Below are 65,692 nucleotides of genomic sequence, written 5' to 3' on the forward strand. Positions count from 1 at the left end.
CTGCTAGGACCAACGCTCAGATTGCACAAGCTTTGACTGCTTTGACTACATTGGTGGTAAGGGATAATGACCCGGGAAGGGATAGTGAGAAAAGATTGGAAAGGTTTATGTCGCATAAACCGACTCTGTTTATCGGGGGCTATAACCCGGAGGGGGCTATCAAGTGGTTAGATGAGGTGGAGATCATCTTTGAAGCAATGTGTTGTTCTGAGGAGAACAAGACTACTTTGGGAACTTATGCCCTTAGAGAGGAGGCAATCGTTTGGTGGAGGAATGTGAGACTCAGGATAGGAGTGGACGGTGTTGCTATCGTTTGGGAAACTTTCAAAAGGGAATTTTTAAGGAAGTACTTTCCGGCTGATGTGAAGAATAAGAAAGTGATCGAGTTCATGGAGCTCAAGCAAGGAAATTTATCAGTCGCCGAGTATTCGGCTAAGTTTGAAGCTTTGTGTGTGTTTAGTCCACACTACAACACGGTGGAAGCCGAAGAGGATAAGTGTGTCAAGTTCGAGAGTGGACTTCGTCCGGATATCAAGCTTTTGATTGGATTTTCTGAAATCAGGGATTTTCCGACCCTTATGACCAAGGCAAGGATTTGTGATGAAGATAGCAAAGCCAAGACCAACTACTATAAGGTTCTGAATGATAGGAAAGGAAAAGGTTTGGATCGTGGTAAGCCGTATGAGAACAAGGGCAATGGAAGTGGAAAGAAGAAGCAAGGAAGTGGAAGTTGTTACAAATGTGGAGAGCGGGGTCATATGTCATATGATTGCCCGAGGAAAAGCGACAAGTGTTTCAATTGTGGGCAGTTTGGGCACAAGGCCGATGCTTGTCGGGTGAAAGTGTTTTGTTTCAATTGTGGCGAGGAAGGTCACAAAAGTCCGGTATGCAAGAAACCGAAGATGCCGCGTTGAGGGTTCGTTCTCTGTTTTATCTCTTAGGTAATTTCGAGGGCGAAATTCTTTTAAGGGGGGTAGAGTTGTAACGACCCGATTTTTAGTAAATCGATATTTTATATATGTGCTTATATTTTGGGTTAGTGTTAAATATTTATTTACGCGACCTATAATTATTTATCGCGAACATAAGTTTGTGAGCGAAACCTTTGTCGTGTTAGTGGGCTTGGGCGTGTGATAGAGCTTAATGGGCTTAGGCTATTGGGCTTGGTTCGTGACCATTGGAGAGTAGTATAAGTACCAAGTCAAACCAATGAATAGTCTCACAATTCATTTTGTTCATGAGAAGTTAGAATTTGTGAGCTTAGAAGCAAGAGCAAGAACAAGCTAAGCTAGGGTTTGGCTAGAAGAACACGAGCAAGGAGAAGAGATTTAGAGGCCAAGAATCATCATTCAATCTAAGGTGAGAGTGGTTAAGCATAAGCTTGGGTGATCCAAGAGAGGGGAGGTGTCTAGCCTCCATTCCTAAACTCTCTCATCCAATTTCTTTGGGGTTTGGGTGAAGTTTCTTTATCATAAACATGTCTTTTCATCTTAGTATGCTTAATGAACATCTAGGAGGGAATATGTATATGTTTGATGATGGTTTTGCATGTTTATGCAACTTTGCTTATTTTGCAAGAAATTGACATGATTTTGTATGTGTGATGTGTTTTGGTGTTTTTGAATGTTAATACATGTATATATGTATGGTATATACATGATTGATCACTTGTTATGCATTTATAACATGTTATAATGTATTTTGGATGGATTTGAATGTTAAACCGCCTTAGAAACTCAAGAACAGATATTTTCTGGTGTGGTTCGCTACCTGTTCGCTCAGCGAATAGTTCGCTACGAGTTCGCTACCTGTTCGCTATGTACCTGTCACCCTCTGATGTTGTTCGCTACGGGTTCGCTACGGCTTCGCTCAGCGAACAGCTCTGTGACAGCAATTTTTGTTAATGTTTGTGAAGTGTGTGTATCCGTGTATTTGGTTTCGTTTTGGTTTGGAATTATTATATGTTTAATAATTGTGTTGTGTGATGGCATTTATATAAAATGTCAAAGAAGTATATGTATGTTTGTATATCGGGTCGTCCGATAAAGAAGAATATCAGTTTGTCTGATAAAGAAGTTTAATGGATTATGTTATCCATGTAGTGAGCAGTAGCTTCGTGCTAAGTGATTATCATATGTTTGGTAAATGCATGGCATTCATAAATTCATGCATTATTTAGGGATATCAGACTTGTCTGATAAAGAAGGATATTGGACTTGTCCAATAAAGAAGGATATCAATGGTAAGTTCCTTGATAAAGAAGATGGTACCACATGCATTAGTCGTGTCTAGGTTGGCATGACATTGAATGTTTGGCATTAGTCGCATTTGAGTAAATGTGCAATTATGTGTTATGTGTTATGTGAGTTCTTGTGTTGTCCGAAACGACGTGAAACTATCTGGTTGTGTATTTGTGAGTATGTGTTATCTGGTGTATTGCTTATTGAGGCATGTGTGTGAGTTAGTAATACGTGATAGGTTGAATATAGGTGCGTTTCTATATTCGTATGTATGTGATTATGTTTACTAACTCTCTACCTATTTGTTATGTGCTGGACCTTTGGGGGTTCAGGTATTCAGGTCGAGGTTTCGATCGAGCTTTAGCTGTAGATCGTTTTGGTGTGGAGCACTTTTGGTGAGGAGCTAGTGTAGGCTACCTTTGTATAGCTTTGTTAAGTTTAGTTTGGTTGTGATGTATATTAGTGCTCTGGTATGTTGTAACATCGAGTCGGGGATCGTTTGTATTCCGTCGTATATCGATGTGAACATCTTAACTTATGTTTTATGTTAATGAATTATCTTTTGAACTATTATGTTCATTGTTTTGAAAATCCTTTATGTTATGTTTTCCGCTGCGACGTTTCGTGTCATGTGCACGATCGTTTTTAAAAAATGTTTTTTTTCCGTAGCGCTCCGGCTACTTATCTTTAAAAAGTTTTTAAGATCACGTTTTTAAGGGTAGCTAGCTGAGGGTGTTACAGGTGCTCCGATGCCAAAGTTAGAGAGGGAAAGAGAGCAGAGAGATACAAGAGAGAAAGTAAATGAATAGTGTCAAAAGTCCTCTTATTTGGTTGGATCTGTTTATGCCCAATAAGATGGACTGCCAAGATATTCCCCTTAAATAGTGGGAAGGACAGTGATTTACTCCTATCTTGATAGAGAGGTTCCACCATGTTTTGCTGACATGGATGTGGTGTGGCAAACCATTATGAACCTAGAGGATATGATATTGGACTAATTCTAGTCTAGTCAGAACAATTCCCAAAATAGATTTTAATAATTCACATGGTATGTCATGTGCTTTTGTTTTCTTGCAACTACTAATAAGAAAAGGAAGAGGAGAGGGTCCTTGCTACGTACTATTGTTGTTCTTGGTTGTATTTGATATTAAAAAGGCTAAGTGTAGGTGGGAAGTGGGAACGCTTTAAAAGTGCTGGTAGGATATACCGCATGAAAGATGAAAGTTTTTTAAAATGGCCAAACTTAGATTTCACATTCAAATGAAGCGTGGGTTTCAAATACATTTCTTGATCTTCAATTATGAACTAATTACTATAGTAGTTTGATGATATTATATTCATTTTGATTATTTTCTTAAAAATTATGGAGGGAAAAATATATTATTTATTTAGTAGAAGATGCGAGATAGACATACATTTAGGTAAAGAGTTGAATTTTTTTTTTTTTTTTATAAAACATTAGCGTGCACAAGCATTACATGATAACTATGACATCCCAACTATGTTGGCACCCCATAATCATCACCCATATATCATTTGCAGCACTCTAATAAATTTATTAGAAAGAAAGAAAAAAGAGACAAACTTGAGGGGACTAGACCAAAACCCAAGGAAACAAAAATACAAGGAACCTGTTACTGCCTCATTAAAAAAGAGTAGAATTTTTTTTTTAATTATTGTATTGTAGAACTTAATTAAGAAGAGATAAATGTTGAAAAGTGGGGTATTTGCAATTTAGTTTGAATCAGTTTTCGTAAAAAATTATCCTATATATGCAGTTTAGTTCGATTTTAAATATTGTCTTATTTAAAAAATTCAATTTGATCAAATTTAATCCAATTTAATGCGGTATATTTTTAGATCAATTCTTAGATATTCAAATTATAATTTTTTTATTAATATATTGCAGAGCCAATTATAGGGAATTGTGATGCGTAGGTCTCTAAGATAAGGAAATCGATCAGATGCAGTCAGTGTGCAGTCAAATCTATTGTACCTACTGTATCTTCCGATTTAATCGGACGATTAAGATCTTAATACAATTTTTTTATCTTTATTTAATATGAGGAAAAATCTAGACCGTTCGATCTCAATCAAACAGTTATAAATTTTTGACCGCGTGATTTTTTATTTTTTTTGAAAACTTGCTATCCGGCCTTAATTAGGACCGACTAATCTAAGGGGACCAATCTCACCACCCACTTGCGGGAGACTCATTTAAAGCCAGAGTTTTTTTTGGCTCTGTATGGACTTAGCCCACCGAAATTGGCACCAGGGAGAATCGAACCTGAGACCTTGAGATGAACATACTCTAAGGACTCCAGCCAACACTACTAGACCAACCCCAAGTGGGTTGACTGCGTGATTGCATGGTCTTTGAATGTGCGTAATCCAGATCCCTGAGACAAAACTTGTATCTTTGAGTTGGTTTATTAGAAGGAAGGAAGAAACCGAGCTTATCTTATGCAAACCAATGGTTTGCCCTATGAATTGTTAATCTCAAGGTTGTCAGAACCGGACTGGACAATGAACCGGTGAGCTTACCAGTTCAAGGTTCAATTGGTCGTACTAGGGTTCAACCGGGTCGGACCGTTTTTAATTAAATATATATATTTTAATTAATATATAAATAAAAATATATAAATAATTGTTCAATATTCCATAATTTCACACATTAAAAAGATAAAATATCACAAGTCAAAATAAAATAAAATTTCTAATTCAAACAAAATTAAAAATTATATAATAAACTAAGTTCAATAACACAAAATAATACCATAACATCAATTGACAATATAATGCCTTCAAAAAAATCAATTGGCAACACACTACCAAGTGTCAAGTTAATAGCTAAATGCTCATCAAGTTCATCAAGACTAGTGTCATAACATTCATTGCCAAGGGCAAAGTTAAATGCAACATAGTGCCAAGTTAAAAACTAAACGCAAAATAGTACCATAATATCCATTGGCAAACTAGTAAAAATCATTATAGTCATCAAAGTTTGTTTCTCCATAATCAAAGTTGACATTTGAAATGCCAACATCTTCACCATTTGAACCACCAACATCATTATCCGCTTCAACTACAAAGTCCGAAGTGTCAAATTCATCATCACCTAATTAAATAAAAAATAGTAAAATTAGTAAGTTTGATTATTCAATATAACTAAACTAAAGATAACTAAACTAAATATTAACCTTTGTTGTTTCTCGATGAATTTTCAGGAGGTGCTTCTTCATTCACCCAAAAATCTATGTCATCAATAGGTTCATAATCAATGGGATCATAATAAATCTTGTTAGGTTTCCCCCTACAATAAAACATAGCTTTAATTTAAATTGAGAAACTACTATGATATATAATAAGCAAAAGAATTTGTGACTTGACATAAATTAAAATTATACCTATTTTGCAAACGCAAATTATAAGCAACATAGACAAGATCATTAAGTCTTTGATGCTCAAGCCTATTCCTTCTCTTTGTATGGATACGTTCAAAAAAGCTCCAATTTCTCTCACAACCAGATGAAGAAGAAGTTTGACCAAGAATACGAATTGCTAACTTTCACAAAATTGGAGCATTACCTCCATACAGTTTCCACCATTCAGCTACAAAAGGAAAAAAAAGAAAGAAAAAGCGAATTATATAAGTCAAGAAACATGCATAAACATAACTATTTAAATATAAAACAGCAAATCTATGATTTAGTGTTCACCAGGTTGTATATTGGCCGCCAAGGTAACAACACTTGATTTACCGAAACTCCCTTTCCGATCGCGATACATTTGCACCTCTTGAAAGGCTTTGGATGCGTAGGGACAAAGAGATTTTACTTCAAATAATTTAATAAGTGCTTCGGTAACCCTACTCTTGTCATTGAAGTCATGACCATATTGGAATACAGGATTAAAAAAGTAAGCCGCTGCATGAAGATCACGTTTCAAGTGCTTATCCCATCTAGCCTTGATGATATTGGTGTATGGTTGATAGGCTGTTTTCCTATTCCTAAACATATTCTCTATTGAATTCTTTACCCTTTGCATGCCATCATAAACATAACCCATAGAAGGTCGTTCATCCCCATCTACAATTTTCAGGAGTTTGATGATAAGAGCCATAATTTTTGCAATCATGAAACAATTACTCCAAAAAGAAGAGTCCAAAACAATGGCACTTACCATTTTTCCTGCTGTAGACTTTGCTAACTTATGGGAAGTAAAGTGTTTATCCACCATCAAAGCTTGTAAATCATTCTTACGATCATACAAGCTTTTTAGTGTAATAAAAGTAGTAGCAAATCTAGTTACTCCTGGACATACAATTTCTCTTCAATATTCTCTCTTCCTCAACCAAGATAAGAATACAATATGATCATACACAAAGACAGTTACCTTAGAAGCCTTTGAGGCAAGCTCTGCAACATGAGGCATGCTAGAAATATCCTTCAACAATAGATTCAAATAGTGAGCAGCACAAGGAGACCAAAAAATAGAATCATATTTTTCATGAATCTTTCTCTCAACAGCTACATAATTGGCTGCATTGTCCGTAACTACATGAACAACATTTTTATATCCCACCCATTCAATAACTTCGGAAAACAAATTGCACAACATTTGGGCATCTTTCACAACACCTGACGCATCAACTGATTTCACAAATATGATGCCTTGAGGACAATAAACAAGAAAGTTTATTAATGTTCTTTGTTTTTAGTCACTCCACCCATCAGCCATTATTGTGCAACCATCCTTAGCCCACTTGGATCGATAACTTTCAACAAGTAATGAACATTCTCTCTTGCAATCTCCCAACAAGTTAACCCTTATGTCATGATATGTTGGAACTTTGAATCCTGGCTCAATGGCAGCAATTGCATCAACAACTTCTTGAAAATATGGTGATTTGATTGCATTGAATGGAATGTTAAAAAACCATTGATTGCATTGCAATTGCTATCTTAGCTTTGTGCACGACTTCCTTGCTAGTGAATGCACTTTTAATAGTTGGTTGGGAGCCTAGAGTTGTTCTTGGAGCAAAATAAGTAGCTTTTTGTTTTCCTAGGTTAGAATTAGGAACCATTTGGCTAGGTTGAATCGGAGCTACTTGCTCATTAGTTTGAGGTTGACTTTGATCATCATATGCATCATCAAGCTCCTTATCTTTGTTTTTATTGCCAGTACCTTCTAATGATTGATTCATTTGATGAAAAACATCAGGAGGAACATCCTTACAAATGAGAACGTTACCCTTTTTCTTTGCAAGATGTTCCTTCATTCTGTGTATACCACCTCATTTCCAACTTTTGTTACAATAGATACAAGTTAACACTTGTTGCTGCTTCTCGTTAATTGTAGCAGTAACATGGTTCCATGCAGGATCTGTTTTCCCACGAGTTCTAAGAGATGATTCTACTGTTTATGATTGAGGAGGGTTCTCATTTGTTGTTTCCTACAACATAACCAATATTTTAATCACTAACATATGTTAACACGCACTAAACTACAAGATAACCAACATTTAATTAAACTACGAGAAAAAAACTAACTTCCAAACATGAAAAAAAGAATAAGTAATAGCAGATTTTATTACTATCATATATCATAACTACACTTCTTTCAAATAATTAATTTGATTACTATGAAATATGCACCAGTCTAGTGACCCCTGCATTCAATTTTAAAAAGTTTCACTGTTTCAGTATCACTGTATCAACATAATATTTGATTTCATTAAAAAAAATAGTTGATTGAGCAAGTTATAGTTGTTGACACCAAAATTACAAAGTTTATGGTATTGAGAAACTTTTGGTGTTAGAATTTGAAAAGAAGGAAAAAATGGAATGGTCATATGAATATTAATTAGAGAGTAGATTCCACCATGTTATTTGGAATGGCCATATATGAATTTGAAAGTATTTCTGTCGAAGTGATTAGCTTTCATTAAATTCAAGACTTTCTTTTAGTCGAAGATGCAACTTGTTGGTCGAATTATTGTGATTGGTTTTAATTTGGTCGAATTATATATAATTATCAACATGTTGGACGAATTATAAACAGTATTGGAGCGACAAAGTGAAGCAAGGCAAGCGCATGCAAGTGGAAGTTATTTTTATTTGTCTTGTAATTATGCCAAGTGTAAGGCTACTATTAGAAGTTATTTCCTGTTTTAACTTAGACCGTAGGATCTAGTGGTAGTTTTTCATGCAAGGTCTATATATATCTGTTTGTAATAAGAACAAAGGGTTGAATCTTATTTTATGAAAGTCTTGCAACACCCACGCCGCGGTGGCAAACGGGTTCAAGGGACGGACATAGATGGATTCCAACCACTATTTACATTCAAATGCAATTTAATCTTTCAAGTCCTTTAAAGTTTCTGCACTTTATCATTTCATTGCAATTTATCTTCAGGTTCTTTAACTTTTATTTGCAAATCTTTTAACAAGTTTATGCAAATTTACTTTAATCCTTTTTGTATTTTAATTTGATCATTCGACTTCGTCGAATCAGTCTGTTTTTAATGCATTTAATGCAAATCAGACAATAAATGTTCAAGTAAAAGATGATGAACATTCATATTTTTCTAGAAAATAACACACAAATATGTTCCGAGATTTACTAGTTGATCTCTCAAGTAATTAAATTAAACTAGCGGTTGTTTACCAAAAATCAGTGTAAACAAATTGGCACGCCTAGTGGGACTGTTTTGTGTGTTATTTTCTTTTTGAAAAATTTTACAAAGATTGAAATATGAAAAGTTTTAGTCTTTGAGTGGCCTCTAATGATTGATCATGGTGATTTAATTTCTATGGTTAACAATTATTATGAGAATATTGATATTTCTGGGCAAATTGCGAATCAAATTGTGGCTATAAGAAACGGTTTTCGAAACCGTAGTGAAAATGGTTTTCGAAACCATAATTTTTGAGAGGCCATATTATCTTAGCAATTTGAATTGTTTACATTCATCATGTAAAGATTGAATTGCTTTTAACTCCAAGTGGTATGGAGAAGTTTTTAATAAAATAAAATTCAAGAAAACGATGATCGAAATTGTTTTCTAATAATTAATGTGTATATACTTGATTTCATGAATCAAATTTGGTTGGGTACGGTTAAGCCAATATTTAGAAGATTCAAATTAAATTTTGATGAAATACTTTGCCATGCATGATGCTAACATGGAAGTTGTTTTTAAAATTGGTAAAGTGGTCAAAGTTTTGTTGATCATATCAAGTATGAAAAGATAAGTGAAATATTGGTCAAACATGGTTCGAGAGATGTTGCAAAACTGGTTGAATTTTCATATTGTTTATCTCATTCTAAGAATGATGTTTTCGACCAAGAATTTTATTAAGGTTTTGACCAAAACGATGGTAAAGTCTTACCATGTTTATTTCGACATAAAAGAAAAAATGTGATGATGAAGTCAGAATCATCTTCTCTAAAATTTGGCCATGTTTCTTTCAAAAGAGGTCATTAAGTGTTTTCTCTAAATTGATGACATGATTAAAAATGTTATTCCTCTCACTTTCTTCGAGAAACAACATTTTTGGGGGCCTCTGTTGACACCAAAATTACAAAGTTTATGGTATTGAGAAACTTTTGGTGTTAGAATTTGAAAAGAAGGAAAAAATGGAATGGTCATATGAATATTAATTAGAGAGTAGATTCCACCATGTTATTTGGAATGGCCATATATGAATTTGAAAGTATTTCTGTCGAAGTGATTAGCTTTCATTAAATTCAAGACTTTCTTTTAGTCGAAGATGCAACTTGTTGGTCGAATTATTGTGATTGGTTTTAATTTGGTCGAATTATATATAATTATCAACATGTTGGACGAATTATAAACAGTATTGGAGCGACAAAGTGAAGCAAGGCAAGCGCATGCAAGTGGAAGTTATTTTTATTTGTCTTGTAATTATGCCAAGTGTAAGGCTACTATTAGAAGTTATTTCCTGTTTTAACTTAGATCGTAGGATCTAGTGGTAGTTTTTCATGCAAGGTCTATATATATCTGTTTGTAATAAGAACAAAGGGTTGAATCTTATTTTATGAAAGTCTTGCAACACCCACGCCGCGGTGGCAAACGGGTTCAAGGGACGGACATAGATGGATTCCAACCACTATTTACATTCAAATGCAATTTAATCTTTCAAGTCCTTTAAAGTTTCTGCACTTTATCATTTCATTGCAATTTATCTTCAGGTTCTTTAACTTTTATTTGCAAATCTTTTAACAAGTTTATGCAAATTTACTTTAATCCTTTTTGTATTTTAATTTGATCATTCGACTTCGTCGAATCAGTCTGTTTTTAATGCATTTAATGCAAATCAGACAATAAATGTTCAAGTAAAAGATGATGAACATTCATATTTTTCTAGAAAATAACACACAAATATGTTCCGAGATTTACTAGTTGATCTCTCAAGTAATTAAATTAAACTAGCGGTTGTTTACCAAAAATCAGTGTAAACAATAGTATAACGTAAAAATCTATTTTCAGTTTTCCCATAACTATCAACATTAACCCTAAATCTAAAAAAAAAAACTAACTATTAATAACAATAAGTTGTTACAATAGAAGCAAACAACAACAACAAGATCAAAACAAGAATAGAAAGCAAAAAAATAAGAGCAGAACAAAGCAAAACGTAAAAAAAAAAAAAAAAAAAAAAAAACTCACCAGAGGAATAGAATACATTGGTGGACTTGAAAGAAGAAACTAGCCACAAAAGATGTTGTCGCCGCCGGAATGGGAGGGAGGTGGACGATTTGAGTGAAGGTTGACAGAGGGTGGGTGGAGTGAAGCTTGCGTGTTGTTGTTTTTTTTTTTTTTTACTAAAAATAAAGGATATTCATTCATTCAAACTGATAGAGTACATCGATGTAATACAAATTCAAATTTGCTAAAAACAAAAAGGATGAATCTGCAAACAAACTCACAGCATCCATGTTAATAGCATAAAACGGCAAATTACATAAGCCTACATATATGACTATATTGAAGTGTCTGGAATGTCCATGCCCCCAGATCTGCAGCGTTAATGACACAAAAGTCGACATTGGATAGATTTGTACTTGATCGGATCTAATCCTTCAACCTGAAACAAATGAACACCGCACAAAGACGGGAAAACAAAATACACCGCACAGAGACGGCACAACAGAATACACCGCACAAGGACGGGATAACAAATAACACAAAACCAAACAAATATGTGAAAAATCACACTTATTTAATAACGAGAAAGAAAACACAATTTGGAGGGGTGATTTTAGGTCAAGATTTGACCTGAAATCACCCCTCTTTGATAAACTAAGAAGAAGAAAAAAGGTGACGGCTGGGGTTAGAAGTTAGGAGATAGGAACCAAATTATTAATTGATGTGTTTTTAATATTAAGCAATTTTAGAAACGGCTTGCGTGTTGTTGTTTATGTTACGTGAAAAGTGAAAACACAAAGAAACCTTTCTTATTCTTTCTATCAATTTCACTTAGATTTCTCCTTTTCCTACAAACAAAACGACGACGTTTTGGTGTTTTTTTTTTTTTAAAATAAATTGTTAAACGGCGTCGTTTTCAGTATGGCGCAAAAAAAAAACCGGCAGAACCGCTCTTCGTTCGCTGGTTTTTCCTGGTTCAAAGTCGGGTCAAGCGTTTTATTTCCGGTTCCTTCGCTCTCCGTTTTTCAGGCTCAACCGGACCGGATTGCTCACCGGTTCGCGGTCCGACCGGCTGGTCCGGTCCGGTTTTGACAACCTTGATTAATCTTGTTTATAATATGACTTCTATTTATGAATTTTTCTACGCTACCTCTTGATAATTTGAGAGCATAGTTTTAAAATTCGGACCGACGATCGATCCGGCCAAGTCATTGGGTCACCGGGTTATTGGTCGGACCACTGAGTCATTGATCGGACCGCATTACTGTTGACCCTGCCTATATAAAAAATTTAAAATGTTTCATGACTTAAGTTTCTCAACTCAAATTTCTTGACAATAAAATTTAATGAAAACTCTTCCAATAATCTTTGTGTCTTTATATATCAAAATCAAATTTACAATAACAAAGAAAAACAAAATTAACAAAATCAGAAAAATAAAAATAAAATGGATGTTACTAATTTAAAATACACCATAGACAAAGCCAGGTGGGTTACTAACTTTTTTTGAAAAAAATAAAACAATAAATGCCAGTTATGTTTCTTATAATAAGAATAAGGCTTAAATGCAGTTTTGCCCCCCTATTTTGATTAAATCGGAATTTTACCCCTCCTGTTTTAAAACGTGGACTTGAACCCAAGAATAATTAGATGCACTTAAGCCTAAGAATAATTAGATGCAATTTACTACAAATAAAGATTAGGCAGACAAGTGGTGTGCTCTTGAACCCAAGTGCACTTGAAGCGGGTTCGAGTCTCTCCTGCTGCAAATTTACAATTTTTTGAAAAAATTAATTGAAGCTTCAAATCGGTCCGATCCGTTGTCAGGTATACCGGTTCACTGGTTAGACCATTGACCCGTCCGGGTCACACCGGGTTCAAGCGGTTTTTAAGCAAATCCGGTCCTCTATTTGAACCAACCCAGAAACACCATCGGTTCCTGGCCGAACCGGTCCGGGTTTTAAAACACTGTTTGAGAGTATTTATTTAATAAGTTATATGCATATGAAATAAAAGTCGAGTAAAAGATACTTTTGTTGAGTTGAAATATTTTTTTGTGCTTCTATAATCTATCATAAGCTAAGACCTCAGTTTGATTTTTTCTTTTTTAGTGTTTATGGTTGTGCAATGCATTTTCTATTGCTACTAGAAATGTTTTTTCTTTTTTTCTTTTTTGAGCCTGAGGAGGATCCATTTTCTATTGCTACTAGTTGTTTGCGGCGCCTAGTACGTTAGTTTTCTTGTAATTCCCCTTTTTTCCTTATTTAGTACAATATAGGACTAAAGCCTAATAAAGTAATAAATTATAATTCCCCTTTTATATATATAAAAAAAGGTAAATTATTGGTGTTTTGTTGGGTGCCAATACTTGTAAAAGGTAAATTATAATTCCCCTTTTAAATATATTTTAATATAAATTAATATGAAAATAAAAGGTATCACTATTCAACTAAACTTCATAATACTGGACCATAATAAAATGGACACATATATCTTTTGTTAAGGTAAGAGATAAGTTTGTTAATTACAGTTAAAATTTTCAATGTCTTAAAAAGTAGTTATGATTTTCACAAAGATATTATGTTTTGATTAAGTAGGTATGAAAGAAGATAAGAAATCAAACAGTGATATCAAGAGGAATAAGTCCCCAAATGAATATTTGGCTTGTTGAGATTTTCACAAAGATATTTTATTTTGAAAAGGCAGTTATCATTTTCACATGGATATTATATTTTCACCTCAATTTAACATGTGTTACATCTTTGTTTTTATCATTTTAATCGAATCAATATCAATTAAGTCAGTATTTTAATTATAAAAATAAAACTAACTATTAATTTATAATTTTAAACAACGATGTCTCTTGTTAAAATTTTAAATATTAATTCATGATAAACCACTTATATAAATAGTCATATTAAAATTTATTCAAATATTATAATTAATCCTTATTTTTATCAGAAGTATTGACTTCAACCTCAATTTCAATGGAAATTCAATCCTACTCAATTCAATAATAATACAATAGTTAGTTAGTTCAGTGATGATTGACGCTAAACTTGGTAGGAATAATTATAGTTCGATCTCCCGCAACTATCGTCGGGGGGAGGCTGAAATTATTTGATGCCAGAACGGGTTCTGAATCAGATTAAACCGATGGCGAAAGGCAAAAAATATTAATAATACATTAAGTAAAAAATTATTTATTTTTAAAATAATAAATTACGTGTCACATTTTATGAGTCTAAAATTTGTCCCAACTTACCCTTGCACTTTCCCTCTTTAAGTAGCAAAGCTCCCACCACCACTACACACCAAAAACAACCCCGGGTAAGATAGTAAGACCAAAACACCCTCGTTTCCAGCTTCTTCAAAACAATTCACCTCTCTTCTCTCTAAGTCAAGTCTTCTCCACCTTTTTTACTCTTATCCTAAAATACCCCCAACTCAACTCATACCTACTTCTACTTCTCAACTATAAGTACCTACCTCAATTATTCAACTTAATTCCCAAAACGCAACATAATCACTTACACAACATAACCCTTTATCTCTTCTTTCTCTATAGTTCTCTCTCTTTTTTTTCTCTCTAAACTAAAACAAACATTTTCATAACATGACTCGCACACTTAGAACATTACAATCTATTTCCTCCGACGCACCACCGCCGGAGTCCGCCGCTTCATTAGAATCCGACTTTGTCGTCATCCTAGCCGCACTCCTCTGCGCTCTAATATCCGTCGTGGGTCTAACCGCCATCGCCCGTTGCGCCTGGCTCCGCCGTGGTCCGGTCGCCGGAGCATCGCCGGCGACGGCGGTTGTCAACAAAGGTCTCAAAAAGAAGGTTCTCAATTCACTTCCAAAATTCACTTACAGTGACGGAAGTCCCGGAAAATGGGTAGTCTCGTCGGAATGCGCCATTTGTCTCTCGGAGTTTACCGCCGGTGAAGAGGTTCGGGTACTTCCACAGTGTGGTCATGGTTTCCATGTGGCATGTGTTGACACGTGGCTTGGGTCTCACTCTTCTTGTCCTTCTTGCCGTGCTCCTTTTGCTGTTGCTAGGTGCCAGAAATGTGGCCTTTATCAGCCTACACCTGCCGGAGATGTCGCCGGTGAAACGGAGTCGAAGTCCGGCGGCGGAGAAAATGGTGAAGTTGTTGTTAATGTTAATTGTGTTGGTGAGAATGTTGATAGGCATAGCCACGGTGTTTATAATGGCTTCTTGCCATAAAACTTATGTTTTATTTTGTGTCTATTAATTTGTATATATATAATTTAACTTAGATCTCTGTTTTTTTGTTTGGCTCACTTTAATTATGTTTATCTCAAGAGATTAAATTTTTGGCCAATTTTTCACCTTTTATTTTACAATTTACATCATTGATATTTTCTAGTATAGTTTCAATCTCATGCATTAGTTACCTCCTCTTTAAAATTTTGGCTAATTTTTCACCTATTATGGGTAAAAATGATGGGGAAAAATGCTATCTATTTTATTTTTCAGTCAAAAAAATATTTCCGCCATTAATCAATTTTTTTTAGAAAAATATTGTTTTACACGACTGGATATTAAACAAAAGTATGTGAAGGTCATGTGAATGAATACTTTTCACCCATACTCATATGATTTCCATAAAAAAAAAAGGACTGGAATTTTTTACCAACCACAAATAAAAAGACAAATTGACATTCTTCGTTTCGTAACATTTGGTACTACTTTATTTTATTTATTTTTATATGTAGATGTAGATTCTAAAACTCTCGATTGCGATCGAAAGATGACTGAAACTATTTAATGAACTGGTCCTCGAATCCGATTAGGCGATTTAGTGTGTCGGAAACCTCAAGAATAGAGTATTTTTTTAGGAGGGTGGGGAATGTGGTTCTTTTAATAATTAGAATTTATTGATGTACCAAAAAAACAATTGTAATTGTTTTTTTTTTTTTGAGTTTTAAAAAAATTATTGTAATTTTGGTCCTTTATTTTTGTACAACTACACTTTTAGTCTCAATTTTAATTTTTTTGATCAAATTCACGATTTTAACGATCCAATTTTATGACGTGCCAATAAATTATGTAACCTAACATTAAAATGAAGGTGTAATTCCTGACCAAAAAAAAAAAAATGAAGGTGTAATTATTGAGGGTCTTCTAAAATAGGGTGTTAAAGTTGTTGGAAAATTTAGATTTCTTGGGGTTCAAGAAATTGAAAATGAATGGAAAGAATTGAGGAGAGAATTAAGAGATTATAGTGGAAATAATGTGTTGTCTATTATTCCCTTAGAATGATCAAGCTTATATTGTTCAAAAACCCAAAAACTAGTTACAACCGGATGAACTCAACTTGCGCCTATCTGAGAGGCCAAGCCACCAAAGCTCAACTCGTGCTTAAAAGCTGCTCTAACTAACAAAACTAACAAAATGTAACTAACATTATAACTAAATACTCCCTCCGTCCCAAAATATAAGCAAAAGTTGGTCAACAAAAGTGAATGTATTTAGTCCAAATCTTTAACCAAATATATCAAGTTTGTTTGACTAATTTTTACTTATATTTTGAGACGGAGAGAGTAACTAATAAGCTTGCAAAACATTACAGACAACAAAAGTGAGTCATGACCAAAGTATACGGAAAAAAAAAATTAATGAAAGGAAACAAGGAATTGAGAGTAGATAATATATTGTCACATCATCAAATGGTCAAAATCACGAATTAATCAAAATTTATGAAATGGGGACAAAAATTATGTGATTAAAAATTGAAGACCAAAATTACGACTTTGATAGAATAAAATTATCTTTTGTGAAAGAACTTTATCGTTCATGATAGGAAATATCTTATTGAAATAGTTTATGGTCCATTTGAAATGTCTCGTTTTTTTTTTTTACAAAATTTTCTTATTTTTTAATTATGTAAAATAGTTTATGCAATGTATTATTTATAAGTTATTTAAAATAGTTTATGAAAAACAATTTATATATGGTAATATAATTTTTGTTAGTATAACATAAAAATTATTTATTTGCATAAAAAAAAATTATAAACTTAAAAATAAGTCAATTCAAACAGACTAACCATTAAGATATTCATGAACGGCATCCGACTCAATCCACGTAGAGGAGATATAAGACTCTCATCCTAATCAATTAAGCTAGTCACATACACAAAAAACTATTTACCACTTATAATTTAATTTAATTTTTTAGATCTTTTTTAGCTCAAAATTTTGAAGCTTAAAGAAAGCTCTTACTTGAGTTGCTTGAGCTTTGGACATGCCTTTTAGATATTGGTTTATGAAAAAAAAAATAGTATAATCATGAGCATTGAATTGAATTGTGAAGAAGAATTCTTCTTTTGAAAAAAAATATCTGTTCAAATAAATTTCAAAATACATTTTGATATTTTCAATTAAATTCAAATTTCAAAAAGAAAGAAAAAGCTTTTCAAGTATGCATGTTTTAGATAAGTAGAAAGGTGCATATTGCGTTTGGGAAAAAGTAACATAGGGGAGATATTTGTGTTTTTTTTTTCTTAAGGCAAGGGGGAAGATATTTGTGTTTAGTGCAATTTCGGTAAATATCATGTAGAATGAGAAGATATTTTAAGAGGCAATTTTGTTTGTTTAAAAAGCTAAAAAATAATGCTTTTACCTTTAAAATTATTTTTTTAATAAATAAAGTAATGTATATTATGTTGTAGTACATGAGATATTATTATGCTTCTAAAAAATTGAAAAAGAGATATTATGTTACATAGTGGTAGACATTAAAGCAATCAACGTCTAATTAAATTAATGATAATCCAAGTTGGATAATAGGACAAACAAAGAAATGCATGTTAGTCAATTATAACTTGCACAATTTGCATTTATACATGTTTTCAAATTTCTTATATGTGTCAATTATTTTTGTTCTTTTTGTTTTATGTATTTTTGTTGGCTATCAATTATTGAGGAAAATAGTTTTGCACATGGATCCCAATAATGAATATTGATGAAATGTCAAAAAAATAAGTGAAAGAATGGTTTTTGTAACATTTCTCCCAAAAGAGTTACAACAAGTACTCAAAATGTACTAAAATAAGTCATTGAATTGAATGAGAATAACATTTAATCATTCAAGTCAAATGGAATCACATGAAAGAATAAGGTGCATTATTAGTGCTCATTGTTAAACCAACCACTAATTAGTTTTTATCAAACAACCTTATGCAACAAGCTTAATTTCCACTCTTTGTGAATCGTTTCTTTACATCTTCATTAGCAAAAGGAAAATACCCAAAAGAAGGAGCCAAAATAAAATGAAATAAAGGTTAAAGGTAAGATAAGACAAATGAGAGACATAAAGGTAGTGAAAATGTTTATTATATAGTTTCTTCAAAATAATAATAATAATAAAGGTTGAGATGCTATTTAGCTACATGGTCCCTTTTTTTAATTTGCATCTATCCTAATTCACATTCCCATCTACTTTAATTTTTTCTCAATGGGAGGACTATAAGAGTTCATACACCGTTGATGCTTATGATTAATACAAAAGTGATTATATATAGCATCTTCTACTCTTAGCCTTTGTTTTAAGTATAGGATAATGTTATGTGGTCCCACCCACCATTTATCTTACTAAGTTATCTTTTATTCTCCTCTCATGCTAGCTTTTAGTGTTAATACACAACTCATCAACAAAGTTGAAAGTTGAGACTCGAAAAAGTAATGAATGATATTTTCATTAGATCCTATATACATTATTAGAAAGCACCATGATTACCAAAGATAACATGCATCTATTTTTCTAACCTTCATTTTGGTGCATTGTTTGTTTTCATTTTTGAACCAACTTGGTTTGTTTATTTTCACTTAATCACTTTTCAACCAACTTGGTTTGTTTTCACTTTTCAACTAACTTGAGTTGGGGACTCATTAATAAATTACTACTTTGCCTACTTTTTCTAACTTATCTTGTGCCTTTTTGAAGTCCATGACTAACCAAAACATGACAAATCCGCAGGCAACTTATTCACTAGCATGATACTTACGTTTTTATTGTGTATTTGTGTGATTCCGTAAGAAAAGGGGAGTCAAATTTTAGACTATATAGTCATATAGTAGTAGTAGTATAAGTTGTATAACATTGGTCCTTATCCATTATAAGCATCCAAACTTGACTTTTACCTTATTGATATCAACACTTAAATATCCACATTCACACCTATCCTTGTTTATCCGTATTTCCCTGAATTGGAGAAGTTCATGTAATGTCACTAAATTTGAAAGTGATGGCCCAACATAAATTTAACTTTTAAACATTGTTAAAAAATATCTTTCGTATAGTTTTCATTTCTAACCAAAGTTTTAAAATCGACAAGATTTGAACTTGAAACTTTACTTAAAAGATCTGAATCTCTACCCTAAGAGCAACATGAACTTTATATCTAACTTCTCTTCTACTCCAAAGTATCACTGAGACCTCATTGTTGTCTAAAAAACCAAAGAACTTGTTAGAACTTAAGTACATAAGAAGAGTTCAACCCAAAAAAATAGTCCAATTGGTGGGAGAGTCTTATCACTTAAGTATAACATTGAACATTTTAATATATTCAATATGAAATTCCCAAGAGAACTCAAAGGTCAAAAATTCTTCGATCTCTTTATTCTACAATGATAATTGAAGGGTTATAAAGGGGTGATCGCGGTGCGGTTTGGTTCGGTTTTGAGCATAAAAGTCATCCTAACCGCGAGATAAAAATGCATGCGGTTCGGTTTGGTTCGGTTGATTTTTAAAAAGTCATCCAAACCAAACCAAACCAAACCAATGCGGTTTGGATCGGTTCGGTTGGTGCGGTTTAAAACATAACGATTGTACCGAACAATTTTAAGCATAAAAAAAAAAATAAAAAATTGAAGTTCCAAAATAACATTGTAGTACCAACAAAATTTATTTATCCAAAATAACATTATAGTAACTTACAATTTTAAATATATAAAAAAATTGAATTTTCAAAATAACATCACGGTACCGATAAAATTTGTTTATTTAAAATAACATTACAACACCAAAATAAAATTTCAGTACAAAAAATAAAAACAACTTGAAGTTCGATTAAATAGTTCGACTGACTTGGTAATTGGGCATGTATATTGGAATATAAATATATTTTCTTTTACGATATTGGAATATAAATATATAATAGTAACTTAATGCGGTTTTTGCGGTTATCCGCGGTTTTTGCGGTTTGCGGTTCAGTAAGAAAGCCATCCAAATACATCCAAACCAAATGCGGTTTTTGCGGTTTTCGGTTTGGTTTGGTTCGATTTGCGGTTTTACTTTTGGATTGGTTCGGATACGATCACCCCTAGTTATAAGTAAAGATACCTTCCGTAAAAAAAAAGAGTGAAGATACCTAAGCCTTGTTATTCCTAAAGAAAAACACTAATCACCCAATGTGACTATTTGTCATTTTGTCCACGTAGTTAAAACACTTTGACTTTAAGTACACTTTTCTATCATTTTCAACACTAACAAATTGCCACATGTACCGACATCATGCTTACCAAATTTTTACACACCATTACCACCAAGTTTAGTATCATGAAACCTGCCTAAACATATTAGATTTTTAATTTTAAACAAAAAGTTCTGCTCACAAAATAGGACTATTGAACAGTGTATGACAGAACAGGACTAACTGAGCTTCGATCATGTTCAGCATCATCCTTGGACAACAGAGGTTGCTAATCGCCTCGACATGATGACTCGTGTAAAATCACTGAGAATACATTTGTCGATGTAACCTAATAATTATAACTGAATCACATACGTAGAATTAACAATACCAACTAAATTTCCCCGTCATCACTATCTCCTCCAAATAAGGAAGCCATTTTCATAGCTAGCTTTGCGGCCATTTCCCTTCTTTGAAAATCAGGCATCAATCTTACGCCTGAGCGCATATTCCCAATCTCAGACATCAACTGTTCCAAATCCTCTATCTCGAGACAGTCACTGTCATCTAACTTCCCATCTCCTTCAGAATCTACGATACTGTGCACCACAGCCGTGTCACCCTCATCCTGAAATGCAGCGCTTGAGGTTGTGCGCTGGAGCTCTTTATCGGATTTACTTCCATCATCATGTTCACAAGATGTGTTGGGATTGTTTTGTGGAGCTGATGACCCCCCTGCATCTAAGGAAGTTGCAGAAATCCATCCTTGTTCAGTTTCGTCCCAATCCGCTGAACCAGCTGATAAAACTTCATAATCTTGCTCATAGTCAGATTCTTCCGAAGATATCTCTGAAGAAAAGAAAAAGGGTAAGCCAAAATTAGTGCAAATTTATTAAAAATTACTTGAAGAGGCTAGCAGCAAGATGCCAAGAAAAATAAATAAATAAAAAAAGAAAAATACCTTCCATCTCAGGAAATGAAGGTTGGCTTATCCTTTCACCGGATTTCAATACCATCCCAGGCCACATATGGGCGGAAAGTGCACCATAGATGCGTTCAACTCCTTGTAAATCACCGTCAACAGACAAGCCTGTATACAACATTTCTTTTATCAAGATATGAGTTAATACATATAATGAAATTGAATCAATTTAAACTAATATTCCAACATTCACCATTCAAATCATAGCCTTTGTAGCATCGGCACTTCTCATGGAAGGCATGTACAGTGTCACCGACACGACAGCAATACATGTGATTACGTTCAATTAATTCATTTTTTCATTATTTTATAAGTGTCGTGTCTGGTGTCCGTGTTAGTGCTTCATAGACCATAATGTTGTAAATTAGCAGAAAAATGTCAGATCCGTGTTTCTACAATGATATTTTATTAATCATCTTTCAAACAACTCACTGCTATCTAAACCCCATCATCTCTCATTAATAATGTTTTATAAAATTTATAAATTTCTAACTACGACTTATCTATAGGTAAAACTGAGCATTTCTGAAAGAAAAAGAGTCAGTTATGTGCAATGTATTATAAATCAGCTCAATATAACAGGAAGTTTTACATTTATCAAAATCGGCATTGGAAGCACAAGCCTCAATAAACTCAATATTGTGCTCAGCACACCATTCCAAACACGACTTTCTGATGTCCCAGGATGGTTCTTCACCCCCCAACAAACTAGTTCCTTCAGTTTCGGATATTCCAAACTCAGAGAATTCAGAATAGAGATCCACAGCAGAATCTTCAAGTTTCAGCAACCGTCTTCTGTATTCAACATGAACTGGATGATCTGGAACAAGGTCCACTTTATTTCCAATACATAGTAGTATCTCAAAATTTTGGATATCGGTGTGTGATACCCAGCCTTGAAGTGCAGTTAAGGAAGATAACTGCACATAATAAGATGACATAAATATACATACATTACATGCACATTTAACTGTATTATACATGCTAAACCCATATGTAAAACAAGAAAGTACCCCCTCCGTTCCAAATAAATGTTGTTTCAGCAAATAAAAACTGTTCCAACTTCCAAAATAAGTGTTGTTTTATTTTTTCAATGTAACATTAATTAATTTATTCGATTAAAAAGTCTCGGTGTCCAAAAATGACATGACAACATCGCCAGTCCCTCATACTCCAATAACAAACTCAGTGTCCCACACAGACACGACACCATCCTCTGCTCCACAACAACCATCACCCCAACCACCGAAAAAACTTCCAATGCGAAGAATCCATGGTGATTACAGCCTCCCTTTCATAGGACCCCTCCAAAACTGTCTCAATTATATCTACAGTGAATGCGGACGCGACAAATTCTTCCGAAGCAAAATGAACAAATACCAATCAACTGTTTTTCACACCAATATGCCACCAGGCCATTTCATTTCATCAAACCAAAACTTCATCATTTTACTCGACAGAAAATAATTCCCTATTCTCTTCAATAATTCGAAATTTGAAAAACATGACCTCTTCACCAGAACTTTCATGCCGTCAACTGAACTCATTGGCGGTTACAAAATCCTTTCTTACCTCGCTGACACAAACGATCAAGCAACTTTTAACTACCTTCCAAAAGCACTTTTCAGAACTAACCCTACCGAAACACAATGCTCCAAAAATAGTATCGAAATGAACTCTGATGCAACTCAGTCCAATTCCTTCGTTAGGTCTTCCAAAATGTAATGAAGAACCACTTTTTTACACTTTTTCACACTTTTTACGAATCATCTAGTGGACCAGTTTTAGATTAATCTTTTTTCCACTTCTTCTGGTAATTTTTTTTCCCACCAGAATCGGTGGAAGACAAAAAGTGTGAAAGACCTAACGAAAGAATTGGACTGAGTTGCATTAGAGTCCATTTCGATATTTTTTGGAGCATTAGTTCCGAGATTTAGTTCGGTAGAGTTAGTTCCAAAAAGTGCTTTTGCAAGGTAGTTTTAAAAGTTGCTTGATCGTTTGCATCAGCGAAAATCACTTTTCCTGTTTTTGCAAGCTCCTTTTCTAATGTAACAAAGAGGTTTGTGTATGATGAGTGAAACTCAGGGATGAAGTGGCTGCTTCAAGTTTCAAGGGGGAAGAAGAAGCGGTATTTAAGTTGGTTGTGTTTTGGTTCGGTTGGTTTGAGGTAAGAGAGGATTCTATAACCGCCAGTGATTTCAGTTGACAGCATGAAAACTCCGATGAAGAGGTCACGTTTTTCAACTTTGGAATTATCGAAGAGAATAGGGAAATGATTTTCATAATTTAGAAGACAAGTCCTACACAACCAGTATTAAGTAACATGGTTTACCATGTTTTCAATGGAAGGCCATAATCCTACAATCTCTAGAAATCAATGTTGTGAGCATCACTTTCAAGTCATTGTATCCCACTATACATTCATTGTTAGGAACCCAAAAATTGGATTCCTAAGAGAGAACACTTTTATTAAGAAATAGGATAGAATAGGAGAGAAATCTCTCCTCCAAAGGGTTTCACCCTTTCACAATGTTTACAATATTCAATAATTGATCCACGCTACATTGTGTTCTCCTATTTATACAAATAGTCCTCTAACAACCTCTACTAACCTCTAAATTCTAATAACAACCTTTAACTACTCTAATTAACCACTATTCTATATCCTAACATTCATGACAACACTTGTTTTGGAACAGAGGGGGTAGTACAATAACAAACAATTATTCCGTCAGATTGTAGAATATCAAATCAAAACAATAATAACAAACAAAACATTCGTCGAGGATTAAGTAATCAACAAAAGACAGAAACAGAACAAATTAAAGGAAAATGAAAGTAAAGAAACTAACATCATTCATGTCAAAGACCATCACCAAAGCCGTCATTCTTTGAAACGCGGGTAGATTCTCAACAGAAAAACCATCATGAAGATGTGCCATCCAAACAGCAACATCAGCAGTATAGTACTTAGTATTAATAGTCCACCTGTTAACAATTCCATGATCAAATACACAACACAACGACAAAATTCGAAAAAATTCATATAAACAATCATTTGAATAAAATGTTTCATAAAATATATATACCCATGGATATTTACTTCAGAAGCTGAATCAAAAGCATCTTCAGAATCAACAGAGAGTAATCCTAAACACAGCATTAACAAAGCATATCAACTCAAATTTCATCACATTAATAAATAAATAATCGTAGAATTTAACTCCAAAACAATTAATATTAATCATAATCATGGATCATAATCAAAAGCCTAAAATTAAAGGTAAGAGTAAGAAGCGGTTACGGGATAGAAGAGTGCGTTTTCCGACGGTGGAGGATCCGATGATGAAGATTCCGGGTCGGTTTTCGAGAGAAACCGGATCCGTTTGTGATTCGGTAGAATCCATTAGATTAGTAGCTTATTCTCTCAGGTTGCGATTTTCTTCTTCTTCCGATTGTTGCAATTGTTCTTCGTTCATCACATTTCTCACTGTCTCGTCTTCTTCGAGTTTTTGCTATGGTGCACGTGCCGTAGGGTGTATTCTCCTGTTCTAGCGTGCACAGTAGTAACGGTGTATACGCGCTATCTGTTGCTAGTTTTGTTGGGCCATATGAACTACATTGGCCTTTTTCTATTTTAGGAGGTGTTACTAATTGCTATCTACACAAAAGAATTTTTCTACCCACCCCTCTCATTTTCAACCCATCTATAAAATTTTCAATTTTATTTTTGTTCTTACAAATGTAAAATTTTCAATTTTTCTTTTTACGGAAAATTTTTCCCTTTTTTTTTTTTTTTTCTGTTCTTACGAATTACATTCTTTCACTTCTATTAAAATTATTTATAAACATATATGTAATATTTTATATGTCTTTTAAGAAAGTCAGGTAAAATAAATATATGATTTTTAAAGAGGTCACGATTAGCCTTTTAACTAAACGAGGTAGTAACCCTACTTTCTCTTCGGTCTTTTTTCTTGTTCATCCATTAGAGAGAGGTGATTTATGGTCAATTTTGATCTGAAATCATCCCTCTTGATTGTTTTTTTATTTCTTTTTATTCTAATAATAATAATAAATGATTTTCACATCTTTTTAGGTTTTGTTTGGATTTTTTCGTAATTTCTTCATCCGATGTTGTTTGTTTTGACGTCCCGTCTTGGTACGGTGTTTGTTTTGATTTTCCGTCTTAGTATGGTGTTTGTTTTGCTTTTCTGTCTTTGTACAGTGTTTGTTTTGTACAGATTTTACATATTTGCTTCGATCAAATTCAGTGCAGATTCAATGAGTTTAGGCAGATCCGGAGGCATGACTATTCCAGACATTTTAATTTTTTCATACCAATTGTAGGCTCTGTAATTATGCCGTTATATACTATTAACTCGGATGTTGTGAGCTTGTTCGGATGTATGCTTAAAAAGGAAAAATATAATAATAAACATATATAGATAATTGCATACAGCCTTATTTTAGGGACAATTTTTACTCTCCAAATGATGCTTATATTAGATACAATGAAATAACTGTTTAGAAAAATCATATCCTACAAAAGTAAGAAAAATCTGCAAATGCATCTAATTACATTGTGTCCAACTACATTTTATTTCATACTTTTTTTTACTGTTTTTCTTCAAAGGACTAAAGTAAGAACTTGCCTACATGTATTCCAACATCAATATTATTTCAACTCTTCTACCATAACAAATAAATCATGATGCTTCTTTTTCTTCTTCCACTTCTTCATGTGATGATAATTCTTACAATACATGGTAATTACACAACTATAAACTCACTTTTTGCTCCCAAACATAGCAGCTAGATCAAGCAATAGTTTCATGCGGCTTTGAACCAACAGCAAAGAACTCAATGATAACTTCTAAAGGCATACCCTTAGTTTCAGGAACTTTTAAGTAAACAAAAATCAATGAAACAATGCAACCAACAACAAACAATATAAACACACCGGTAAGACCGAGGAGTTGAAGCAAGGAAGGAAACATAGAAGTGATGATCAAGCTAGATATCCAAAATGTAAGTGAACAAATAGACATACATATTCCACGAACACTTGTTGGAAATATTTCTGCACATATGATGTTTGGAATTACACCATAACCCATACAGAATACACTTTCATATGTCACTACACATATTGCTGTTATTGCTGCATTGAGGATTGAACTTAGATGAAATAAGTCTCTGAGTATTAGTATCATGAGAGATAGTATAAGAATTGGTATTGTGTATAGCATTATTGACCTGCATATTAGAAAATAATAAACAATGTCATTGTCATTATTATTTTTGCATTAAATGCACGCCCAACACTATTGAGCTTGGTGCGTGGATATAAACGGTGGGTGACCTGATAACGGAAACCTGATAACAGGTGGCTCAACGGATCGTGGAGAGGCTCTGATACTATCTTAGAATTAAGTTTTTGGCCTAACTCATCCTTACAAAACCGGCCTGTAAAGTGAGGATTGCCTCTTGCTTATAAACATTCATTTAGGCCATCTCGCAACCGATGTGAGACTCTTAACACCTTAAAGTCACTTCTGAAGTACTCTGGAGAGGTATACTTTCAGACAAAATCTCGATTGATTTTACCCTCTAGAAGTATATTTTCGGACACGTGTAATTTTTTAGAAATGTGGAATGGAATACGGACTAAGTATCAATTTGATCTTAATTTTTTTATATATGTTGCTTAAAATAGTCTCAAATACAGACTAAAATATCTTTTAAAAATTATCGTAAAAACGACTAAGACTAAATTGATAATAGATCATTAAGTCTCAATCTAAGAATCATTCGGCAATGACTGGAACCAAACACGACAATGACATCAACACGCAGTGACCATAATTTGAGAAAATAAACGTGATTGAATGTAACTACATGTACGGTATTGTGTCGGTTTCCAACTTATTGTGTGTCGAACACTGGACACACCTTTAATTTGAAGTATCCGTGCTACTTAGATTTTGAGACATATAAAGGAGTAAGAGAAAAATCAATATATGTTTCAGTTTAAAATTTACCTCCTTCCTGCTAAATCCATCAACCTCATGGAAATAGCTATACATGGAAGCATGAAGAATGTTGTTATCATATTTACAAGTAAAGACGAAGATGTTGCACTAAGGCCAAAATTTGACAAAAGTGCTCCAACACCTGCCCGATCGAGAATTTGAGGAGCATAAAATATAATTCCATTTATTCCAGAAGCCTGCAACATAGATTATATTTTTAGAATCCAATAAATGAAGCTAATAAAGTACCAATCCCATAAGTATGCAACTTCAAATTATCTAACATATTATACTCGACCAATCGTTAGTTGGTTCAGTGGTGATTGGCGCTGAACTTGGTAGGGAGGACCACGGTTCGATCCTCCGCAACTGCGATCGGGAGGGGGCTGGAACCACTTGATGCCAGAACGGACCCTCGAACCAAATTCAACTGGTGGTAAAAGCAAAAAAAAAAAAAAAAGCAATATATACTTGGTGTTGAACACCAAACATACTTTTAATTTGAAGTGTCGGTGCAACAAAAATATTGTAATACCAATTTCAATTAGTATTGTACCTGTTGAAGAACTTGAAGTCCTATTCCAACAACTAAAGCTCTCTTTACACCTGGATCTAACAAACCTTCCCAACTTGTACGTTTTGGAATATCTTGTGGTTTAATTTTCATATCCTTAGTAGTAAGAACTGCATGGCTAACAAGTGCAGATGCCGGAAAAGATTCACCACCAACACCACCACCATGATCTGCATGCAAGTCATAACCAGAAGTTGAAGCAAATGAAGCTTGTTTTGACACTGAGGCACTAGGATTTGCATGCAGATAAACCCTTTGAAGTGCTTCTTTCTTTTCTCCGTCTTTAGTAATTGCTTCAATTGATTGATATACTAATTTCCAACCTCCGCCAATGTCTGTGTTATTTGGTATATCTCCAGCATTACCTTGAACCAATTCTGTTTCTTTCTCTATAGAATTACCTGTTGAAATATTTATATGCATGCTCATATATCTGATCATTTGGCTTCCGCACAAAAATATGATTACAACTATAATTTGTGTTATTGAACATATCTTATGTCTTAATTATTAAATTAATGCAAACACTACCTTGATGTTGAAGTAATGGAGCATGCAAGTTGTCACTTGTACCAAAGGGACTTGCTCTTGAAATTCCTCCACTTTGATCAATTAGGGGGTTATTTTCTTGCACATTACCAAAGAGATTGACAATGTTGTCCTTAATATTAGTAGCAGCATGGGATGTCGTGCTTCCCTGGCGCGACATCGATAACATGCTTCGTGACATCATACCTGTTACTTGTTGTGCAATCATCGAAACTTCTCCTTGATTTGGTCCATAAAGTTTTATACAATCCTTCCCTACTTCTTTGTTTGAAATAAGTTCACTTGCTGGGGCAACTATGTATTCTTCTATAGTAGTGGATTCACCTCCAGGATTCATACCCTCAGCTAGCAAAGCCAATTCTCCTATAGATCAAAACAAACATCAATGAGACTTGTTTGAATAAATATCTCAATTAAGTGTTTATGGTATAAGTGTTTATGTATAAGTTATTTCTATAATAAAAGATAAAAGTAGAACAATTTAGTATCACCTGAAACATCTTCAACGCAGCGAATTCTTTGCAAAACTTTTTTAGCCTCAGAAATTCTACCTTTACTTACAAGCCAAGGAGGAGATTCGGGGAGGTAAAACACGGCGAGAAAGAAATAAACAACAGAAGGAATGGAAACAATACCAAGCATGGTTCTCCAATTTGGTGAATCAATCAAGGAAAAAGAGAAAACCAAAACATATGCCAAAAACATTCCAGAAGAACATGAAAGTTGAGGAAGAGTATTCAATAATCCTCTTATATCAGGTGGTGCTATCTCAGATATGTATAGAGGAGCTGATGTCAAGGTTAATGCAATTCCAGTTCCATTCAATATCCTTGAAAGCAGAATCATAGGAATATTAGGAGCCCATAACATAACCAGACCACTTGAAAAAAACATGAGTGATGATGATATTAACATCGGACGCCTTCCAAACATATCGGAAATTGTGCCGGCAAATATGGTTGCAAATGTTCCAGTTAGAAATGACATAGACACAATTAGTCCCTCAAGTGATGGATTAGTTTCTAAGTGGAATTCTTCTTTGATGTATCTCATGCCACCTGTAGTGATTTTGTAGCAACATAATTTGTTAATGATATCTATTGTCAATGCTATAGTATCATACACAACACAAGTATCTTGCTGCTCTATATCTAAATATTTGAGAACATTAACATTTGTTCATTTGTACAAATCCACAAAAAAAATAAAAAAATAATAAATGTCACAGGTTCAAATCATGTCATCCCTATCCCTAACTATTTAGTTATCGTATCAGCAAGAGATCAATTTCAACCCACATATTCTTATACAGTCAAAGGGGGATCGATTCCATAAAAGATGAGATCAGTAAGTAGGAATTTACTGAAATGCAATCTTTGTTTGATCGTCAATTTTGTACCAAGGGTCTCTTTGGAGTATACCGAATCAGTATAGCTATCCTTCTTCTAACACAACAACGAAGGGAAATTCAAAGAAAGAAAGAAAATCGTCACTAAATCGCATAGTATGATTGTAAAAGATTATAAGATATGTGATAGTAAACACAATTAGACAATAAAAGAGATGTCATAATTAAAAAAAAAAAACACACACACACACATACCTGCAATGGTTGAACTATCCCATCCAAACAACAAATTCCCAAGTGTAGCAGAAATTGCAACTGAAACAACCTCCCTCATGATTGTTCTTGGTTAATAATAAAACATTCAAATTTCAGAACACAAGTTGGATTACTAAGAACTATTAGTTACTTCTACATCAATATGTGCTAATACCATGGTTAATTAGAACACCCTCTAATTAAAATAGTTAACTTGTTTCTTATGTATACATTATTGTTTCCTAAGTTTTTAATGATGTATGTGTATGTTATCTATTGTCTGGTAAATAAGTTGTTAAAGTGAAATTTGTTTAGTTAATTGGTTGAAGGTCAAAAGAACATGGCAACCCAAATTTCTTGAAAACGAAATGTTTGCAAAATTTTGTGAGTGAGATGAAACCACGAATATGTTTTACTATTTTTTAACACAAAAATGGTAGAGATTAGCAATATAATAGGAGCAAAGCATGGCTTGCCAACATCGATCGGTTAAACACGGTTTTCTTTGGATAGATAATAGATTAAACATGTTTTTTTCTAACTTCTTTAATACTCCCTCCGTGCTACAATATATGTCACTTTGCAGAAAATTTTTGTATCACAATATATGTTGTTTTACAATACCAATAAAACATTGAATGCTATTTTTTCTATTATATCCTTAATTATTTATTACTCTCTCCGTCTCATTTTATAAGAACTACTTTGACTAAATGCACTATTTATTTATCGTGCTTTGACTATATTTTTTTAATAATATATAGATGTAAATATTAGCATATAAAATCTTGTTTGATTTGTTTCGATGAGTATTTTCAAAATATCAAGTTTTTATAATTTTTACTAGTAGAGAATTAAAGATATTATTGATCAAAATTGTGCATTGACATACGTGCAGTAGTCAAACAGGTCTTATATTTTGGAACGGAGGGAGTACTCTTTCTTCTTTCAATTCTTCAATTTATATTTCCCAAACAATTAATGAAGAATAATTTTGTAAACTAACTCATAATTTCTCTTTTCCATACAACATTAATTACATTTCTTAATATGCGTAAAACTGTCAAAGTGACATATATCATGATATGGAGGGAGTAATGCATTTATAATATCGATATATATGTTAGAATTATTTCACCTATTTTTTTAATAAAAAATTTCAGTGAGTTAATTAATCTCGAAAACTGGGCAACGACCGACTCAAGGGTAAGATACCCAAGTGATAATAAAAAAATGAAAATATTTCCCAAAATAAATGACCTAATTTTAACTTTGTGTACTATTCATATGATTTTTTTTTTACCTTATTTTTCTACTAATATATACATGCAAATATTATCATATGAGATGTTTGATTTGTCTCGATGAGCATTTTCAAAATATACAACTTTTATAATTTTTAATAATACATAACTAAAGATATTAACGATTAAAGATGTGCATTGACAAACGTATTTGTGGTCAAACAAATCATTTATTTTGGGTCAGAGGGAGTATTTATTAAAAAATCTCATAGTTCCTCCCTCCGTGATAATATGCATATTTAATGTATAAGCAAAAGTCATCTTTCGTTCATTGCATATTTAATGTATCTGATCTATATTATAAGACATATACATTAAATATGCAATGAACCTAAAAAGTTAATTTTTGCTTATATATTGTCACGTAGTGAAGAGAAGTGCTATTTATAGCGAACACTATTTTCACGAAATTTTCACGAACTCTACTTTTATTTGCTTTTCTATATTTTTTTCACAAATATTTTGTAAAATGGAACGGATGTTCATGAAATCTTTTATACATGCATTTCAACTTTTGGGTGTGGCCCAAAAATAACAGTTCCTGAGATCTTTGATCTACCTTTTTCTTAAAAATTTGACCAACCTTTTAATTTAATTTCATCATGAACTGAGATATCTATGTTGGAGGTGAAACGCACATCGCTAGATACTGGAGGTGAATCCTCTTATGTTGGAAACATAGATGCTATATTGCTATGGACATGGAGTCAAAGGTGAAGAAGCGGTTGTAGAAGAAAAACATATTTTGAGAAAGAAAAGCGGTAGAGAGAAACACAAGTGGCAGAGAGAAACACAAGTGTCATAAACACAGGTTGCAGTGCGTGCCACGTCAGTTCGTGATCCTCTCGTGAAATTGCTTTTTGCGAGATTAAGCATTTTCCTTTTATAAATAATAATAATATGTTTTCTGGTTTATAACCCTCTGGTTCCTAGGAAAAAGGGCCCTAGTAGTCCAGAGTTCAGCCGCGAGGTAAGTAAAGTCTGGCCAAGAAATTGTTCCACCCAGAAATCGATCCCGGGTTTTTCCGAAATCTGTCCTTTTTGGTGAAGCTCGTTAACCACTTGAGTCCAATAACTTGGTTGGTTTACAAATAATATTTATTGATTTTTCTATATTATATACTATTGTGGACTAATCACAATCATCCGTCTAAACTATATACCGGTATATATATCCATATAATATGTGTCCAGAAGCTTATCACATTGGGGACCGAAAAATAATAAAATAATAATAAAAATCAATGTAGATTTTTCTGTTACATTTGTCTATGTAATTTATTTTTTTTTAATGTTATCGTATCATATTTACGAATTTCTTGTTTAATGGTGACCGATGACCAATCGCCTCCAGGAAATATGTGGGGCACAAAAAATAAGTTCTTCTCCTCAATCGAATTTTGTTCATACACAAGAGTCAAATATGAAACTTTTGACCACTTACTTAAGAGACTCAAAACTCTTACCACTCGAAACAACTATTTTTTTGTTTATTAAAAGGCTATTTTTTTTTGTTACAAGGCTTTGTTTTAAATAATTCAACACTTATAATTGTTCGACAATATAAATATTTTTACACCGTAAATACATATCAATTAAATTCTTATTTATATAATGTAAATGATAAATAATAGATATATTTACAAATTATAATATACTAATGGTATATGATATAATATGTATATGTATGTATGTAGATGAGGGGGAGGGGGGGCCTTGGCCACTGCTTGCCCCCCTCCAGGTCCGTCCCTGCGGACATCCAAACAAATTGTGAATCAATTTACGAAATAAAAAAATAAAACGAAATCGATTACATTAATTTATTAAATGAATTTGTTCTATCAAAATTTTGTAATTTTGGTGTTTTTTCCACTTCGGCACTGTTTGGTAAGTCCAATAAGCTAGCTTATAGTTTATTGGATAGCTTATTGGACTAACTTACAAGCTTGTTTGATAAAAATATAAAGTGTTTGGTAAAGAGCGTCTCTAACTAGCTTATAGCGTTTTTTGATATGCTATTTCAAGTAGCGTATGAGCTTTAGCTTATAACTTTTTACATTTTATTTCATATTTACCTTTATTAGTTTTATTTTTTATTTTTTAAAAATTATAATAACTACCCACTAACACTTACCCAAAAAAAAAAAATTCACTATAACCATATACTTTTATGTCATTCTAAACTTACAACAGTTAAATTTGCCAAACACTTTAATTTTATTTTACTAGCTTTTCAGCTATAAGCTACCAGCTACCAGCTATAAGCTAGTTTTTTAGCTAAAATATAAGAGATTCTACCACCAAAGAAATATTTACAAATTATTGTATTAAATAATAAAGTCATCACAACCTTAGTGTAATTTTTTTTTTTACAAAAGGGGCCTAAGCCTAGAAAGAAAGGAAACTAATTAAATAGCGATGACTCTAGGAGTAGTGATCCCCATAATATGTCAGCTAGTAACAAAGTACTCATGCAGGACACTGCTCATACAAACAAATTTCAGGTCCATGGTCACATCCCATGTTTGCAAGCGCATCCGCACACGAACTTGCCTCACGATAGGAATGACGCGTCTTGATCTTCCAACTCAAAGCTAGCAACCGACGAATTTCTTGAATAAGTCTCCAGCCAACAACACTCCTTAGTTCCGCCACTGAGTCAGTTCAAATGGTAAGAGTCTTAAGCCCATAGTTGTGGATATTTGACCCCCGCCCCGACTCTTGCGTACGAAAAAATTCGATTCGAAGGGGATAACTTATCTTATACGTTTACAAGTTTCCCGATAGAGATTTGTCGCCTTAAACAACCGTGAAATAGAAGTTACACACAACACAAGATTACAAAACCGTAATTTGCTGCTTTTTCTTTGGGAAACAGCATGGTGTAGAGGGATGTAAAAGAGACGTTAATTTCTACCATTTTTGCCCCTTTAGCTTCATCAGTTTTCTTTTCTAAAAATAAAATAAAATTGAAGTGTAAAACTTTAACGCCTTAAAATATAGTCAAGAGGAGTATTAATTTGGAACTCATCTCATCAACATGAAGAAAAAAAAAAGTTAAATAGACAAACGGTAGAAGGACTACCATTGAAATGAATGGTCAATTTCTTTTTTATAACAACATGGATGATAATTTTTTACAACATAAATGAAAGTTATATATATATATATATATATATATATATATATATATATATATATATATATATATATATATATATATATATATATATATATATTGACAGCATATATTAACTCCTTTTTATATATTGTAAGAAAAAAACATTTTTTATATTAGACAGATTCTAGTGAATGTTTTGTTTGAAGAGACTTCTATTAAGTGACCAATAGTATTGGATTAATATTTAATAGTGAGATATTTTGGTAAATTTAATGAGATTATAAGTTCAATCATCATTGTTTTTATTATGCATCAAAAATAAAAGGAATTAACTTCAACTTATTTTTATCTTTGAAAAAATATAATGGCAAGACTACTTAGTTGAGTAAAAGATTATTTTTCAATTTGTAATATTGAAGTTATCTTCTTTTAGAGATCAATTACATAATGTGTTGTGGGATTAGAATTTGACTTTGTCCTGTTTTAGTAGCAAAGATGTTGATTTAGTTTCAATAATTTGGTTTATGAAGATAAATTATATTTCTCCATGTGATTATTATAAGTAAATTTGATTTTTTTGCTACATTGGAAAAATGATGTATTTGGTCCATATTATGAACAAAATATATCACTTTTCCAAATATGAACCAAATACATTACTTTTCCAATGTAACAAAAAAATCAATTTGTTTATAAGTGAGTCAGTTGACTATTGTGCACTCCATACATATTGTTTTGACCGTATTTTTGTACTAATAAATAAAAATAAATATTAACATATATAGATGTTAGATTCGTCTCGATAAATATTTTAAAAAAATTAAATTTTTCTTTATAATTTTTACTATTATACAATTAAAGATATTAATTGTCAAAGTTATGCATTAGCATACGTGAAACAGTCAATCGACTCACTCATTATGGGATGGAGGGTGTATAGTGAGATTGAGATTAAATGCATCCAGGAGCAAAGTTTTGGCATCTACATATTGTGCGACGGAGGGAGTATAGTGATCAGAGAGAGTATGAGATTGATATTAAATGCATCCAGGAGTAAAGTTTTGGCATCGACATATAAGTGAAGTCATTCGCGTGTGCATGAAAAGATTCATTTTTTACGGCGTCATTTACGCGCAGGCGATAAGATCAAAGCTACATTATGAGCGTCAGACCCACACGCTTCATGCACAATCTCATCGTGACTCCAACTTGTACATATTGCCAAAAGTGTAAATGAATTTATAGGATTTGGATCCTCTCATAAGATGAGTGTAATTTAAACAAAAACTAATAAATAGTGAAAAATTGCATGGGCATTTTGGTAAATTGAACAAAATGATAACCTAGGAGTTCTATAAATCAAGACTCAAGCAGTTTCAATTCTCACAACACACTCCAAAGCTCAGTTTGAGTAACCTACCTTTGTTAAGCAAAAATGTCAATTGAGATAATTGATCTTACAAACACCCCTGACACCCCTCCATCAAAACCCATATCTTCATCCAATGCATCAATGATCCTTAACTTTGGTCCTGTTTCTGTCAACCCTAATCTTCACCAACATATCCATCACCACCAACACCAAACTACTTTGTTGGTACCAGTAGCTCCAACACACACCAATGAGACCCCTCAAATCGCTACCGGTTGGCCCCAACCCGGCGTTTTTCACAGCCGAGTTACAACGGTTCTTAAACCGTTACCTGAACCAAACACATCCCAATTGTCAAGTGAAATCAGACTCGGAGTTCGTTGGAGTCAACTAGAGCATGAGTAATTAATTACATCTCTCAAACCTAAATCTATTTAATTTTTTTAATTAGGGATACTAAATTTAGTGACCAGTTTTTTTTTTCGTCTCTAATATCTACTGTTATTTCAACTTTTTCTAGTAATATTTTTCTTACTCTCATTCCAAATCCACATAATCAGCCACTATTTCAACTTTTTCTTTTATTTCTACGTACATTTCACTGCTATAAAAAGTTGAAAATATATATTCACAGAAATTTAGAGATAGAAAAATATGAATCCGCCTCTTATTCCACCACTAAATATTAAAAACGTCAAATTTAATGACCAAATTTTTCATCTCTAATATTCGGTGTTATTTCAACTTTTTCTAGTAATAATTTTCTTACACTCATTTCTACGCTTTTGTTGTTCCTTTTTAAATTTAAATTCAAATAAGTTTTTCGATCCTATAAATACAGCAAATTTTGATTTTAGTCCCTAAAAAAAATGAGATGTTTTCATCTTTCAAAAAATTTCTGTTTTGTATTTTTAGGGATTAAAATTAAAATTCCCTACATTTTTAGGTAAAAAAAATATATATTTTTAACCGTTAAATTTACGATCGATATTTAATACAAGTATTTTTTTATTTTTATTATTGTAGCTTATTTCTGATGGGACTGATTGAGTATGGAAAAGGGAGATGGAGCAAAATAGCTAAGCATTTTGTATGCAGCAAGACACCTCAACAAGTTCAAAACTATGCTGCAAGCTTCTTCAAGCATCTTCCACCAGCTTATGTGCATGGTTTTAAGAGAAGAAAACAAATTTCAAATCCCAATAACTCTTTTTCTAAAAGAAATAGAAATTCATCAAATTATTCAATGCCTAATATGATTCCTACAAAGCAAGCTCTCACTCTTTTACCAGCAACAGCTCCTTATCATCAAGTTGGAAAATATTATGGAGGAGAAGCTAGCACTTCCATGATGAATGATGGTGCAAGCACTTCTATGACTATTATGCCTAATGCTACTTCTACTAATGGAAAAGTTGATTTGGAACTTCGTTTGGCTTTATGTTAGTGAAACTATATATATGAATCATATGTGTCATGCATGCATGGATAAATTAAGCTAGAATCTTTGCTAGCTATATTAGCTTATTTTCTTTTTTGTACTTTGTTGGTTATGATATTGGTGTTTCTTTTTTATTATTTTTTTATCATGCATGTTTTGTCTTGGAAATTTGTCTACCTTTATGTAATGTATGGGTCATATATCCAAGTACTTTTGGAAATGTTTTTGTTTTAATGTATATCTCTTGAATAATCATCTTTCAGTGTAAAAAAGGCCAAGGAATTATAGACAAGGTTTTATATTGTGGTCATATATATATGATATTATACGTTATTATATTTCAAACAGTCAAAATTGTTAATAAAAATAATTTTGAAAAAGTGGAAGATTCTTTCATTTATTTACAAATTTTTTTAATTTCCATGTAAAAATATAGGACGAGATCAGTTTATTTTTTTCAAATAGTCGGACGGTCAGAGTTTCACTTCTAGGTCAAACAAGTGACGAATTTTGAATTTAAACTCCAATTATAAGTTTCGTAATATTTTTATGTTTATAAAGACCAACAAAACAAAGTATATTATTTTATTAAAATTTCCTTTTTTTATGTGCATGTGTGTATATATATACACTCCTCTGTTTATTTTTACATTTTTTATATTTTATACGTACAAAAAAATAAATAAAAATGTATTTTTGATGTGTAAGCATAACTCAATTATAATAAAAATAAACTCATTCTCCATTTATTCTTTTTTTTTATAGACTATTTATTCATGTTAAAAAAGTAAAACTTTTGGTCACTAGACTATATTTCTTCCGTCCCAAAATATAAGCAAAAATTAGTCAATCAAAATGGATGTATTTAGTCCAAATTTTAAATCAAATATATCAACTTTTTTTAACTTATTTTTACTTATATTTTAAGACGGAAAGAAAAGATTATCCAGATGTGGGTGTAGGTCAAACAAAGTGATAAGAAGAAACCCCTCAAAGCATTGAAAGTATTTTTGGACTGACTCACTACTACTCACAAAGTACAGTATGAGTTACTCTACGGAAACTCATGTCGTCACACAAAATATATATGCCTGCTGTAAAGTTTCTAAATTTAAGGATACACTTTTCTCAAAGTTATAAAAACGTCCTACTGTACTCCTCCTGTAAAGTCCACCTCAGCTTTTTCCAATTCATTGGCTGCAAAAAAACCGTTATTGTACTCAAGTCGTCAGAATTCAATGTCTAAAGTTGAAAAACAGCACTCAAATATTTGGATTCTATAGAGACTGAGATTATTTATGTACGGAAATTTATGTTGCATTGTCACACACAGAACACGCTGGACATGTTTGTCCAACTCAGCGTTTTCGGTTTCATTGTGGAAAAATACATTTTTGAAACTGCTGGTTAACTTATGCTTTATCAAGCGTCTTTGGTTAAATAAATATTATTTTTTCTGATTTTTAATATAAGAAAAATTATTTTTTAGATTTATTGATAATTTAATGTATTGGTCTATATTATAGACTAGATATATTAGTTTTTTTTTACAATAGATACATTAGATTTTTAATGAATATAAAAAGTAAACATCTTATTATATTAAGGATCGGATAGATTGAAAATTTAATGTATTTGGTATATATTATAGATCAGATACATTAGATTTTCAATAAATCTAAAAAGTAAATTTTCTTTTATATTAAGGATCGGAGGGTGTAGTATATTTGGAAATTCAATTTCAGACTTTTAAATATGAAGAAAACTCGGTTAAAATGAAAGAACTTACTTTGTATGCACAAGAACTATTTGTATGATAATAGGGACTAAATTGTCCTAAAAATTGTTGCAATGACCTAAATATCCAGATACAGATTCCCTGCAGTCAAATAATGACTGCAGGTGAATCACAATCATTGGATCTGATCAATATATTATAGTAATATGTTTTGTAGTGTTAAATCTGCATCATTTGATTTCAATCAATGGTGCATAAAAAATCGGCTGCATCACTGCACCGTTCCATGACTGCATGGAATTCATATCCTAAATATCCCCTTATTTTGTTTAAAATACACATGAACTATTAGGATGGCAAAATGCTTAAGACTATGTTTGGATTGGTGGTAAAGGATGGAATGGAATGGAGTGGTAACTAACTAAGTTCCATTGTTTGGATTTGCAAAAAATGAATGGAGTGGAATGGAACACAATGGAACTAATTCCATCCCATACCATCCAATCTTCTAATTTTCTTTCCCCTCCAAATTGGGGTGTATGCAATGGAATGAATATTTATAAAATATATCCAAACAATGGAATGGTATCTTTACTCCATTCCGCTCCGTTCCACTCCATTCCATTATGTTCCATTCCGCTCCATTCCATTTTGTACCACCAATCCAAACATAGCCTAAGGCCTGTAGGGTCAACCCTTTTAGCCTGCTATTTTTGGCGCGGTGGGTTGATCACTATTAGTAGTTGGCTTGCTTCGCCTAACCTGCTAGAAAAATAGGGTGGTGATGGAGTTGGTTGATCCGTCGGGTGGTCTAGTAGCAATAAAAATTAAAAAATAAAAAATTCACCTCTTTTTTTATATATAAGTTACAAACAACTTTTTAAGTTTTCTCATATTTGATTCATAAAGTAGAAAGAGTTATGTCTTGTTAGTTTTTTAGATATATATATTTTATGATATATTATAAACTTTCAAATTATAATTTTTATAGATTCAATATATACATATTTTTGTTAGATAAATGTTCTTTAATTTAATTATTTTTACATTCTCTTTGTGAATTTTTTAATTAATAAAATTTTATTTAAAAAATTGGCGACCACAAGAAATTTGACTTATAGCAATGGCATCTGTCCGAAGGTAAAAGTCAAAAAGATTAATTTGGCTTATAGCGACGGCATATGTCCGTAGGTAAACGTCGTACAACTTCAAAATTTAAGCCAAATCAATTCTATTACATCTCTTAATTTCCTTTTCCAATCAAACCTAACCGAAAACCACCGTCAAATATAGCCGATCATCATCTCTGGTAACACTCTCTTTTGAGGGGAAAAGGTTTATGTGTTTTAAAGGTATGGAATGGAATTGATTTGGTTTCAATTTTGAAGTGGGTAACTTTTACCTACGGATATTTTCCGTTGCTATAAGTCAAATTAAGTTGTGTGACATTTACTTACGGATATTTTCCGTTGCTATAAGTCAAATTTCTTGTAGTGGTATCCTGCCGGCCAGGGACGGAGCTACGTTGGCTCCTATGCAGGCATGAGCCCCCACTAATTTTTGAAATTCTTGATACCCCATCTTATACAATACATGTCCACCCACATATATAATCTTAGAGTATTACTCTATCTATGCAAGTCATTCTAAAAGAATATCTCCCGCATATGTTTCTTATTTTATTTTTTATTTATTTAGCTTCAAATTTTTTAAACATCCTTCTATAATATAGTATTTTATAACAAAATTAAATCCACTTATTAATTATTTGAAATAATAATTTTATTTTAGTTCTTAAAAAGAAAAATAAATTGTTTTCATCCTCCAAAAAAATTTCTATTTCGTTTTTTATTCATAAATTTATGTTAATGTTAATATTGTGACTCTTTTGTGTTTATGATGTGTTCATCTATTATGTCGAACATCTTTATGTTCAAAATATATTACGAACATATAAAAATTATATTGATTTTTATGGACTATAATCATAGTTCGATTGCCCCCACTGCTCAATATTTCTGGCTCCGTCACTGCCGCCGGCCCACCATAAAATGGGGCAGGTGAGATATATTCAACCCACTACATATAGTTGGCTCGTCCCGCCTCACACTGTTTTTGACAGATTATTGATAACGAGGCGGATTGTTGCGAAGCGGATTGACCCGTTTTTGCATCACTAACTCTTCATTATATAGCATGCATGCATGTAAAATTCACATAATAGATTATGTACTTTTAATTTATCAAATTATTCTTTGTATATTTACATGAACTATTCTTTGTATTATTCACATGAACTATTCTTTGTATATTTATGGATTAAATATTAATTTTTCATATTCCAAAATAAATTAAAAAATATTAATTAAAATCATTTTTTTTTACTAAAATTAAATTCATTTCTTTTAGACAAACAAATGTATGTAATATATCATTAGCACTGACTTGTTTAATGCAATATGCTATAACATCAAAATTCATGAGCATTAGTTGTATATGTAGTATGGGTCATGAGTTCAACTCTCATGTCGAGTTCTTTTAAAATTTATTAGCTTATAAGATGGTGTGTCTAACCATATATATACACATTCAACATAGATTGAAATCTTGATAATATGAAACTTAAAACTTTGATAGAAGTCACTTATACATATTACACCTCTCGCCACATTTTGCAATTGTCACACATAAGACAAGGGTGTCTAACTAACCACATATATACATCAATGTTACAATAAAATTTTGATAGAAGTAACTTACATGACCATTAACCTTAAATCATGTATCAACACCTAATTTCAATTCTACACCCAAGTAATATTGACTAGAAAAGCAACTCTCTAATTAACTCTTGCAATATGCAACTTTTGAACAATGTGGTTTAATTGAACTCAATCAAGCATTCACATAATCAACCCTTTCACGCTTTCTTTTGTTAGACTTTGAAAAAAAGCATATCTGATCAGTCCAACTCTTTTTGGGCCTGAGTAGCTGTGATTTAGCATCCCTCTTCTCCACAAGCTCAGCCATATATTGCACAACTGCCTACATTGCACCAACACATGATGAAAAATTGAATTTTTTTTTTTGAAGAAGCTAAATTAGCCCACCCAAATTGGCGCAAGAGAGAATCGAACCTCAGACCTCAAGAGGAGCACACTCTCAGGTCCCAAGCCAATACCAATGCACCAACCCAAGTGGGTTTGAAAAATTGAATCTTGATGTTCAAAAAAAATGATTCTATAAACATATTAAAAAAAAAAACTAAAATGCAATCAAACAAGTCTTTTGGCTAAAATACACCACAATACATTTACTTAAAAAATAAATAATTAACTAAATTTGAAAAGATACCTGTGCTCCTTTTTCAACTATATGTCTTGGTGGGACTTCAAGAGGATTTTCTTCAACTCTTAATATACGAAGATGAGTGAGCATTCTAAAAGAATCAGGAAGAATATGTATTTGATTATTACTAATATCCAATTCTTCAAGCATTTCAAGGTTCCCAATAGACCTTGGCAATGATCTCATGTCAGCAAAATTGTTCCCAACATTCATCTTAACAATCTTAGTAGCAAAACACAAGCTCTCAGGAATAAACTCAAGCTCATTAAAACTCACATTAAGTTCCTTAAGATTAATCATATTCGACATCGTCGTAGGTAATTGTTTAATATTGTTGTATCTTACAGATAGAATCTCAAGGCTCTTAATTTGTCCTATAGCTTCGGGTAAAGCCTTGAGCCGATTGTAATCGGCGCAAAGCTCTTTCAGAGAAGCACAATGACCGATTGAATGTGGAATTTCTTCTATGTCATTTGTTTCGATGTTCAAAACTTTTAACTTAACAAGTGAACCGATTGAATCAGGAATCGAGGACAATTGGTTTGAATTCAAATTAAGCTCTTTGAGTCGCGCCAATTTGGAAAGAGAATGTGGTAGAGAGGACAACATATTTCCACTAACATTTAGGTGACTTAAGTTAATGAGATTTTCAATAGAATTTGGTAGCTCTTTGATTTGATTTGAATGTAAATCCAAATGGGTTAAGGATGAAAGTTTACCTATTGTGAAAGGTAAGGTTATAATCCGGTTTTGGGATAAATCCAAAGTGATTAAACTTGATAACTTTCCTAATGAATCGGGTAACCAATCAACTTTGTCCTTTAACTTGTTTTGTAGGTTTAATTCACATATGCCTTTCTTTGCATAAACTTCAATTAAGTTGGCTAGTTTTATCAAACTCAACCTGTTTTCACCACCATCTTTTTCACCTACAAAAATGAAAGAAAAAATTAAATAATTATTCCATTTCCATTAGAAAATATTAATTCACATTTCTTTGCACAATTAGCAAATTTTCAAAGAATGTATGCAACAATTATCTTATATGGACCACAATGGGTTTTGAGAACTTAAAAAGAACACATGCATTAAGCATAAAATCCACAAAACTATAAACTTAACCAAATTTTATCATAACAACAATATTATGCCATTGCCAATTTTTCTAGCAAAATAATCAATTGGGTTACCTGAAATGGATGCATGTATAGTTGAAGAATTATCAACTAACTTCGGTTTGGAGAAGAATTTCTGTCCAACTGCATAACCATCAATGTTGAATTTAGACTTAGAATTATTATTCAAATAACTGTCATCTTTTGCAAACAATCTTAATTCCAAACCCTTCTTCTTCTCCTTAACATCTTCTTTGTTAAACAAACCCGAAGAAGAAACAAAATTCGGAGAAGAAGCGTTATGGGCCTTAGGCCCATTAGCGCTACTATAAATTCTCTTCGAATTTGAAACACAATTAGAAGTTCTCAAAATCAAGTCATCGAATACAACATGAACATTTTCGAGATCTAAGAGTTTAAGAGCGTCTCTCTTTTTCTCTTTGCATTCGTAATGTGCTATACTTTTCTGCATCTCTTGTAGAATTGTGAGAAGCTCTTCCGCCATGGATGAAGAAGAACTTTTGTTCTTGCTCGACGATGATGGCAATGCTTTGAGTTTAGATGCTTCTTCTCTCTCGGCGTTTTCAATAACCGTTATTGCTGCTTCAACTTCCTCAGTTTTTGGTCTTGTTGGTAATGATCTTTGAGTTTTCATTATTTCTTCTATTGTTTCGTCTGTTGATCGTACTACCGATAATGATGATGAAGAAGAATCCATTTTTTGGTGTGAATTTGGCAAGTTTAGTTTAGATTTAGAGTTTATTTTCTAGAAAGAAAAGAAGAAGAAGAAGAGAAGCATTTATATATAGGGATGCTCGCGGTTCGGTTTGGATCGGTTTTGAGGCAAAAACTCATCCGATCCAAAAATAGATTTATTTGCGGTTTGGTTCGGTTTTGGATGACAAATAAAAAAAATCCGATCCAATCCGATCCAATATTATGCGGTTTAAATTTGGATCGGTTTTTGGATATCCAAATTATAAATTCTAATTTTTTTTAATAAATATAAATATTATAAAAAACGCTACAAAATAATAGTTTGACATTTTTGACAAAATAAATATTAAGTTTGATGTAAAATATAACATATAATATATTAAAAATTAATATTTTGGAATGACAATTACCAATTATATTCGAAACATATAAAAAGTAAAAAAAAAAAAAATTAACAAAATTTAAAATAGATTAAATTAATTAACAAAATTTAAAATGAAAAAAAAGGTTAATGCACTATATATATTTATACTAATAAAAAGATAAATAAATAAATATGTCCCCATGAGCTTAGCTCAATTGGTTGGGACATCAGCATTTTATATGCAGGAGCCAGGGTTCGAACCCTGGACACTCCACTTATCCATCTTTAAAGGTGGAATTTCAAGCCACTAGGCTATCTGACCAAAAAAAAAAAAAAAAAGATAAATAAATATTAAAATATATATATGCGGTTGGTTCGGTTTGGATCAGTTTTAAGAAATCAATCCGAAATCCGATCCAGCGGTTTTCACAAAAGAACATCCAAACACATCCAAAAAACTTCGGTTTTTTGCGGTTTTTGGTTTTTTTGGATCAATTTTCGGTTTTTATTTGGATTGGTTTGGATTTGAGCACCCCTATTTATATAGAAAGCATGATAAACAGTTAATGACACTTCCACACACACAAAAAAAAACTGAAAAATATATATAACAATAAACAATAATTAATTACTATCATGTGCATTTTGCAATAAAAATTTGGATTTTCTATCATGCGCAAATTTGCACATGTTAAAAAGTTCAAAATAATAGGTTTATATTGAAACTTGTGCTTTTTATATTAAATGTATAACTTTTTAATAAATAATTATTATTTTTCAATAAAAATTTACTATTTTTAATTGCTTTAACATATGCAATATTGCATATATTAGACTGAATTATGTTTGTCATACTAATGTTAATTTACCAATGGTAAGGGAATCATTTAACTCTAGAGAAAGAAGGGAAAAAGTAAATAAAAGATAAAGCTCATACTGCCTTTAATAATTTAGGAGTATTTTTACTCAATAACCGATAAGAACAAATAATATAAGATTATTGAGAAAGTGTTGCTCTGTTAAAATATAACTTTTAGGAATACATTTTTTAAGAAATAAGATTATTTCTATTTAATTTCTAAATATTATAAGAAACTAAAACTAATTAACCATCAAGAAAAATCATTTTGTTAACAAGTAAACAGCACATGACGAAGTGTGTTTAGAAAGCAAAGAGTGATGTCCACAAATCCTAGCTTAATTGGTAGAAATGTCAAAATTGTTAGTGTCAGACGTCATGATTGAGGCTCGAACCCTAATCACTCCACTTTATGTGTGTGAGTTTTCAATAACTTTTTCATTTTGTCTATAGACAAAAAAACAAAAAAAGAGGCGAAGAGTGATAGTGATAGTGGAACAGAAGGAAGGAAGCAGAGAGAGGTGGTAATTGAGGTAGTAATTATGATTATGAATTATGAAAGAGGGGACACGTGGTGATTCATGAATCCCTTCCTATCCAACTAATATAACTACCATATATGTCTATGGATGGATACTACTATTCACGCCATAACCGTTTGCCTTTTGGCTTTAACCCAACCTAACTAACAACTTCATTTCAATTCAACCTCAATTGCTATACCACCTGTCCCTTCTTCCTTTTTCAGGTGAAACCCGTGCACATATGTTATGTTTCCCTCCCTCTTTTCTTACGTCTTTTCCCCACACATATTCTCTTGCCCAATTTTTATTACAAATTCAACACCATTCAAGTGGAGAACACATCATCATATCTTTTTTAGAGGAATTGTTATACTTGAAGAATAAAATAGGTATCCAATTTCTTTTCGAATTGGAGAAATTTAGGATGTTGGCGTATACATAAACTTGTCTTGTTATGGGCTAAACCTATTGTGCACAAGTGAAACAAAATTTTCATCATGCATAAGTTTGTTTTCACCGTTAAATCAACAAATTTCACCAGTGTATCAAATAAGATGTGATAATGGCGACTTATTGATCGAATAGTCAAAACAAATTTGTGCATAATCAAAGATTTGTCTCACTTATACATATATTAGATAAAGCCCTTGTCATATAGTATGCAGTTGCTTAAGAAAATGTAGTATGCAGTTAATGTTCATGCAATACCCTCCAACATCACAAGTTAATAGAAAGATCAATTTGCTTAATGTGTACAAAATTCAGAGTGTTTCACTTATTTGAAGATTTTAGTGAGTAAAATGACATGCTCATATAATTTCAAAGGATAAATTAATGAGTTACTCAAAACCTAGTTAAGTATTATTTTTATCAGAGGTCGAATCCGAGGATTGTCCAATCGATCTTAACAAAAGTCTAGTAAGTATTGCTCCCAACAAACTTGATAGATTTTGAATACAAACTATTGATATGAAAACTACGATCATCTATTTTGAAAATTTTCAAATATAGTGCCAATTTAACAGATAAAACTAATTACATACATTTTTCATTTATATCTGATGTATGTTCATGCTACAATTAGAAGTCAGCTAAGTTTGTCATTAGATATACAGAATATATATATATGACACTAATAAATTAATAACTTGATAACAATTATATACCAGATCAAACTGGTACAAGAGACGTTATTTAAGCATTCTACAATTTAACATCCAAGTACACCCACAAATCTTCATGCACCCTTCTTGCAAACGACAAAACTGCACGGATCAATAGTGATGCTCTTTGTGCAATTATCAGTTTTATAAATACCAACAAGTCTATCAGCCAATTCGAACATATTGTTCCTTAGACTGCAAGAAGAATGAGGATACCACAATAAGTATTGAAACTAATTAAGCAAATATTTACTTAGAAAATACTTTCTTAAAGTATGAAACCTACCTAATGATAATGAACTGAGCATCCTTAGTCCTGTCTTTCACATAATGCCCAACGATAGATACATTCTTGAAGTCTGCCAGATCATATAGCAGATAGTTTAGTGTATTGCAAATATAAAGTAATTACAACTAAATAGTTTAACTACAAAGTTAATAGCAAGTACCCAGAGCGGCGTCGATTTCATCCATTACATAAAGCGGTGTAGGCTTATAATGATGAAGAGCAAATACAAGAGCCAATGAGCTAAGAGTCTGGAAAATAAATAACAAAAATACCCCACTCAATATTAATAGGGAAAAAAGATATCCATCCATGAATTATATAATGTATGAATTGAAGTCAAAAATGAAATGAAGAGAGGGAGAGGAGACCTTTTCACCACCCGATAAGTTAGCAATATTTTTCCAGCTTTTCTTTGGTGGTCTGACACTGAATACAACGCCTTCAGAGAAAGGATCCAAAGAATCCACAAGCTCGAGTTCAGCATCACCTCCAAGTGTAATCATCTGCGAACAATAAAAAAGATAATACTTGTTAATTATCACAGTCCTGTGTAATCTATTAGGAACTATGTTTGTGAGTTATTGATGATCTTGCAAATATTAAGACCGGAAAGAACCCTGAGCTTTTGGACATGTTTGTGAAAAAAAATGGTAAATATTGTGCAAGTAGTACTTGACAGCCGAATTATGTTACTTCTTATTAGAACTATTCCAATGTATTAAGCAGTGAACAGCTAAAGACCCTTGTTTCAAGATGTGTATATATTTCAAGAAAAATTAGATTGGGAATGTAACGTAATGTTCCCTCCCATATTTGATTCAAGGCTTAAAAAAAAAAATTGCAATTTGATGGATTATGAGGACCATTTTTGTTCATATTCTCCTCTCTCTTTCATTCCCAATGTGAAAAGGTGAGAATCTTATGTAATATGTGCCACCCTTCACCATTTCCAGTTAAATCAAAGAGACAGAAAGAAGGGTTTACATTCCCATTAATGAAGGGCGTTGTTTCTTATTCTTCTGTTTTTCCTATGATTTCAATATTACTAATCTGTTGTCCAGTTATATTATCCAGTTTCTTACATATCTGTCAGCACAATGAGATTCACATCTTATAAATCATAAATTTTTCTGTCTTACCACCAATTTGTAAGTGGCAGTACGTTCAAAACACAACTTCACTGTTATCAGAAGTCATGCAAACATAATGATCCAGATATGTTATTTGCAGTTATATAACAAGTTAAAAGCTCAGTAAACAATACTGCAGAGTAAAGCACAATTTCATGTCTTTGTAAGGAGGTGTGTGTGTGTGTGTGTGTGTGTGAGAGAGAGAGAGAGAGAGAGAGAGAGAGAGATGGCAGATTTCCAAACCTGGTACATTTCCTTTAACTTTAATGATATGGCATTAAATCCTTCCATAAACTCATCCAATCTGAAATGGAAGATTCAGCTTACATTTTTCACATAGAAAATCATAAAATAAGTCAATGATAAATAAAGTGTAATGTTATATTGACATAAAAATTGGACAACTACACCGTATATCAACAACACAGTTGGGAGATACAAGGCCATTTTTTTAATATTTTCTGTTCATCTTCGGATGCAAGCAAAGACTTGGCATATACGTTGTCCAGTTATACGTTGTTGATTTGGGTTCATATAACATTGCTCTAAATAACATGCACACCTTTTCTTTCTCAATTCATCATATTGCTTCTTTATATCATCCCGCTCTTGAGTGACTGCATTAAGTTCTTCAACTCGCGCATTGTACAACGATACCTTCTTCCGATACCTTGATATTATAAATTAAGAAACACTTCAGTGCAACACCAAAAAGGATAACAGTCAAGATAAATTGGAGAAAGCCATACTCGGCAATAGAATCAAGATTTGGATTCATCTCTTTCAGTTGTGCTTCAAGCAATGCGACCGTTTCACAGGCCTTTTTCAAGTCACAAGCAGCATTAAGATGTTCTTCAGCCAATGTAGCCTGTACCTTTTCATGATCCACTAAATCTACCTGAATTCTGCATCCAATTTAACTTATAAGAATTTCAGAATAGTGAAGTATGTATTCCCAAACAAATATTGAAAGACATACTGCTCAAGATGCTTGGAAAGAGCAGTTTGCAACTCATCTAGTCTTTTCCTGTAACCTTTCCCCTTTATTTCCAATTCTTTATATGCTTTCTTCATGTCTTTTAATTTAAAGTCAGCATCAACCTGCAAAATACCCCACAATGAGAAATCTCCAACTTTAAGAGATGAAAAATTGCCACACAACAAGTACCTCAGATGCACGCAATTCGTCCACTGCTTTTTTCATCTTATTATGCTCAGACGTTGCTTCCTCTAAGACATCCCGATGTTTGTCAATCATCTACATAGTAATGTAAACAATACATGATCAGACAACTACCACCACTGTTTTCTATATACAACGATGTCTAGATATGTTCTACTAATGGATTCAATTATTTAGGCACATAAGTTACATTAAAAAACAAGCAAAAGCACAACGAAAAGGACCTCTTGTGTTTTCTTATAATTCTCTTGAACAGCAAATGCTTTCTGCTCTATTTCTTTGAAAGTTCCTTTTAACTTTTCTTTCTCCTCAGTTAACCGTTCTTTCTCCTTCTTTGAATCCTCTATTCCTTTGGTCAACTTCTTCATCATCTTTTGTCCCGTCTCTATTTGAACCTTGTGACGGTTAATCTCTGAGCTGGTCTTGTCAATATCCTAGTAAATGGGTACCATTAGTAAAGAGACAGTTTCATATTGAATTGAAAGTTCTTCTCAATATTCAGGATGCTTACAGACTGAATTTTCTGGACTTTCAACTTCTGGGATTTTAATTTTTCACCACCAGCATTCTCTATATTCCTCTGAAGCTCCGAAACCTAAAAATGGTGGATAAGTTTGGATAACTTATGTTAAATAAAGATATAACCTTTGTTAGCTGCAAACACTGCTAGATATCAAAAGAAAAGATAAAGATGACATGCAGGACCAGTCAAAGCAACACAAAAATTGCAAAGGAATTTGAAGTTGCAAACATTAGGAAGTTCAAAACCCACCTTTTCCTTCAGTTTTTTAGATCCATCAGTAAGTCTATTAATCTCTCTTTCTTCTGCAGAAATAATCTTCTTCAGCTCTTTCAATCTATCAAGCTCATTCTCTTGTGGCTTTGATGCAGCTTCAAGGGAACCAAGTTGTCTTTCAATATAACTATGTTGCGAGTTTAAACTGTCAACCTGTAGAAGAAGGGAAAACGAAATCAATTCCTGGCACCGACAACTCCATAAAAGTACCATTCTATAGATTAAAAAATAAGCATTACCTCCTTCTGGCTTTTAGCCAGCTCCATATCCAAAGCAGCAATAGTTTTTTCCGCGGCCTGATATTGTTTCACAGCATCCACCATTCTTTGGCGAATTGCATTCAATTTATCAGTCAATCCAGACAATTCCTTCTCAGCAGTTGCAACGGCTTCACCAGACACATTTGAAGCTCGAATAGATGTGCCCATCTTCCCACCCTTGGGCTTACCACCCCCACCACTCATTGTTCCAGATTGTTCAAAAAGTGCACCATCAAGAGTAACAACTCGCCAAAACTCATTGTTTTTACCATATGCTATGCGTGTTGCCTAAAATTTACAAGTAAAAAAAATGTTGCTATTTAATTCCTTCCCTTTTCAATACAAACAGTTGCAAATTAACTGTACAAGACCAAAATAATATATTTTATATTTTAAAATAAGAAATAATCATATTTAGCCCCACAATTTAATCATTGTTTCTGTTATCACATACAATCGAAATAAGTTTTATGATCAGAGCAGAGTTCTCTGTAGAGGGGTACAACTGACCTGGTCAAGATCCTTAGCAACAACTGTGTTTCTAAGTGCTGCAAAGAAAGCAAGTTTCATTCTTTCATCTTGAACCTTTACTAAATCAAAAAGGCGGGGAACCCCCTCTGGAGTGCTCACACTCTTTTTCATGTTTGAAAGATGATTAGCTTGCTTCTCCTGAAAACAAATTCAAAAAATATATAGATTGTTATTCTAATTATATTTGTCTAGTTTGGTTTCAATTATTATCATTGTACAAAAAATATTGAAAAACAAATTAGATAATCACTGGGAAATCGTATTCAATTCAAGCAAATCTAGTGCATTATTTTATAAACCAAAAATTCATACAAGCTAGCTTGCCTTCAGTGTTACCTACAAGGACTTAAATGGCTTCTAGTAGACCAAGAATGGTTTCATTTTATAGAAGAACTGATGTCATGTAAAGATTAAAGAATCAATTCACCTAAAAGTTGAAGTTGTTTTGCATAAACCTACCGCTGGACAAAATGGTTTCATACATCTGATAACGTTCATTTTCCCAGCCAAGGATCAACAAATTCGTATTATTAATTTGCCAGTGCAATACGTGGAGCAACGCGTGAATGGACATTTTACATTGATAAATGATTTTGCTAAATAAATATTATTTGGACTCGGTTGCTAAGGGATATCAGCAGATTGAAGTAAGAAACTAATTAAAGTAGAAGTGTCCTATGACAGTGACTTTTAAGTGGAGCTGGAACTTGGAAATTAATGTGAAAAAACATGAATTAGCAAATAGCTAAGGAATCAATTCAGGCATGTCCATACTCTATACAAATCCAACTGTAGTACTCCAGGAGTTACATTCGGCAAATTTATTTATACCATTAAAAATCTTAAACAGCTATTCAGCAACAGAAACACATTAGATAATATAACAAAAAAATAAGAAAAATGCTAACATGTCCCCCTGTTAAGGAACCAAAATGTGGAAATATTGTCTTGTAAACTGTATTTAATTTCTTAAAAGTTTATTTTTCCAACACAAAATTTTGTGCACTTAGGGAAAATCTTAGAAGGACTCATAAAATAAATACCAATATCATGAAAGTAGCAACGCCAAGATTCTCTCTACGAAGTAACTCAACACAGGCCTGTGCGGCATTTGTTGTTTCCACCACAATATAGTCAAGCCCAGAACATGCTGTTGATATTGCAACGTCAAACTTTGCTGCAGTTATCAAATTTAAGTTAATACCGTGGTATACTCTGATCACACACAATGTCAATACAATGATAAATTTGATCACTGTTCACCAGCATCAAAGATCAATTAGAAGATAAATTCAATACTCCGTGTCCATATTCATAATTTAATCTAATATCATTCTACGAGTAAAACCAAATAAAACTCAGCCAAAAATGTTTGGAAAGTGTGAACTAGTAACTAATGTAAGTATAACTAATAGAGAAAAGGGGGCATGCACTATCAGTGTAAAGTAGTTTTACACAACGTCCAATAAGAATTGAGTATTTGGTAGTTATTTTTAAAAAAGTGGTTATAATATAGGCTTACATGGCAATATGATGAGTTCCTATTGGATGATGGTGTAAAACTACTTTACACTGTCAGTGCATCTGAGTTAAACTCTAACTAGAAATAACAATAAATTCAAAAGAAATTACAGATCATAATTACTATGAATTTCAAATGTCTATTACATAAAAACCTTGTTTTAAGTATATTTATTTATTGATGGTATCAAGCAATAGAATCTTACTGCCAAGACTAGAAAGAATGCTGCTAAAAACATGATATATGTATGATATATTTGCTTTTGGGATGTTGGAAATTAGAATATGTATTTTAAATTTATGTAATTTGAGGAAGGAAAAGTCGTTTAAGTTAGGAAAAGAGATTGTTCCTCTTCTGAGTTTACTTAAACCTTCAAATTAGAATCAAATCAGGCACTAGGTGGAATAAACCTAGCTTTTGGCCAGTAGTTCAAATTCAAAACTTCCACAACAATAAGTCATTGCCCCCGAGCTCTATAAAGCCTATTACATTTTCATCATAAAAAATAAAATATATTTGTTATATTTTGTTTTGACGGTAAGATATATTTGTTTTTGAAAATTCAGTATACCAACATAAAATTTAAATCCATTAATTAATAGATACAAACATGACAATCACGAACCATGCAGCTTTTACAGCACGAAAGGGATCTAATTTGGAAAACTTAAAAAGAACATTGTGAAGCCAGAAAGATTGCGCAATTAAGAAACCTTACCATCAATAGCACCTAGGTCACCCATGCGTCCATATATTCCTTCTATTTGTCTGGTTTCCTTAGCTTTCATGATTGCTTTTAGAACTGATCCCTGGCTCTTCTCTGAATCCAAAACAGACTTCAGTTCAGCAACCTTCTGTCTAGCATCTTGTTCAAGGGGAATCAGGGCATCTTGTTCTTTGATACATTCCTTAAGAAAAAGAACATTATCATCAAAAGCCTGTGAATAGAAATGTTAAAGTGGAATCAAGAAGGAAAAATTGCTCACTTCTTCCACTCTGTGAGCTTCTAAAGCTTCAGACTTGCTCTTTTCTATATCACTCTTAATTTGAGAAATGCTTGCCGTTTTTGATTTAATTGTTTCTGATATACTTTTCATCTGATTTTGAGCATCTTTAAAGGCTTCACTAGCACCTTCATGCTGGAAAAAAAAACATCAAGGATCACCTTCAACATCAAATATGCTCTTACTCTTACTCATAAGTATATATATGGATTCCGGTCTATATGTGCATATGATAATACATAATAAGTAAATTAGTTCCATAAATCCCAATCATGCACGCACGTCAGGAATTAATTGGCTTTGATGTTTTAGTAACAGTAAAACTTCAGTTTGTGCTACTAGTTTTGTATATAATATCACATTTGATAAGTGCAGCCGCATTTTTGCTTCACTGCATGTGTCAATTTTGATACATGGAAAAATTTAATGCACTTTCTTTGACTCTGCTCGTTTCAGGTAGCTGTGCATATATCCATAAAATGTGTGGCAAGATTATTAAATGATATATGGAGACAAAAGGGGAAATCACAATACAAAAATGAAAGCTAAATATAATCCAACCCAAGAAAAGATTAATACTTCAATAACACAGCCACAGCCCACTGACAGTGGTCCCTCAACAGCATCAAAATTTATCACAACCACTCAACCAGATATGTAATCAAATAAGAAAGAAAACAAGATTTTACCTGCTTTTAAACGCCAAATTAAAAGATTTATCACATGCCTTGTTAAATGCAATATTGAAGACATAATGCAAAACTGTACAAACACAAAGGTGTTGATAATAAGAGTTGAATTATGAAAATGTCAATACTTTTTGTTTGAGTGCCTAGAGAAAGGAAATATAAGCATGTAATATCAATGAGATACAGCTTAACTGCACAGACACAAAAGTGCAGACCAAAAGAGTTGAATTATGAAAGTGACATTGACAACACTTTTTCGTTTGCTTGCCTGGACAGAGAAATATGAGTCCTTCTGAAATTACCATGAGTTTATTTGAATATATGCATAAATTTTCAAGACAAGATTAATCACTGTCTTCCAAGAAGAGACTCAGAGTAAGTATTTAAAATAAGAGAAGTAATTATCACCTTCTCATTTAGAAGCTTCGCCTCACTGGATGCAACTTCAAGCTTTCCCTTGTGCTCGATCAAATCTTTTTCCCAAGGTTCAAGCTCCACACGAAACTTAGCAAGCTCAGAGCGGAATTTCTCAGTTTCAACTGCTTACCAATAATAAAAAAAATTAATTTTGAAGTGTCAAGAAATGAAACACTGCAATGAATCTCCACTAATGCTCATTGAATATTGGCTCCATCTGTGTACATGGAGTCAAATCAATTTAATATAATTTGGACAAGCTGATGAAGTAGAAAAACAGGGATAAGTTAGCAGTTGAGTTTAAAATGAAGGACCACAGGAGGTTGAAGTACTTCCACGGCATAGAGGTTGTCTACTCTAGAAAAGTTATCTTGATCTTTCAAAGGAAATATGTCCTTGATCTTCCTAAGAAGACAAGTTTGGTTGCAAAACAACTGATTTTCCGACAAAGTATAACCACAAGATGGAAAAACATGGGGAAAACCCAAAAAGAAAGCCCATTTATCTAGCCTATGCCAAGCCATGTATTATTAATGCAATCAGTTTGGTTAGTAAATAGATTATGCAGTGTTTATTTTCAAATTTTATGCTGTAGTAACTTTTTAATTACGGTAGATGCAGTAGAGAGCCTATAAAGTTGTAACAGTCGTGAGAAATACAATTGATTTTTACCCTCTTCACAACTTCACCTTCTGTTTTCATGTGCATGAAAACTAACAAATGTGTGATCCAAAAAACAAGAAAAAATAAATGTATCTATACTTAGCATAAGTAATTTTATACTTTTGTAAGTATTTAAACATTTAAAAATTAGCATGGAAATACTAAAAAACTAGCAACCTACTATTTTTTAAGAAGAAACCAAACCAATATGAATTGACTCAAACCATTCAAATTCATACCTATCTGTTGGTTTAGTAACCAATTGACAAATGGTTCAATAGAAAATATTATTCACATAGTTGATTGAGTCTGCTGGGGGTCTGGTTCACAACTATATTGAACTGATTTAACATATTAAAATCATCATTATCTATCAATTAAAAACTAGATAAGCTAAAAGCCAGGACAGTCAGCTATGTATCAGAATTGAGAAGCTTGTTTATGAACTGAGAAGTTTTGATGAGGTTATGGTTAAAAGCACCATATGGAGATGCATTCAGCAAATCAAATTTAATTAAAGCCAACTTCAAGTATATCAGTAGTTTAAAAGGAGAAGGGCCTACCTTTAGAACTCTCGGTGATTTCTTCTAAGATCTTCTCCTCATCAAGCAACAATGTTTGCAGTTTAGGGATATTATCCTCGAGTTTTGGTATCATATCATTTGAGTCTTCACCCTCTTTTACAAGAGCTTCAATTCTTGATGAATCCTGAAATAAGAATGAATAAGGCATCTCGTTCATGCATACATTCAAAAAGTGCAATAAATTATGTCCTCCCATTACCTTTTGCACTTTATCCTCCAGCTTCTTGATCTTCTGGTTCATGTGCTTAAAATCTTCCCGATACTTGACATCCTGCCTCTCAAACTCCTTGAATTCTTCCTTACATTTCCTCATATCATTATCTAGCTCCTGTTACATGAATAAGAGAAGAAAAAAACAGATTATACCTGATGAGCTTACCACTAAGAATATAAATTATCTTCCGTGTCATGATCCAAACTGATAAGTTCAAGTCAAGTCCCATGTCATGCAAACCTCTTGTCTTTTCGTGTAGCTGTTGTACTTAGTTTCAAGCTCTTTCAGAATTTGTATGTTTTCTTGGATTTTATCCCTGGAATAAGATATCACTAAGTTATTCATGAGTCAAGAATAAGAAATCGAATAATTAGAGAGAGTGAGATTATAGGTGAAATTCAAAATTACCTTTCTGCCTTAAGATTTTCTTCTAGGGTAGCAACACCCACTTGTACTTCATCCATTTTTCCACTTGTATCGTCAACAGCTAGCTTTGTAGCCTTCTCTTGCCATTTCAACAGAGACAACTCTTTAAGCATGTATGCTTCTGCTTCATTTTTCACATCCTGTTGCAAAAGAACTGTTAGGGGTTGTTCAAATGTCAAGTGATCTATATAACCACAATTCTACATGCCTCCAAGCTGTCTCTTTCTTTCTCAGATAGCTTAACCATTTGCACCACCCCGGATCTTCTCTCATTTAGAGATTCCAACCTAAAACATCAACAACACTTCAGACATTAGAATTTATGTACCATAATTGAAATGCAAGTGATTACTTAAACAGTGTGTGACGGTGTGACCAGAAAAATATGAAAACTGTCCTTATAGTTTATACTTTCATTTGTAGTTAGTAGCTTAGGCAGTTAACTGATAGCTGTCAATCAGTTTGTTAGACCACAAAACCAGCTGTTGAGATGAGGAGTGTTCATCACTTATAACAAGTTGTCGTGACATTTCACTATCCAATGTACTTTCATTTGTAGTTAGTAACTTAGGCAGTTAAGTGATAGCTGTCAATCAGTTTGTTAGACCACAATACCAGCTTTTGAGATGAGGAGTGTTCATCACTTATAACAAGTTGTCGTGCCATATCACTATTATCCAATGTACGACTCTCAAGAGTTATAATAGAATATCTGAGTGACTGACAATAGGGGCTATTTATTAATTTGGTTATAACAGAATGTGAGAAGAATATGGAAGAAGCCTGTCAGTCAGATATGACTGAATTGGTCTTGTGTGAAGGAGATGAATAAAGTGATCCAGGTGCTAGGAAATTGGGAGGCTGCAGCTTCAGCCCCTTGAGTTGCTGCTTATCCAGTCATTCCTACTTTTTCTGTTTATCCTTTCCTTATGATCTTCATATTCAAACATGGTTGATAGTATAGCAGATAGTAAATTGGTAATGGTACCATTAGTGTGAATTAGCCCAAAAAATTAGTTTCCTATCCATCAGTTTTTGGAGTTTCCTAACAGATTATAAGTTGTTTTAAAACAAAAAGGCAAATTGAAGCACTATTTGTTTGGGCAAACAGCTTAGGTCATGAGAGCTTTATCAAATTAGAGCTTGTGTCATGAGAGCTTATGGCATAAACTGACTTTCATGAGCTCACCTGAGAAGCTTTTTAAATTGTCCTAAGAACATATGGGTACTTATGCCATGCATAACCCCAAATAAACTCTAAAAAAAACCTTTCAGATACCCCCCCCCCCCCCCCCCCGCCCAATAAATTAATTGTAATAAGCAAATCAGGCAGCAACGACAACAATCAGTATTTATGCTTTTGTAATGTTGATTGAGAAGATTGCATTTCATAATTGAAATGGAGAAAGAGTGCTCACTGTTTATATGACTCATCAATTTTTTCTACATATTTGTTGGTCCCAATGATATCTTCTAAATACTCTAGAAAGCCTTCATCATGAGGTCCTTGAGATTTTGGCTTCATAAGTGAAATCTGCTCAACTTCACCCTGAAAAGAAACAGTTCAAACATCAACAAAAGATAAATAGCAGGTGCAACTTCAAGATTTAAAATTAAAAGCATCATACATGAAATAACCAACCTGAAGGATCAGAAACCTATTATTGTCAAGGTCAACACCTTTCCCTTTCAATATCTTGGTAACTTCAGTGAAGTTACTTGAACGGTTATTAATGTAATACTTAGAGGAGTTGTCCCGAAAAGCCACCCTTTTAATTACAAAATCACTTCCAGGAACAGCCTCATATGTTCCATCTTCCTGCACCCATACATAATTCAGTTCTATATTTTTATATATCAAAAATGAAAAACACAAAAGGGTCGTTAAACTGTAAATCTGAATACTCTTTAATCACTGGCAGTGTGGTATAATGGTCCGCTTAAAAACAAGCTCGCGGCAGAAGAAACCAAAGAAAAATAAGAACACTAGAGAAACAATGCCATCTTTAGAATTAATAGTGAAAATACATCAAATAAAATTTTAACCGGGAGGCCTAGGTTTCCTCGAAGAATTGTGGATCCTAATGAAAATTACCCACAAACTAATTTTTACTCCACTTGCAAATTTACCTATGTTGCTAATTTTCATTTGGTGTTGGATAAATTAACCAAGAAAAAAACCTAAAACAAAACCAAAGAACCACATCTACAGTTTTTCATTCCTCACAAAAGAAAAAAGGATTAGACTTCAAATTGAAAATCTTTATGGCTTGACTCATATATATCTCATTCCGTGTTATTATACATAAACAACAATAAAAATCTAAATAGTAAACAAAACAAGGTTAAAATGAAAAGCTACCGTATCGACAATCTCCTGAAAATGAACAGAAACCCCAGCACTATCCAAATTCTGGTGATTGGAAGAATTATGGATAAGCTCCGAAACTTTATTCAATCTCATCTGCAAGCACAAGTTCACAATCAAACAACTACAACATAGCATTAACTACTTTCTAGAACATTCCAGAAAACACACCTGCTTCGCTCGCTTCCCGAAAACAAACAACATAGCATCAATCACATTACTCTTTCCACTTCCATTTGGTCCAACCACAGCCGAAAAACTCTGAAATCAAAATTCAACCAAATTTCAATTTGACAAGTGAAATTGAAGAAATTAAAGCAATTGAATGAAAAAATGGATGAATCTAACCTTATGAAAGGGGCCAACGCGTTGTTCACCCGCATAAGACTTGAAGTTCTGCATAACCATCTCTTTGATGAAGAGTCTAGGGCGTGTTGTTGATTCGCGAGCTGAGTCGGCTTGCGATTCCATTGAAGAGGAACGAGTTAACTCGGAATAAGGGTTTTGTTTGGGAAATTAGGGCACAGATCAAGAAACAAGGTAAAGTTTCTTTTGTTTTTGTGTTGTTTGGTTTTCTCTACCGTTAAATTAAATTGAAATGAACATAAGCGATTTTTGATTGGAAGTGGAAATGGAAAAGCACGATTGGGATTGGCTTTGGCGGTAAATGAAATTTTTGTGAGGGCTTTCAAAATTTGAATGTAGGTCTTCGTACCCCACTTGTTGAATCTTCACCTTCATTCATGCTTCTAATTATTTAATGCTTAAATATTTAATGTTTAACATACCTTTTTTCTCCTACAAATTATTTAATTAATAAAAAGAAATTGTCTCTGTAAAAAATTGGCATGTTTTGGTTTATACATTTGATCTACTAAAAAATAATAAATGATCTGAAAGCATAATTTATGTTGTATGATGTTTGATTTGAAGATTTTTTTTTAAAAAATTTGGTATTCAGTCCTATGACCAACTAATTCAAGAAGATCAATCACACCGCCCACTTGCGGAGGTCTCATTTAAAGTCAGAGTTTTTTTTCTCTGTATGGACTTGGCCCATCTAAATTGGCACCAGGGAGAATCGAACCTGAGACCTTAAGACGAGCATCCAATGACCCAAGGCAACACCACTAAACCAACCCCAAGTGGGTTTGTTTGATTTGAAAATTATTCTTAAGATTGGACAAATTGGGATCAAAGATCGGACAAAAATTAAAACTCTTATTCCTCACTAAACCATGGAATAATTTTTTGTCCTCTCCATAAGTTGTCTAAAATATTAAAATAATATTTTATTCAGCAAACATCGTAAAAGACAAAATTTGTTCAATACCTTAAATATGTCTCTTGTGTTGTTCTATTTTGTATTGTTTTGTCCAGTATTTACATTTTGCAGATCAATTAGACTCTATTATTATTGACATTAATATTAATTTATAATGTTGCTAGAACATGGATAGTACTATTTGTGAAGATTTTCTTAAAAACATTAAGTGTTGTGGCAAGTGTGTCAGGTGAGTTAAGTCCTATATTATTTATAAAAGTATAAGTTAGATACTTTATAAGTGAGATGATTTATAAACTTAATGTTTTAATATTTTGGGTTAAGATGTGATTTTCAACTCACTTGTACTGTTGCTCTGACTCCAATGCGAATGATCCTCATAGTTGTCCCCTCATGACCCTCCATTAAATAAGATAAGGTGACATTTTTATTAATTTTTATTAATTTAAGTGGTGCTAATAAGTATTTTGGTTAATTATGATGTTGTCCCTATTCATAAATTTCTCAAATTTCATTTTTGATCGATATAAAAAAATTTAACAAGTTTTGGTCCTCAAATATTTTCTATCATGATTTTTGGTCCCCGCTTATATCGTTCAAAATTTAAAATAAAAAAATTGCGGTCATGTTTGATACATTATATAAATCTCGCTTACAAAAGATTAATTTTTTTTAATAAGGGATGAATTAAATATGAATTTTTTTAGTTTCTTACGCATAAAAATTCATAAATAATTCATCTTTTATTAAAAAATTCTAAATTTTTGTAGGAGAGATTCTTAAAGTATTATAAACATGAATACAAAAAATTATTAATGACAGGAATAAAATGTAGAATAATTATAATTACAAACAGACAACATATAACTTCAAGATCCTATAGACCTCAAATTGAATACTATTTTTTTATTTATAATGTTGCCAATGAAGATCGAATACTATGATGACGATGAAATATACAAATTTTCTCAATTTGAATACTATGATGACAATGAAATATACAAATTTTCTCCTTTGTTCTTGATAAGGGAAAAGCAAACTACTTAATATTTGAAGGAAAAATAACTTATTTTCTCATGTGCTTGATTTTTTTTATTTCTTGACTAAATTCTTATGTGCCTCCTGGTGATTAAAATAACCATGGTTTTATGATAATTATGATCTAATATATCCATCACATGTATACATAATTAGAGCACAACTTAGAAAGATCCGTAAAATAACCATTTGAATTGCAATTAGATCACTAGATTTCAATTAAAAAATTCTTTAGTCATACTCAACCAAAATTTCATATTAAATACTTTCAAAAACATATAGGGGTTAAGAGTACTAATTGATTATTTATTTTTATCTCTTCCTTCCAATGGTCAACAAACGCGCGCACACACATACATACATACGATATTTTTTTCTACTCAACATACATACGATATTAATGAAAGGAAGTTCAATACTAAATATATCAAAGCGATAATTTTTAAAAAAATCACATGCATCACTAAGTATTACTATGGAATCGTTCACATGCAATTCAAAATCTTTTGTCTCTTGTTACGTGCTCGATTCACCTCTTGTGACATTGTCAATGACGATGCTGGATCAACATCAGATTCATCCATCACGCATTGAGTCTTCTTTGTCCGGCCCTGCTTCCTCTGCATGACAGATGAATCAATAGGCCTTACCGCCGCATTAGAAATTTTAGCAATATCAATATGATTCATGGTGGTAGAAGGTAAAACAGGAGGAGGGTTGGTCATAATGACTTGGTTGTTAGATTCATCAACAACTAATTTAGATGAGTCATTGTTGTCATCATCATTAGTGTTTTGTGGTTCATATGGTATGAGAACATCTAATGGTAATAGTGGCTTATCAGGATTGAAAAAATAGGAGGAAATATCATCACACATAGGTGCTTTGATATTTTCAAACAATTCATCCCATTCAGTAGTGTAACAATTTCGATAGGAGGAAAGTGCTTCTGTTACATAAAGGTGATCATAATCTTCAACAATGTCCACCTTTGATTTTGGTGCATGAGGTGGTGGGATTGTCATGTTTTCATATGAACATTTGTTGTTCAACATTTCCCCCCTTCAACTAATTTATGTTATGTGAATGCTTTGAAATGAGTATGCTTGTGTCTTATATAATATTGAACTCTTGCATCACATATCTACAAAAAAAAAATCATTTTTTTATTTTATTTTGGTCAAAATTAAATTATTTTGTACTATTGAGTGTTAATAATTATCATAAATGTTTCTTAAAAAGTGTAATTCTACCCATTAGGCTACCTAACCAATTTTGTTTTTTTATAATAAATGACTAAAAAGTAATTAAGAAAAGTATAATAATTATTCTTTTTAATAATTACCTTGACATCTTAATTAACTAATATAGATATTATTAAATACAATTAACTAAGGAAATATTGACAAGTTCAAAACCAAAAGATTTTTTTTACGGATAAATCCAAAATTAAGAATTAATAAATATATGTTTTCTTAATTTATTTATATATATAAATAAAGGAATACAAATTTTTGAAAATACTTTTCTTACTTTATTTATACCTATATATACAACGGGCAACAAGTTTTGGTCTAAGCATTTCTTTCCGAGTTTAAAGACTACGCACCGTCAATGTAAATTAATTTTACACTGACAACCAATAAGAATGAAGCATTCTTCCATATCATATTATGAAAGTGAGATTTAGTGGGGTGATGTGGCGGAAAACATGGTTGGTATTGGTTGACAATGTAAAATTATTTACACTTTTAGTGCATATTCTTTTTTCTCATTCTTTCCAATATATCCAACATTTAAACTATATTAATTTTTCTAACCATTTCTTTACAAAAAACATGATATGATATTCTATCATGTTTGTTATCTTGTGTGCACCAAATATATGATAGGATAATTGTTATCCTGCTTATATTATGTTATATTATATTTTTATACTATTTTATATCTTATCTTGTCACTATCATATTCTGCACACCAAACAGACGGACTCGTTTGGTGCACATGATATGATAGTGACATGATAGTATATACAACAAGATAATGATATGATATGATATCAGCAGGATAACAGTTATCCTCAGTTATCATATTCTGTGTTTGGTGCACACAGAATAACAACACGTATATGATAAATATTATATCATATTTTAAATACATACTTGCTCATAACAATATGATAAGATACATAACATATTTAAATGACAAAATTATCCTTGTAAAACAATTGTTATTTTTTAAAAATTATATTACGATACTTTGAATTTTATAAATAGAAATATAAATAAGTAGTCAAATAACTTTATAAAATTTTAAATAAAAATCATGAGAAAATAAAAAAATTAAATTTTTTACATGAATCATGATCAAATAAATAACTCAATTATACATGTTAGATAAATAAATATATGATATATCTCATACGTAAATAATAAAACTACCATCGCAAAAGAACTATATTTAATTTGTTATAAAATTTAAATTAATATCCCAATTTTCAAATTTTATAATTATTTTACTTTAAAATATTGTAATTTTAGTAGAATTTTGATTTTTTAGATTATGTAAATTACAAAATTACCCTTGTGAGAAAATCACATATATAATTAAAATTTTATTATTTTATTATTTATTTACTATCAAATTATTTTATTTTTTATATTTTATTAATTTTTTATTTTTTATTTTAAAATATATGTTATAAAATAAATCAGCAATTTTTTTTCTATCCTACTGGTAACCCAGCTCAAATTCAGGATAAAAATTTGAACTAGAGAGACATGATGAGATAAGCTTCAGGATTAACTTATCATATCCTACTGTGTCACCAAACACTGGATTGAGACAGGATATGATACAGTTATCTTATCCTGTCACTTTTAATATTTGATTAATTTTTATTATATTTTTTTGTTGACCATTTTTTTTGGTATAATTTTGTTGACCATATTTAATAATAATTAATAATACCAATTACATTTTTTGACCGAATGTATTATAAAAATCATATAATTTTACATTTATATTTGGACAATTAGACCAAATTAAAAGTATTAATTGTAGTTTTTCTTTTTTTGACTCAATTAATTTTGGTTTTTAGGTTCATTAAAAAATTATTAAATCAGCAAAATAAAATATTATTAAGTAATATCAAATGACAGAGAAAATATACTCATTACAATTTGAACTCAATTAGCAAACCAGTTAACAGGATCGGTCCAAGCAATTAAGAGTAGAGCTGTTAAAAAGGGCCGGACTATCGGGCCGGCCCATTGGCCCTATCTTTTTACATGGGTCGGGCTTCATAAAAAGGGGTCGGGCCTTATTGGGTCAGACTTTTTCATGGGCCGTCATGGGTCGGCCCACAAGCTTTTGGGCCGGCCCCTTAAAGAATTAAAAAAATTATTTAAAAAAATTCTATAATCTTTTATTGTTATATTTTAGTCCTATTTTTATGCATAAATTCATATATAATTTTTTTTATTATTTTTGTTGTTTTATTGTTATTATTTGTGTTTTGTTCCTATCTATAATCTGTTTTATTCCTATTTTCTCGTGCACCCAACATATTTATGAAAATACTCTCGTCCGCTACTTAAATAACATTCACAGGATAGTTCTATATGTCCTGTAACATTCACATGATAGTTCTATATGTCCTGGAACTGGGCAATGCCACCTATAGAATGAGAATGTCCATCCTCTCTCAAGTCCTTTATGGATTTAGAGTTTGGAATAGAGCCGTGGAGCCGCTCTACAGTGATAAAGTCCCATATTGTGTGTTGGCCGATGTTACAATAGCCACATTGACACTTCATGGATAGGGAGGAAGGCTCCGGGGTTTCTTTCTCTTGATGTCAACATAGTAATGAGAGCTGTTTGAATGGATGCCCTTTTTCCCTTGTTGAATGAGCCTAGTATTAATTTATTTTTTGGATAGAAATACTTCTAATATTATTACAGACTAAACAAATAAATCAGTAAATTTTATTGTTTATGATAAACTATTATTATTATTATTATTAAAATAACTTGTACTCCAAATCCATGAGATGATTTAAAAAGTTTAGAGAAAGTAATTATTAGACAAAAAGATGTCTTAGATACCAAATCCAGTTACCAAATAA

The 65,692-nt window shown here is 32.4% G+C and overlaps 7 protein-coding genes across 8 annotated transcripts; 2 read left to right on the top strand and 5 right to left on the bottom strand.

Moving 5' to 3' along the window:
* Positions 1-5,215: 5,215 nt before the first annotated feature.
* On the bottom strand, positions 5,216-7,521 carry LOC123922868. Its single transcript, XM_045975541.1, has 6 exons — positions 7,242-7,521; positions 6,636-6,913; positions 5,960-6,497; positions 5,648-5,801; positions 5,441-5,553; positions 5,216-5,358 (listed from the first exon to the last, which is right to left on the bottom strand). Exons 1-6 carry the CDS (start codon positions 7,519-7,521, stop codon positions 5,216-5,218), a joined length of 1,506 nt encoding a protein of 501 aa, XP_045831497.1.
* Positions 7,522-14,232: 6,711 nt separating this feature from the next.
* LOC123881433 (RING-H2 finger protein ATL8-like) lies at positions 14,233-15,263 on the top strand. Its single transcript, XM_045930125.1, has one exon. The coding sequence runs from the start codon at positions 14,531-14,533 to the stop codon at positions 15,143-15,145; it is 615 nt and encodes a 204-aa protein (XP_045786081.1). The 5' UTR covers positions 14,233-14,530; the 3' UTR covers positions 15,146-15,263.
* A 5,122-nt stretch (positions 15,264-20,385) lies between these two features.
* On the bottom strand, positions 20,386-24,925 carry LOC123881434. Its single transcript, XM_045930126.1, has 6 exons — positions 24,644-24,925; positions 24,429-24,489; positions 24,192-24,327; positions 21,932-22,259; positions 21,319-21,447; positions 20,386-21,206 (listed from the first exon to the last, which is right to left on the bottom strand). The coding sequence occupies exons 1-6, from the start codon at positions 24,744-24,746 to the stop codon at positions 20,752-20,754; spliced, it is 1,212 nt and encodes a 403-aa protein (XP_045786082.1). The 5' UTR covers positions 24,747-24,925; the 3' UTR covers positions 20,386-20,751.
* A 907-nt stretch (positions 24,926-25,832) lies between these two features.
* Positions 25,833-30,395, bottom strand: LOC123881435 (monosaccharide-sensing protein 2-like). Its single transcript, XM_045930127.1, has 6 exons — positions 30,101-30,395; positions 28,989-29,555; positions 28,480-28,860; positions 27,931-28,349; positions 27,384-27,571; positions 25,833-26,598 (listed from the first exon to the last, which is right to left on the bottom strand). The coding sequence occupies exons 1-6, from the start codon at positions 30,177-30,179 to the stop codon at positions 26,160-26,162; spliced, it is 2,073 nt and encodes a 690-aa protein (XP_045786083.1). The 5' UTR covers positions 30,180-30,395; the 3' UTR covers positions 25,833-26,159.
* Positions 30,396-35,954: 5,559 nt separating this feature from the next.
* Positions 35,955-37,344, top strand: LOC123922869 (transcription factor MYBS3-like). Its single transcript, XM_045975542.1, has 2 exons — positions 35,955-36,298; positions 36,924-37,344. Exons 1-2 carry the CDS (start codon positions 35,961-35,963, stop codon positions 37,342-37,344), a joined length of 759 nt encoding a protein of 252 aa, XP_045831498.1. The 5' UTR covers positions 35,955-35,960.
* Positions 37,345-41,589: 4,245 nt separating this feature from the next.
* On the bottom strand, positions 41,590-44,316 carry LOC123881436 (plant intracellular Ras-group-related LRR protein 4-like). 2 transcript variants are annotated; one of them, XM_045930129.1, is made up of 3 exons: positions 43,615-44,316; positions 42,431-43,353; positions 41,590-42,117 (listed from the first exon to the last, which is right to left on the bottom strand). In XM_045930129.1, the coding sequence occupies exons 1-3, from the start codon at positions 44,255-44,257 to the stop codon at positions 41,980-41,982; spliced, it is 1,704 nt and encodes a 567-aa protein (XP_045786085.1). In that variant the 5' UTR covers positions 44,258-44,316; the 3' UTR covers positions 41,590-41,979. The 2 variants fall into 2 exon arrangements, with proteins under 2 accessions (XP_045786085.1, XP_045786084.1); XM_045930128.1 differs by having other exon boundaries at positions 41,590-42,121; positions 43,615-44,315.
* A 2,676-nt stretch (positions 44,317-46,992) lies between these two features.
* On the bottom strand, positions 46,993-59,993 carry LOC123881438 (structural maintenance of chromosomes protein 4). Its single transcript, XM_045930130.1, has 28 exons — positions 59,591-59,993; positions 59,414-59,503; positions 59,237-59,338; positions 58,517-58,693; positions 58,293-58,423; positions 57,083-57,161; positions 56,857-57,014; positions 56,689-56,764; positions 56,434-56,562; positions 56,214-56,358; positions 54,979-55,109; positions 53,864-54,016; positions 53,596-53,785; positions 52,399-52,532; positions 51,335-51,493; positions 50,804-51,112; positions 50,541-50,717; positions 50,280-50,363; positions 49,993-50,202; positions 49,754-49,843; positions 49,565-49,686; positions 49,335-49,490; positions 49,148-49,255; positions 48,829-48,889; positions 47,824-47,958; positions 47,616-47,703; positions 47,453-47,525; positions 46,993-47,361 (listed from the first exon to the last, which is right to left on the bottom strand). Exons 1-28 carry the CDS (start codon positions 59,711-59,713, stop codon positions 47,241-47,243), a joined length of 3,711 nt encoding a protein of 1,236 aa, XP_045786086.1. The 5' UTR covers positions 59,714-59,993; the 3' UTR covers positions 46,993-47,240.
* Positions 59,994-65,692: the final 5,699 nt, after the last annotated feature.

Source organism: Trifolium pratense, linkage group LG4 (genome assembly GCF_020283565.1).
Source record: "Trifolium pratense cultivar HEN17-A07 linkage group LG4, ARS_RC_1.1, whole genome shotgun sequence".
NCBI lineage: Eukaryota > Viridiplantae > Streptophyta > Magnoliopsida > Fabales > Fabaceae > Trifolium > Trifolium pratense.

Excerpts from the sequence above, each read along its gene's own strand:
- LOC123881434 (XM_045930126.1), bottom strand. The coding sequence starts at position 24,746 with ATGGATTCTACCGAATCACAAACGGATCCGGTTTCTCTCGAAAACCGA. Across the intron at positions 24,328-24,428 it reads TCTGAAGTAAATATCCATGG|GTGGACTATTAATACTAAGT; the intron begins GTATATATATTT and ends AATTGTTAACAG. Across the intron at positions 22,260-24,191 it reads TGGTCTTTGACATGAATGAT|TTATCTTCCTTAACTGCACT; the intron begins GTTAGTTTCTTT and ends TATTATGTGCAG.
- LOC123881436 (XM_045930128.1), bottom strand. The coding sequence starts at position 44,257 with ATGGATTCTTCTTCATCATCATTATCGGTAGTACGATCAACAGACGAA. Across the intron at positions 43,354-43,614 it reads TATACATGCATCCATTTCAG|GTGAAAAAGATGGTGGTGAA; the intron begins GTAACCCAATTG and ends TCATTTTTGTAG. Across the intron at positions 42,122-42,430 it reads TAGTTGAAAAAGGAGCACAG|GCAGTTGTGCAATATATGGC; the intron begins GTATCTTTTCAA and ends GGTGCAATGTAG.
- LOC123881438 (XM_045930130.1), bottom strand. The coding sequence starts at position 59,713 with ATGGAATCGCAAGCCGACTCAGCTCGCGAATCAACAACACGCCCTAGA. Across the intron at positions 58,694-59,236 it reads TTCAGGAGATTGTCGATACG|GAAGATGGAACATATGAGGC; the intron begins GTAGCTTTTCAT and ends GTATGGGTGCAG. Across the intron at positions 56,359-56,433 it reads TGGAGGATAAAGTGCAAAAG|GATTCATCAAGAATTGAAGC; the intron begins GTAATGGGAGGA and ends TTCTTATTTCAG.
- LOC123881433 (XM_045930125.1), top strand. The coding sequence starts at position 14,531 with ATGACTCGCACACTTAGAACATTACAATCTATTTCCTCCGACGCACCA.
- LOC123922868 (XM_045975541.1), bottom strand. The coding sequence starts at position 7,521 with ATGAAGGAACATCTTGCAAAGAAAAAGGGTAACGTTCTCATTTGTAAG. Across the intron at positions 5,802-5,959 it reads GGCGGCCAATATACAACCTG|CAATTCGTATTCTTGGTCAA; the intron begins GTGAACACTAAA and ends TGTGAAAGTTAG. Across the intron at positions 5,359-5,440 it reads TTCATCGAGAAACAACAAAG|GTGATGATGAATTTGACACT; the intron begins GTTAATATTTAG and ends TTATTTAATTAG.
- LOC123881435 (XM_045930127.1), bottom strand. The coding sequence starts at position 30,179 with ATGAGGGAGGTTGTTTCAGTTGCAATTTCTGCTACACTTGGGAATTTG. Across the intron at positions 27,572-27,930 it reads GACTTCAAGTTCTTCAACAG|GCTTCTGGAATAAATGGAAT; the intron begins GTACAATACTAA and ends TCTATGTTGCAG. Across the intron at positions 26,599-27,383 it reads ATGGATTTAGCAGGAAGGAG|GTCAATAATGCTATACACAA; the intron begins GTAAATTTTAAA and ends TCTAATATGCAG.
- LOC123922869 (XM_045975542.1), top strand. The coding sequence starts at position 35,961 with ATGTCAATTGAGATAATTGATCTTACAAACACCCCTGACACCCCTCCA. Across the intron at positions 36,299-36,923 it reads TGGAGTCAACTAGAGCATGA|CTTATTTCTGATGGGACTGA; the intron begins GTAATTAATTAC and ends TTATTATTGTAG.